Source organism: Poromitra crassiceps (assembly GCF_964638095.1).
Source record: "Poromitra crassiceps genome assembly, chromosome: 2".
NCBI lineage: Eukaryota > Metazoa > Chordata > Actinopteri > Beryciformes > Melamphaidae > Poromitra > Poromitra crassiceps.
The window spans coordinates 56860088-56932176 of NC_139624.1; the positions used below are offsets into that span (position 1 = coordinate 56860088).

A 72089-nucleotide genomic window follows, 5' to 3' on the forward strand; every position below is an offset into this window, starting at 1 on the left:
ACAATACTCAAGCTCATTTATTCATATCTTCCCATGGCAGCAACTGACTGGCCTCACTTTTATATATATATATATATATATATATATATATATATATATATATATATATATATTAGGGGTGTCACGATACACTCAGTTCACGATACGATACGTATCACGATACTGGGTTCACGATAACGATACGATACGATACGATTTTAACAATATTTTTTTAAACTTGAATAATGACAATATATGACTGGAAAAGTAGTATTTTATTTGAAATGCACAAATACAAAATATGCTGTTGTGGGAAATTGTTATTACAATAACAACTAGAAAAAACATGAGATTGGAGATAAGGCTTATCTTGAAATAGAATGAGTTACACCGTCACTTAGATTTACTTTGAACTAAAAGGTTTCTCAGCAGTATAAATTCTCATTATGCATCTTCAGTTTTTCTTCAAACTCAAACAACAAGACTTTTCTTAGTCTATTTTTTATGCATCTTCAGTTTTTCCTGTCAAGTAAACAGTTTTGCCAGAAACTCAATTGAATGGTTTCTCTCCTGTATAACTTCTCATGTGTCTCTTCAGAGACTTGTTCAACTGATCTACTTTCCACACATTGAACTTCAACAAACAAAGACGTTTCTTTGTCTATTTTTGAAAAAAAAAAAAAAAAAAAAAAAAAAAGTTTTTTTTTTTTTTTTTTTTTTTCACGATATGAGATTTCATCTCAACGATACATATCGTGACGTTTTACTATCGCGAAATTTCGTGGGACGATATATTGTGACACCCCTAATATATATATATATGGGCCTGTGTCCACCTAGCGTCTTTTCATCAGCTCCGGCATCTATTTTCAGTTGTTTCCAATGGGGGGAGAGCGTATGTGAGCGCACACGGACTTCTAGAGAAAGTGCGCTGCGTCCAGCGTCTATTTTCACAGCGCTGTGGCATTTTTGTGCGCCCGACTCCCAGCGCTCCCAGCTGATATTATTTTAACTTTTCAAAAAGACGCTGGTGTTGGGTGCTCCTTTTCTGGCAAATTATCATATGGAGAAACTATCGCAACAGAGACAGAAAGGCTCAATTGTGGGAGCAGATCGGCTAGACACAGGGCCGCTGCTGGCCATTTGGGTGCCCTAAGCGTAATTGTTTTGTGGTGCCCCCCCCCCCGCCCCCCCGCAAAATACACGACTGCAATCTTAAAACCGAATACTTATTCATACAGTATATTTATAGTTTGTGAAAGCTCAATCTTCAATAACAGTACATGATGGTATAATAAAAGTATATAAAATGAAGTGCCAAATATGTGCATTGTATTTTAATGAATAGGAGAGTTCAATCTAGACAAATTAATTGAGACTGCAAAATATAGAAATAAAACATAAAAAGGTCAATATTTCTTTAACCTATAAAATAGACTTTATGGTTCTGTGTGCACTCAGTTGCTGCCGGATGAACTGGGGCTGAGACTTGGTAAGCTCTGTGATTGATAGCTAGAGCACCACTGCCGCTCTCCCCAGGCGATGGCATGGCACTCGTGCTCGGCAGGCCTGGAGGCCTGTGCTACTAGTCAAACACTGAAGCAAAGATGTCATTATTCTGTCCAGTACAACTTTCTTACTGTCTCTTAGGACAGTCGTTCACAACGGGTTCGTGAGGGGGTTCCAGGGACTCGCCAGCAAACTAAGAAATTGTTACATTATTATTGTTACACAATTAGAGAATGTATAAAACTAGGTATGCTATGCTCGCTCGATTCCTAGGCTCACCCGCTGCGCGGTCTCACCCGCCCTGCAGCTCGCCGAGCTGGCCCTCGCATACGCAGCTTGGCCGCTGCATGCGCGCCCTCGTTCACAGCTCGGGTGCTGCGTGGCCTTGCCTGCCCTATTGGCACGTGCACAATGTCTCCCTCTCTCTCTCCCTCAGTCTCTCTCTCTCTCTCCCTCAGCCTCTCCCCCCTCTCTCTCTCCCAGTCTCTCTCCCCCCCTCTCTCTCCCTCAGTCTCTCTCCCTCTCCTCTCTCTCCCTCTCCCTCAGTCTCTCTCTCTCGTGTGTGTGTGTGTGTGTGTGTGTGTGTGTGTGTGTGTGTGTGTGTGTGTGTGTGTGTGTGTGTGTGTGTGTGTGTGTGTGTGTGTCACTGATGACATCATCACTGATGACAGTATCACTATCACTAGTAGTCAGTCTTTGATCACTGACATCTCCACCTACATTGCAGATACCTGTAGTCTTGGAATTCTGGACAAAATCATATCTCACAATAACAATATTTTTTGTCTGGTTTGTTTGATTTGGGTCTGAGAGACAAAATCTAATAAATGTGGCTCTAATGTAGACTAATTGAGGCATCCTTGACATGGAAAAGGCTGAGAATAATTAAGCATTAATGATGAAGTTGAAATAGAATTAAGCATGAATGATGCCAGCAAAACCGTAAAACAGGCAAAATAAAACAGAACAGCTTCTCTATGGCAGGAGGATGCAGGCATATGACTCACAATATGTGGATCGAAGCTTTAAAACCCCAAGTCCAGGCTCTCTGGAGACCTTTTTAGCAAACCACGCTGCCCGGATTCAGCTCAAAAGGCTTTGTGGAGGGCAGAGCTTTGGGTGTGTTGTGGCAGCGATGTCAGGTATGGGACAAGGCTTATGGCAGCTGGAGGTGGACAAAAAGAGTGGCCAAGGGAGTTAGCGTCCTCCCCTGTGCTATGACCATCTCTACTGATCCACTTTCGTTTTCTAATCCACTTGTCTCAAGCTAGCCACAAGTGTGTCCCATTTGTATTGTTGGTGTTTTTGAATAGAAATCGGTGGACTTAAACATTTGATGGGGATTAGGCCAGCTTAGCTCCATGCCTAATGCAATGATGAGGGATTTCTGGCACAGCAGATAAGTGAATGCTCACTAGTTACACAGCAACTGTGCTCAACTGTTAAAGACCGTAAGCTGAAATGCTAAAGTCTTGGGAAAGGCTCCAGTTCAGCAGCATGTCACCCAGTAGCCTACATGGATATGCATCCAGTTAACATTGTGTCAGTTAGCAGTCTAGTGTCACCACAAAGGTACATGGAAAAACCAAGTGATTAAGAGGAAAGTGGTCTAAATTGACAAGCCAATTCATAACAGGCATAGTCTAGCAATGCAACAGCCATCAATAAAAGTGCATGCAAATCTATCTCCCAACTACCGTTGGGATGTTCTTCTTCATAAAAGAGCCAAGTTCAAATCTCATAATTTTCAAATGTATGTATTTCCCAACTGAACAAAAACCTTGATTGATTGTAATTTCAGTGTGGATTGCAAATGTTTCTGTAGATTTGAAATCAGTACAATGTCAGGAAAGTACAGTAACGAATTTTAATAGACCAACGATTCCCAAACTTTTCAACCCCCAAAATAACGGTGCCAGAGGCTCGCGACCCCCACTATCCCCAGAGGTGGTTGAAGCATACAAATGTTTATGCGCACATCAGAATTTCATAAACAAAACAAACAAAACATAATGATTATTGTTAAAATGTGCTCTTTTTAATAGTATTTCACACATTCTATAGTTCACACATATTTCAGGCCAATTTCACACATTCTGGAAATCATCTTGCGACCCCTGGGGTGTCCCTACCCCCACTTTGAGAACCACAGATTTAGACAACACATTATTCAGGAGCCATCCACAGTGGTCAACCAAGCGAATGACACTTGGCGTTTGATTTGTCCTTTTCTAACTGTGGGAGTTCCAGGGGAAAAACGTTGAAAAGCACTTCTGCAAACTGATGGGATTTATGTCAAATTGAGAAGTGAGTTGTTTGATGTGGAGGAGAGCCAGCGATAGGCCACCGAGTCTGTCATAAAATCTGACCTACAACATAACTGCTCCAGAGGAGGAGCGGACAATCCACATTACTCTTAATATCAAAGGAGTGAAGAACTGAGCAGCATATATATCAAAGCAAGGTCTTCCACACGAGCAAAATTAAGGTTAAAAGCCACACGATAGTTAAGTATTGTAACCCTAGTTCTATGATCACAGGTGGAGCCCTCTAACAGGGCTCTATGAATTGGCTTAGCCACTCATCACCATAGCGCACTGAAAATTTGCTACACAATGCTCAGCCAATCAGAATGACCCGATAATACTTTAAATGAGGGTACATTAATTAAGGGTTTGTTAATTAACAATTAACTCATGTGTAACAGTTAAGTAATGTGTGTAGTAATAATTTACTAATGGTTTTCATCTTAACTAAGGTATTGTGGTTGGGTTGACGGATGAAGTTACTGAAGTTAAGGTTAGAGCAAGTTTACGGTCAAGGCTGTTAATTAAGAGTTACATTAATTAATGTACCCTCATTATAAAGTGTTACCGATATACACCCTATATGGGTGTATATACGATTGGCACCCTCATTCATCATCCACTCCCTGATGAACAATTTTGCCTATAGGATGAGACCAACATGGCTAACTACCGCCTGCGCTGCCCTGGCCTTAGAATGAAATTTAACTAGTGGGTCACTTGGGGATCAAAGGAATTTTAGAGTGCCATATGAAGAGAATATTTGAGTGCAAGTTGGAAATTGAGCTTTGAAGATAAAATGGCAGCTCCAATTTCATCAATAATTCCTCTTTAAGTTTTATTGAACTCTTTGTAATTTGGACTGTTTGTGTGGCATATAATAACAGTTTTCCCTCTCTTTTGAGAAGATTTACGTGCTAACGTTGCAAATGAAGTGAAAAAGACAGTATTTCAAGGCAGAAGCAAGTCCAAACACTCATGAGAATGTATTGATGGAAGGACAGGCAGAGGAAATAGACAACCCTTAATGTAATCACGATTCAATAAGACATTGCTTATCTATAAGCTGTTTACACAAAAAAACTTTTGTCAGAAAGTTGAAGCTGCAGATTGCAATAATGTATCCTCATTTGACTTATTGAAAATTACTGTAATATTATTTTGAAGCAGGTGTCTAAGAGAGATTTTATTCACGCACTGATTAAAAAGATATCAGTGCCACATATCTGTGCTTCTAACCTGTCTAATTAGTTTATAGTTAGATGATTATTGTCGTTGTTGTTTGGGGAATTGCTTTTCCAAGAGCTAATATGTAATGCAGAAATTATTAGACTATTCAGAGACTGGCCCATTCAGCAAGGCATTCTTTTTTTATAGAATGAACTAAAGCTGTCTACTCATAATCATTAATCACCCTCCCAATATTCCAAGTTGAAAGGTGGCATTGTATCTGTTCTATCATTGACACATGATTGAAAATTACTTTATAACATATGTTAATCCATGACAACACACTGTACTTTAGAAATGACCATATACCTGCCACTCAAAAGTTATGACAATGAACTGCCAATCTTATTAACATGTTGCCAATCTTCTCTTCTCCCTTGTTCTCTTGTGTAGGTTACATCTGAATAGGAGACGGACACAAAAGACCAAATGCCATGGATGTATTCAATTTCACCAATTTCACCTACTGGAATGCCTCTGAAGGCAATGACACAGAAGTTGTGGAGGAGAGCGACAGTGCCTACAAGACTGTGGAGGTGGTGTTCATCGTGTTGGTGGCTGGGTCCCTCAGTTTGGTTACGGTTATTGGAAATATCCTGGTGATGCTTTCCATCAAAGTTAATAGGAACCTACAGACTGTCAACAACTATTTTCTATTCAGCCTCGCATGCGCTGACCTAATTATTGGACTGTGCTCCATGAACTTGTATACAGTCTACATAGTGATAGGCTACTGGCCCCTCGGGCCGGTGGTGTGTGACCTGTGGTTAGCCTTGGACTATGTTGTCAGCAATGCATCTGTCATGAATCTTCTCATCATAAGCTTTGACAGATACTTCTGTGTCACGAAGCCCCTCAGCTACCCTGTCAAACGGACCACCAAGATGGCAGGAATGATGATTGCTGCGGCCTGGGTTCTGTCCTTCATCCTCTGGGCACCAGCCATCCTCTTCTGGCAGTTCATTGTTGGTGGGCGTACAGTGCCTGAGAGGGAGTGCTACATCCAGTTCTTCTCCAATGCGGCTGTCACTTTTGGCACAGCCATCGCCGCCTTCTACCTGCCTGTCATCATCATGATTGTGCTCTACTGGCAGATCTCCAAAGCGAGCAAGAGCCGCGTGAAGAAGGACAACCGGAAGCCATCGGGGGCCAAACCAGAGCACGTATCCCCTGGCCAGGGGAGGAACAGCACGCCCAAACCCAACAACAACAATGTACCAGGGGGAGACACGGAGCGCTGCCAGACCCAGAACACCATTGACGTGGCTAACCAGCATGATGGAAAACTGCAGAACGGCAAGGCGCCATCCTCCACTACTGCAGAGGGAGAGACCGAGGGAGAGGAGGCGGGGAGGGAGAACTGCACCCCCGCAGAGGAGAAGGAGAGCTCCAATGACTCGACATCCGGCAGCGCAGCTGCGTCCATCCAGAAGGACGAGGAGGCAGTGCCCTCCAGGGCCAACTCCAGCGCAGAGCCCAGCCAGCCACTCCCGCGTCAGCGAGCCAAGGCGGGCGGCTCCAAGCTGACCTGCATCAAGATCAAGACCAAATCACCCAAGGGTGACTGCTACACACCCTCCAACGCTACCGTGGAGATCGTCCCGGCCACCGAGCGGCAGAACCATGTGGCGCGGAAAATAGTGAAGATGACCAAGCAGCCACCCAACAAGAAGAAGAAAGCGGCGCCTTCACGGGAGAAAAAAGTCACTCGCACCATCATGGCCATCCTGGTGGCTTTTGTGGCCACCTGGACTCCCTATAACGTGATGGTGCTGATCAACACCTTCTGCTCCAGCTGTATCCCCAACACAGTGTGGACTATTGGCTACTGGCTGTGCTACATCAACAGCACCATCAACCCAGCCTGCTACGCCCTGTGCAATGTCACGTTTAAAAAGACATTCAAGCATCTTCTCCTCTGCCAATACAGAAATATTAGGTCGGCCAGATAAATATGTGTCACAAGTTTTAAGAGTGAGTTGACTGTGTGCATATGTGGACATGAGCGTGCCTGTATGTATGTATGTATGTATGTATGTATGTATGTATGTATGTATGTATGTATGTATGTATGTATGTATGTATCATGTATGTATGTATGTATGTATGTATGTATGTATGTATGTATGTATGTATGTATGTGAGTGTGCATGTGTTTGTATGTGTCCGATTGTGAGAGATGTTTGCGATAAAAAGACGAGAGTGCATTTGACATTACTTTCCCGCATTTATCATTAATTTCCAATTCCTCTCAATAATAAGGTTGTAGCACTTTACACAAATTCAACCGATGCCAGTTGCATTGAGATGAGTTGTGCAGAAGCAGTGCAGAAAGGGAAGGCAGACTATTGACAGTTTCTTTTGAAATATTCAGAGTTGAGTTATGAACCAAGGTTTGGGGGGGGAGAGGCTGCATAATGTAACCCTTGGGAGCAACAATGAACTGCAGAAGAGATTGAAGAAAATGAAAAAGACAAACGAGCATAGAGAATGCGCCCTTTTGTCTTTTTCATTTGCTTTCATGTGGCACTGTACAGAAACACAAGGAAATTCAATGGGAAAATAGGGCTGACTGAATTCACAAACCTCAAAAGTTTGCATTCAGTGATGATACCTGTAGATAACTGTACATATCAGACTATACTCAATATTTGTTTGTGCCCCTTTGCCTGCATACTTTCCTGTCTGTCTGTCTGTCTGTCTGTCCGTCCGTCCGTCCGTCCGTCCGTCCGTCCGTCCGTCCGTCCGTCCGTCCGTCCGTCCGTCCGTCCGTCTGTCTGTCTGTGTCTGCCCATTCTATTGATTGTTTGGCGATTCTGTGTGATTTGACAATCCCCCTCCATCAAGATGAATGGCAGTAACTTCAGCTCAAGGACACAGTCCCCCTGTGTAAAGTGAGGCTGCTCGCCAGTGGCACTTCCTGCCTGTGTGATGGAAAGTGGGGCAGCTTGTCTCGATTGCCTCTGGCGTGGTCACCTGATGATGTGGTCACATGACATTATGGCCAGAAGCAATCCCATCGACAGGGATGAGCGAGCGCCCATGGGAAAGTGTTGCCGTCAATACATAATGGGATATGAAATTTATACTGAAGCTGCATTAGGTTCGCTAGTAACTTTGCACATTGGCGGCTCCAGCTGGCAGCGAGAGGCAACTGTTTGAAAATCCAGAAATCGGGGGGTCCGGGTAGTGCAACGGTAGATTCCCTGCCTACCAACACCTGCACGTTCGAGCCCTCGTGTTACTCCGGCTTGGTCGGGCATCCACAGGCACAACTGGCCGTGTCTGCGGGTGGGAGCCGGATTAAAGGTATTTGTCTGGGTCGCTGCACTAGTGTCTCTGAGGGGAATAGTTTGATCCTCCCACACGCTACGTCCTGCCAGTGAAACTCCTAACTGTCAGGTGAAAAGAAACGGCTGGAACTGCACATGTATCGGAGGAAGCATGTGCTAGTCAACAACTCTCCCCAGATCAGGGGGGGAGGGGGGCTTGGGGCTGGTACGACGACCGGGACGCCCTACCGCGTGATTGGCCAAGTACAATTGGGGAGAAGGGGCGGGACTTGATTGAAAAAATATATATAATGCGGATAGATCTAAAATGCTGTGCCACTTTGTGATTTTGGCTGACAAATATAAATGTATGTTTATATCCAAATTGTCCCTCATGCAGCTTTAGTGTAAAAGACCAAATCTCACTGAATACATCCTGTTAGGCATCATAACAGAGATTGTGCAAAAACAGGGAAAAAATTTATAAAAAGAAAAGAAAGTCATGACTAAATAAACAGAAAAATGTGACATGAGATTGTTCAGTCACACTCTTTGATCTGCCAGTAGTTTCATTTCATTTCAGCTCCTTCGTGCAACTGCTGACTTGTTTATTTCTTATGTTTATTTCACAGTGACTATTACAGTGAGATATTTCTATGTTTGGAGTCGAGTTATTCCGCTATTCAGAGGGAAACAGGTGGTTGGAGCTCAGAGCGTATTGCTATCTATACTATCTATTTATTATTATCCTATATTCTATAGGAGGGAAACTTACGCTTTCCTATATGGATGTGTGGGAGACTTCATTTGATCCGGTTCATTACTGGATTTATTTGTTGCCACAGCATTTACTGTATGCACTGTGCAGATAATGCCTGTGAAAACCCCAGAAGGTGGTGTGTGTGTGTATGTGTGTGTGTGTGCTCCAAGAATGGAGTTTACATTTCATCACAGGCCACAGCCTGTGATTTGAATAAGGGCTATTTCCATGTCTTTACATGTACTGTTTCACAACTCCATTCCAATTTGAGATGCACATATGATATAATTAATTCCATCATGTCCATCAAGTCATCATGTTTTCTTTTCTTTCTTTTTTGTTATTAAGATTAACATGGTGTTTATTTTATGGTAATAATTTATAGGAATGACTGAGAAAATTCCCATTTACTGTGTGACATGATGTGTGTCGCCATGTGTTTCAACCATTATTTCAACCTCAGACAATTTCTCAGTCGCATTAATGTATGCTCACCAATTCAACTGGAGCAATGAATTTGAAGCGGCATAAAGCTATCAGGAGGTTGCCATGGTGGCTGGTAGGGGGGCTTTACAGAGGAAATAGATCCCTAAGGCTGTCTCCTTAAAGTGAGATCTGGGACAGATGTTATATTGAAAACTCACCGTGAGCCTGATCAGATTATGAGATGATGTGGAACACCTACGTTTGAGATTAAAGATTGCCCATTACACGCTCAGCTTGTGCTACACACCCCTGTCCCACTTAGTCCCCCACTTCTTCCTATCCCGTTATAGTCGCATGTGAATTCATGAATGCAACATATATCACACGTGCATTCAGGTCGCTCTTCTTTCTTGTGCTCTCATTTTGCCCTCACTCCCGCTCACACTCATTCAAACCTCGTATTTTTAGATTGTGGCCGGAACAAATCGAAACATTAATTTTGCATTATAGCGGGACTTTTTAACGGGTTTACGAAATAGTCTAAATTTAATAACTATGTCTCACATCTTACCTACATCAGCAAATTGGCCATTGGCAAGGAGATCAGTGAATTTTATATTCTTTTTCTAAATGCCTGTGCGCTGGTCGGGCACACGTACGCCCTGTGTCACGTACGTGTGAAACTGGTTGTAATTTTTGTTCCGGCCGGCCACTAAACCAGCAATGATTGTCAACCTTATGCAGTAAATAAAACAGCTAGGGAGGCTCGCTGACTTGGAGAAGCCCTGCCTGGCCTGCCACAGGGGCCGCTAAAATCAACACAAAATGAAAATTCCTCATAGCTGCTTTAAGCTACCACATTCGACATTAGCATTTTGACTCTTTGCTATCAATGAAAGGTAATGGTAAAATAATAATAATAATAAAAGTGTAATAACACATAAAAAAGACACATCTGGATGCATCTATACCCAGGCAGTCTGTGCGTATCTATCTCAGTGGTCTCAGTGGAAACTGAGGCATCTATCCAAGTTCAACATCCAACCATTCGTCACGATGATAAGTGGAGCCATGTCTGTCCGTCATCTGTCACACATCTCAGTAGTGGGTAACAGCCTGCCCAGAATATCTGATTAATCTCCGCTAAGCTGTCGTGTGAGTGATACCAGCAGGGGAGTTAAGTGCCCCCCCATCAGAACTGGTGGTCCAAGGGTCCTGGTCTGAGCAGCCGGTGGGGGTGTTTGACAGAAAGCGATGGCAGTTTATCACTCTGGAGAGAGAGACGGGGGGGGGCGACAAAGTGTCGGTCATCTTGTCGACATGCACTTTCAGCATTGAGAGCCGCCTTCTACTGTTTCGCCCTCATTCCCTGCCCTCACAAGCTGCTGAACAGATGAGAGCAAAACATTACTCCTGTTCAGGCAGCGTCTTTATGGAACGTGAATCGGGAGGAGGGGGGCAGGTCGAGAGAATGGTGTTTATGATAGAACAAGAGAGAGTGCTGCGCGGTGACAGCAAGTCAAAGAAAGTGGTTGTCACGCATGCAAAGGCAGGGAGCCTGGCTGATAGCCTCCAAGGTGTACACTTTGTACGACACAGATAAGCTTGCCTTTGTAGTCATGGTTACCCCGGGGGATGGGGGTGGGGGTCTGTCAGTGACAAAATCCACAGCAGGCCCTGGAGGATCACGCGGCGTGTGAATCATGTTTGGAGAAATCTCAGCCGTTCTCCACGGGTCAGCCAAGGGTTTGGCGCAGGAATTTGGGCCGTCCTAGACGAAACCCGCACCCTGGTGTAAACACGCTGCTGTTTACCGGCCCTCCGCTTGGTTTTATTGCGTCTCGCTCTGGTGTGCCGTGCACCGTGTGCGGTTGTGCTTTTGTGTTGTCACTCTTGGCTCCGTGTATACATGTCACATTTTCTGCATTCAAATGGCATGTTATCCCAGATGAGCGTGTTCATCTGTCAGTGGCTAGACATAAACATGTCTCCATGGTAATCAACAGATCATAATGTGCCGTCAGAGCCAGCTGGGCTCCTCTTCATACGGCTTATGTCAAAGGGCTAAACTCCTTTTACGGAGAACATGTTTAACACGTTTATCAGAGGCAAGCCCAGATTTAGGGTTTCTCTGGTTTCACTCTTAGCGTAGGAGTACAATGTCTGTAGTAGAGTAGAATCTTCTGTTGTAGTTGTAGCAGCCATGCAGAAGTAGTGGTCAGTAGCTGTAATATTAAAATATTTGCTGTTATTATGGCATTTAAAATAAGAAGCATATGGTTAATAGGACGATAGCTTGCAAATGTAGCATCTGTGGACTCTGCTGTTACGGTTTTATGCCCAGGCGTTGTGGGAATTTTATCCGAGATGGAAAAGATATCGCCAGATTGTACCGAGCAATTTGAAGTGCCTTACCCAGAATGACATAAACACAAATTGCTCTTTCATCTTACATTTGCTGGCGCGTCCCTACAGAGTGTCTGCGCTGACTGATGGACTGTACAGCGCTTCGGTTCGGTGGCGCCGCGCGCTGCGGCGTGGTGCTTATCAAAGACAAGTTTCCTTTTCTTTTTTCCACTTCTCCTTCACAAGTATGTTTGTTTCTCAGCTCTGAGCTCCTACTGCTGTAGCTGTCATCCTCCAGCCCCGTTGGCAGAATAAAACGTTCATTTCATGTGTCAATTACGTCAGCAATTAATAGGGTTATGGTTTGGGTTAGACTTAAATAACAAAAAAAAGCAAATGCAGACTTTGGAAACGCTGTGTTCATGACTGGGAATTGAACCCGGCTCTCCAATAGCCCATGAAAGGCAACTGTTTAAGCCCTCCATCCACCCTGGCCACAACACCCTTATTGGACATTGAAATCCTTATATAACAAGTCGGCTGGAACCCAGCCAACCCGTGACCAATTGAATCATGATTAAACATTTCACTTGGAGTCAAAACTAAAAAATAACAAGCGGGAAAATGTTGATTCCCGTTTTTATTTTTTGTTGTTGCTCCAAGTGAAATGTTTTATGGTCACTCACAATTCAGTAGGTCACGGGTTGCCTTGGTTCCAGCCTTAAAACTCATTATACAAGGATTTTTCGAAATGTCTATGGAGGAAATGAACGGGGAACTCTCTTCCGGGGCTGGAAACGTCACAGAAAGACACGTGACTGAAGACTCTATGACGTGTATAACCTTCATGCATGTAGAAACGTGATATGGAACATCTGGCTCAGAAATGTTGATATTCTAAATGTCCGTGGTACGTACAATGTCTACATTTGATTCTGGCCACTGGGCTACATCCTCATAGCCAGACTGCTAGAGGCAATGGACGTTTTGAGACTGAACAATCGAAAATCATCATTTTGAAAACCTTGGAAACAAATTTAGCAAAACATATACATTATACAGTAGATTATGACTCATTACCATATTACCCTGGGGGCAAAGAGTGGCGGATTTGGTTGATTTTTCAAACATTAGGTGTGTGTGTGAGAGAGAGAGAGAGAGAGAGAGAGAGAGAGATAATCTCTGCATGTGCTTGTCTTCATGTGTGTGGGAAATTATGCTTGACTGTGCAACCCCTGTCTGTGTCTTATATTCCTGTGTGTGTGTGTGTGTGTGTGTGTGTGTGTGTGTGTGTGTGTGTGTGTGTGTGTGTGTGTGTGTGTGTGTGTGTGTGTGTGCGTACGTGCGTGTGTGTGTGTGTGTGTGTGTGCGCGTGCGTGCCTGTGTGCGGGCGTCATACACGGTGAGTGTGCTTTGTTTTATTTTCCTACAAGAGAAAACTCAGCATGAAGGCATCAGACGGCACACTTGTACAAATCTCATGTTCATGAAAAGGTAACGGCACGCGTCAGGGAAGAGGCCCACAGTGTGACTGTCAATCTGAAATTCCTTCAACAGTCTTTGAATAGCAACAGGCTTCCAAAGACTCACTTCCACACAGCGCTGCATGGTACTGGAACTCAAACATACGATCATTATACTGTACATTTTCCATCATGTTTTATAAATGCCAGTTCCTTTTATTGTTGTACAAAAGTAGTATTACAAATTAGAAGATGTTAGAAGACAAGTTTTTGTTTTTTTGTTTGTTTTTGGTCTGAAATTAGAGATGTTTATTGAAGAAATGTGGATGTATAAAGATGTGTTTGACAGATAAGATTATGAAAGTATAAGGTATAAATATATAAATATATACATACGTATATGCATTTCTGAGGGCAACATTTGATAAGAAATGGATCACTGCCTTGTAAATTGTGTGACTGGATCCAGATCTTTCAACATTGGGAAAACGTTCCATGTTTTGGAGACAGAAAAGGAGGGGGGGGGGGGGGGGGGGGGGGCGAATGTGGATACCCGAGGGGGAGAAATGTACAAATAGTGGTGTAAAATGAGGGAATAACATTTATTATGTTTTAATTTCGATTTAACCTATTTGTGACAAGGGGTGAGATATCTCACTGGACACACTATTATCACTCCTGCAATTTGAACAAGACATCTTGGGGAAACAGATTTGTGGAGAGACCAAAAATGTGGATGGTTGAGCTCTTTGAACCATCTGGACTCATGATACAGAATAAAAAATAATTTTTTTAAATAATAATAAAAAAAAATACTTCAGTAGCCTGCTGCAAGTGTCACAATGTACATACAAGGTGTTCATCTTTTCAGTTGCTTAAGTATGTAGATGTGTTTTCACTCACTGTGGCTTATGCAATAGGGAAAAAAGTATTTTGAGAGTCTATTGTTTGCATTGTATATATCTATATGATATACATTATATGTAATTCGGATGCGGTACAGTTGAAATGTACATACACGTGTTTAATAGCAACTATCTGAATGTCCCCCCCCCCCCAAGAATCCCTCCTTTCTCGAAACCCCGCCCCTTCCCACCCTATGCTATTCCCTGTACAGTAACAATGGTATTGAGTTCTTTTTGATGCATTCTTGATTGGTTATTTGTTCTGGACAATGAATCTGAGTGTTACTATCACTGGCCAGTGTATGGCCACCTATCACACTGACAAACTGCATCGAGTGGTTACATTGTGCCATATTCTCTCAGAAAGAACTTCAAATAAAGATCTATGAAATGTGTTGGAAAACACTGGTGGATTTGACTGTGTCAGGCACGTGCAGGGTAAAAGACGAGTGCTTTGGCCATCTTTTCTACCTTTATTGGGTTGTTTTGGGGGGAGGATGTAACAAGGGTTCTACCATTATTGGGTTGTTTTTGGGGGAGGATGTAACAAGGGGAATGTTAACTCCAGTTGAAGACTACAATGTCAGGACTTTCACTGCATACAGGCGGGACCTGGAGAGTCAAAATGATTGGATATAAAGTGAGGTACAACAGAGCAGCAGGACAACAAACTCAAACAGTTACAGTTTGCACACATGCACAGTCGTTATTACTGTATGCAGTCTCCAGATAACAGCAGGCTATATTTATTCTCATTGGAAATAGGAGGAAAAATATGCCATATACGGCAAAATGATGGGGGGGGGATCTCACCATGAACTTCAGCCATTTCAAAAACTTTTCCTTCAAATTAATTAAGCAAAGACGTTTACAGTAGAGCTTCACTTTGAACAAACTGCTTCATTTAAGTTGGTACTGTCATGGACCAAAGAGCTCTGCAAATTAAAGTTAGGCTATGCAACAGCAACACAAATCTTATCCAATTTGTTCTTGAGAAAATAATCCTATCAATAACATCATTAGGTCAGAACACTAAACAACACATGCTTTCCATATTCATTATTCATTATTATATCTCCTATCGCAAACGTACAAATTGTTTCTTATCAGGAACTAGGAAGAAGAAAAAATAAAACAGTCACTACAAGTCTTTTTCCCCCCTCACTGGTTTTGTCAACGCTATAGGCTCCTATACTGTCGACCTACAGGACACACGAAGAGGAACCGTGTTGAGTTAGGGCAGTTTACGGCCTCGCCACCCTCTTCAGCGTCGTCAGTCCATCGGGGTGCGCTCCCGCTTCTTCCCCTCCTTCTTCTGCTTCTTTGAGTCTGTGAGAACGGATACACAAAAAGGTTACAAGCTATGCTATTTACTTTGACAATTTCGCTGCCAGCGGTTGAAATTAAACAGGTCCCTTTTCTTTGCAGTATGCTGTGAATAGCATCTGTGCTCCTGTCTTGATTATAATAATCAACCATATGGGTTTTAATTGATGTTCTCTGCCACCTAGAGGGCAGATTGAGGCACGGTGATACTGCAATCACCGCAGGTAGGCAGCCCCACCCCCCAGCCTGGTCACCAGAATAATATCTGCAAAGTATGTTTCCTCAATCCACGGATACAAAGAATATCATAATCTCTGAACCAAAATACGTTGCTCATAACATTTATAGATATGTGTATATCAACGTTATCGTCTGCTATTGAAATAGCAGTGGCCAGTAAGGGTGTTGTGGTCAGGGTGGATGGAGGGGGTAAACATCTTGCCTTTCACACCGGAGGGCTGTGTTCGATCCTCAGCATGTCCAAAGTCAACATAACACCATAACCATAACCTCAACCAAGTTTTTTTACTTGCTAAACATAACCGAAGTTGTTAAAGTTGTTTTATTTGCGTTTAACATTGGAAAGGCAGCAAGGTTTTCAAATTAACCAGAATTTTGTTTCAAATTGCCATTGAGATTATACATGTCCCTGGTTTGCAGACACATAAAATCCCAGCGTTTTATTCTGGTGACTGGGTTGCATGCCCCCATCTCTTCCTGAGCAGAGCCATGGTGGCTGGAGGGGGCTGCCTGAGCAGAGCCATGGTGGCCGGAGGGGGCTGCCTGAGCAGAGCCATGGTGGCCGGAGGGGGCTGATTTGGTGGCTCGCCGTGCGCCATAGGAAAAACTGCTTTATCACCTTCCCACAACAGTGGGTTTGGCAGCCATGACAGACTCCACAGTCCCTGGCTTGGCTTTCTGCTGCACGGCGCGGCCTCTCTGCTCTGGTGAGCAGGCGGAGAGCACAACCTCCGGCTGGCTTTGGCTGTCTGGCTGGCTGTTTGTGTGACTGTCAATCTGTTGGCTGCTGTTTCTCTGTGCGACTGTCTCTCAGTCAAGCTGTCTGCCTTCTTGTCTTTCTCTCTGAATGCAGGCGTGTGTGTGCAATACCTACTACTGATATGGGATTTTGAAGGAGAATACCTGTAGTGATATTGTTGGGTTGCAGTCCTCGATGGGCGATATTTCGTGCTATTCATGCCAAAAAAAGGGTATTCAGTATTTTCCCAGATTTTTATTTTTGGCCTGTATGCATCTGTAAGATGCATCATCATACATGCAGACAGTTTCTTTTCTCCCCTGTCAATCAAACCTGTCTGTACCTCTTCAGTGATTCTCCAATTATCTCATTCTATCATATTTCCATATGCTCCTCTGCCTCTCTATTTATATTTCCATCCTCTGCCTCTCTATTTATATTTCCATCCTCTGCCTCTCTATTGATATTTCCATATGCTCCTCTGCCTCTCTATATTTCCATATGTTCCTCTGCCTTTCTATTTATATTTCCATATGCTGCTCTGCCTCTCTATTTATATTTCCATCCTCTGCCTCTCTATTGATATTTCCATATGCTCCTCTGCCTATATTTCCATATGTTCCTCTGCCTTTCTATTTATATTTCCATATGCGCCTCTGCCTCTCTATTTATATTTCCATCCTCTGCCTCTCTATTTATATTTCCATCCTCTGCCTCTCTATTTATATTTCCATCCTCTGCCTCTCTATTTATATTTCCATATGCTCGTCTGCCTCTCTATTTATATTTCCATCCTCTGCCTCTCTATTTATATTTCCATATACTCCTCTGCCTCTCTATTTATATTTCCATCCTCTGCCTCTCTATTTATATTTCCATCCTCTGCCTCTCTATTTATATTTCAATCATGAGAGACTAGAAGGAAAGTACGATAAACTTTAATGATAAAACAACACTTAGATTTGGCGAATGACTCCATGGAATGATGACGCTCCTCTGAGACAAGAGGAGGACGTCAGTGATTTATAGGATAGAGAACCCCCATAGGGAGTTCTACTGGAGTCATGACATTGGTGGTGTTCAGGGGAGGAGGAGGGGCGAAGCAGCAGCTACGCAGGAACAGCAGCTATATGGGTGAACAAACAGGGTGAGTTACAACTTGCAAGAGTCTTAAATAGAACTTCATTTAGGTGATTGGAAACAGCCGAAGAGAGGGAAAGCGTGGGAGACATTGATTGGACAGGGATAAAGAGGGCGTGCATATTTATGAATGGCTGATGTAACCTGAGGGCGTTGCTGCAGGGGAGAGAGAGATGAATGGAAAGGAACCATGGATTAGTGAATGGGATGGATAAACAATCATTGACTAGTGAAGTAGTCTTCATTATTGAAAACAGTCTAAGACATTATTTCCATATGCTCGTCTGCCTCTCTATTGATATTTCCATATGCTCCTCTGCCTCTCTATTTATATTTCCATCCTCTGCCTCTCTATTGATATTTCCATATGCTCCTCTGCCTCTCTATTTATATTTCCATATGCTCCTCTGCCTCTCTATTTATATTTTCTGCTCCTCTGCCTTTCTATTTATATTTCCATATCCTCCTCTGCCTCTCTATTTATATTTCCATATGTTCCTCTGCCTCTCTATTTATATTTCCATATGTTCCTCTGCCTCTCTATTTATATTTCCATATGTTCCTCTGCCTCTCTATTTATATTTCCATATCCTCCTCTGCCTCTCTATTTATATTTCCATATGTTCCTCTGCCTCTCTATTTATATTTCCATATGTTCCTCTGCCTCTCTATTTATATTTCCATATGTTCCTCCGCCTCTCTATTTATATTTCCATATGTTCCTCTGCCTCTCTATTTATATTTCCATATCCTCCTCTGCCTCTCTATTTATATTTCCATATGCTCGTCTGCCTCTCTATTGATATTTCCATATGCTCCTCTGCCTCTCTATTTATATTTCCATCCTCTGCCTCTCTATTGATATTTCCATATGCTCCTCTGCCTCTCTATTTATATTTCCATATGCTCCTCTGCCTCTCTATTTATATTTTCTGCTCCTCTGCCTTTCTATTTATATTTCCATATCCTCCTCTGCCTCTCTATTTATATTTCCATATGTTCCTCTGCCTCTCTATTTATATTTCCATATGTTCCTCTGCCTCTCTATTTATATTTCCATATGTTCCTCTGCCTCTCTATTTATATTTCCATATCCTCCTCTGCCTCTCTATTTATATTTCCATATGTTCCTCTGCCTCTCTATTTATATTTCCATATATTCCTCTGCCTCTCTATTTATATTTCCATATATTCCTCCGCCTCTCTATTTATATTTCCATATGTTCCTCTGCCTCTCTATTTATATTTCCATATGTTCCTCTGCCTCTCTATTTATATTTCCATATGCTCCTCTGCCTCTCTATTTATATTTCCATATGTTCCTCCGCCTCTCTATTTATATTTCCATATGTTCCTCTGCCTCTCTATTTATATTTCCATATGCTCCTCTGCCTTTCTATTTATATTTCCATATCCTCCTCTGCCTCTCTATTTATATTTCCATATGCTCCTCTGCCTTTCTATTTATATTTCCATATCCTTCTCTGCCTCTCTATTTATATTTCCATATGTTCCTCTGCCTCTCTATTTATATTTCCATATGCTCCTCTGCCTCTCTATTTATATTTCCATATGTTCCTCTGCCTCTCTATTTATATTATCATATGCTCCTCTGCCTCTTTATTTATATTATCATATCTTCCTCTGCCTCTCTATTTATATTTACATATGTTCCTCTGCCTATCTATTTATATTTACATATGCTCCTCTCTGCCTCCCTATTTGTATTTACATGCTCCTCTGCCTCTCTATTTATATTTACATAATGCTCCTCTGCCTCTCTATTTTCTTAGGTCACGGTGCTTGCAAGAAAGTGAGGAAGCCTATATAATAAGGGACAGCAGACAAAGTAAGTATTAATCAAACTTATGATAGGTGAAAGCTGAGGTTTTGGTTGAATATTGCACCCAGGATTTAACATGGTGGCCAGAGGGCCGATGCAGGATTTCACCTCGGATGTAGATGTATCAGGGCCAATGAGAAGAATCTTCGTTTAGGATTTAGCAGAAGGAAGTTGACAGTTTTCGCCGCTCAGCTTATGAAATTATGCATTCTGTGGGCACCTGAAGAACAAACATGTCAACTTGGCTAATCAACACCTGTTTGTCCAGAGTGTACCTGATCATAATAATAATTGATTGCATTTACAGAGCGCTTTCAAGGCACCCAAAGCGCTTCACATATCGGGGGGTGCGTGATCCAGAGCGAGTTCCTACTTGCCAGTGAAGTGAGATCCTCCCACATGACTTTTGCTGCGGCTCACTGCTCAGCCCACTTCATCCAAGTGAAAGACATCTCAAGATCGTGATGTGTTTCATTGTCATGGTTTCAGAGTAAAAAATAACAACAGCATAGATCTGAAGAAAATGTTGACATTGACCAAACACTTTTTCCAAGTGTCACTTTTCTGAATCCAAATAAAATAAAAATGAATACAACATTAGTGTCACGGTTCGTTAGGTGAGAGTAGGCAGTATCCCCTCAGTTCAGATATGATAAAGTTTACCTATGTATTTCTGGCTGATCCTGATCATTGAATGTTTAATTGCCTGGCGGAAGTATGAACTATTGCTATAAATATGATTCTCGAAGCGACCTTTGGGGCTTGCTTCTTGTGGGATTACTTCCGATGTGAGGGCGACAGCGTTCACGAGGAGAACGACAGGACAGCGGAGCTAACTTCCTGTGTGATAGATTTAGATATTTTTAACACGTTCGCTAGCGCACGCTGGTCAACATGTGAGGAATTCAATGGCATCAGTCAGTCATTGTTGGCATCAGTCAGTCTTTGGAACGGAAAGGACGCTTTTCTTCTTGTGGGGATGCTGGTTGACTTTCACTCTCGTTTCCCGAAGGGTGGTGTGTTTCAATACACGCCTGACCCTGCCCGGACCCCACCCGCTTGGGACGCTGCATCCATTTCGACGAGCACACACTGACACACACCTCCACACTGGCCCGCGCACACACTGACTCACACACACACCTCCACACTGGCCCGTTCTACACATTCACTATTTCGTGATTATTTTGCTTCGGCCAACGGTAAGTGGCGAACTACATTTTACAGAACATTTCACAGACATGAACTCTGTGTCATGAACTCTGTGTCACTGTCTCACGTCCTCCTCCTCCCAATGCAAAACGAACATTTTACAGACATGAACTCTGTCAGTCTCCTCGCGTTTTAGGTCCCCTCGCATCATTTTACAGACATGGGGCCCTATCGGCTCACTGGCCTTAAATTAGCGCTTAGCGCCAGGCGCAGCCGATATTAGTGGCGTGGACCGGCGCTGTCCCTATCTTCGTGTCGGCGCTACACGCGGCCTTATGCATTATAACCATGCCTTTTAAGCGTATAATTATTCACAACGTGCTCATTGGAGAAGTGCAGTAAACAAATCACAATGTCCCTTTCATATTCCATCGGAGCGATCCAATCCGGTCAGAAAAGCCAACCAAAGCGCTCTGAGCTCCTTCCCCTCCCTCTTTCATCCCCATCTGTCTCCATATATATTATTCCATATTATTATGCTTCTCAGACCAATCTCACTGCAGTTTAAATACAGCAAGCATGTAAATACGCTACACTATAGCAAGATCAAAGTGAAAAGAATGTTCTAAACACATCGGCTAGACAAATATAGCCTATCCCTGGATGTCATGATGAGATTAGATTGGTGAAAGTTTGGGCAGAATGATATCGTTTTCTCTCACTACCTTTTCTTCTCCCCCACTGCACAGGTAGGATGATGCAACAGCCTCTGACTGACAGGGCCTCAAAACTACGGTATAACAACTTTTCTTTTCATCGGTCATTGTGCCTGTCTGACGCGAGAGAGAGAGGGAGTAAGAGAGAGATAGGGGGAGAGAGAGTGAGATGGCAGAGGAGAGCTGCGCGCAATTACGCACAGTAATATCCCCGGCGCACTGAATAAGGCCACGTTTTAGCGCTAAACGCTAAATTAACGCCAGGGGGGAAGATAGCGTTAGGCCGGTATTTAAGGCCGAAACGCCCATTCTGGCCTATTCTGGCACTGCGCCACGCCTCTTCGGTGTAAAGCGCATTCCGGGGCCTAAAAACATGATGCTATCTTCCTGAGGCAGGCGCAAAGCGTGTGTTTTTGCGTTTAACGCCAGTTTAGCACCTAAGGCCAGTGGGAAGATAGGGGCCATGAACTCGGCCCCTATCGTTGCATCGGCGCAGTTTCTAGGCCGAGCGGCAGGCGCAGATCAAAGCAGTGGGCGTGGAAAGGCGCACTTGATATCGTCGTGCTGGCGCTAGATGCAGCCCAAAGCATTACAACCACGCCTTTTAGGCGTAAAATTATGCACCGTCATGCTCATTGGATAAGTGCAATAAACGAATCGCACGCTTGCCTTTTTAGCTCCAATTCCAGTGATCCCGCAAAACCAGACGAAAGCCAAACGCTCTGCCCCCCCCCCCCCCCCTCCCTTCATCCAGCCTGTCTGTCTGCATTATAGGCTATTATTCCATATTATTATGCTTCTCAAACCAATCTAACTGCAGTTTCAATACTGCAAGCATGTAAATACGCTACACTATAGCAAGATCAAAGTGAAAATAATGTACTAAACGCATCAGCTAGAAAAATATAGCCTATTAGATTGGTGAAAGTTTGTCCAGAAAGATATTGTTTTCTCTCCCCTGCTGCAGGTAGAATGATGCACATAAATATACCCTACATTGTGTAAAGTCATTGCATAAATGTGTTTTTATTGTAAAACTAAATGTGGAGTAGGGCGAAGTTATTGGAGCGCACATCACAGTATAGCAGATGACAGTAGAAGCTTCCGAAGCGCGTTCCGCTGTCACTTACCTAAATCACGTTAAATCCACACAGGGTATATATAAGCTCAAGAGGACATATATGTTTCACATAGGGTGGTGTTTCATTTCATGTTTTATTTGGTCCAATATTGAAATGTTCGACAATTGCAGGTTGTCTTACCATTACACATTATTTTAGATCTACCTTTTATATCTATTTCGGCTCTATTTAGTAGCGAAATGGAGGACCCAATTGCATGCTGGGAGTGGACATTCACAGGCAGTAAACTTACAACTGCTATTTCCTATGGGAAGCTGGGTGCTGCTATGTGTTGTGTCTGTTTGAGCGAGGGAGTCAGAGAGAGAGAGAGAAGGGTGACTCAGAGGCAGAAGAGCACTGGCGCACTGAATAGGCCTGGTTTCAGAGAGAGACAGAGAAGGGTGACAGGGGAGAGGCACAAGTGCACTGGCGCAGTGAATAGGCCTGGTTTTCAAAGGCGCAAAGCGCTAAATTTAAGGCAGGTGCCAAGATATCAGTACGCCGAGATTTAAGGCCGACACGCCCACTTTGGCCCATTCTGGGACTGCGCCACGCCCATTCGGCCTAAAGCGCATTTGGCAGCGTAAAGCCATATTGATATCGTCCCAAAACAGGCGCAAGGCACGTTTTTTTGCGGTTAAGGCCCGTTTTAGTGCCGAAGGCCTGTGGGAGAATAGGGCCCTGTGTGTCTCCTGGCCCTACAGCCAATGTTTTGATCACGTCAAGAACTCTGTGTGTCTCAGGTCAATGGTTTTAGCACGTCAATTTGGTTGGCGCTGAAGTCCATACCTTTCTGCATGCCGGCGAGGGGGAGGGATTGAGAGGGAGAGAGAAAGGGATCACACGTCAATTAATTTCGTTGTCGCTGCAATCCCTTTCATGTCCTCAGAATGTCACAATAGAAGTGATGAGATGTAGGCTATAGTTTCTCACAGAGTCGGTCCCTTGCAGCTCGCAGTTTTCATATTTAACTGGATTAATTTGACTAGCCTAGCCTACTATAATACTACAATAATGTTCTCTAATTTCAAATTAAATAATGGCTGCGTTTAAAATGAACATACAACAGAGTGCTTAATTTACAAAGAAAAATCAAGCTTCTCATTTCCTTTTGGTTAACTCCATTTCACTTTTGATCAGTCTCAGCCAACAAACCTCCTCCTTTTCTCTTGAGAGAAGTTATCTATCTATCTATATCTATATCTATATCTATCTATCTATCTATCTATCTATCTATCTATCTATCTACAGGGTATCCGTGGGGTCTTGAAAAGTAGCGTATTAAATGTTGATAAATCCATTTAGGCTAAATTAACACCCTTAAAAAGTATTAAAAAGTCTTACGTCCATTTCAAATTCAACACCTTTTACATTTGTTGCTTTAGAAATGCTTGAAAACAGTGTTGGAAAACTGCCTGTTGCAGAGTTGCCTGTGAACCATTTACTGCTCAGTGTGTGTGTGTGTGTGTGTGTGTGTGTGTGTGTGTGTGTGTGTGTGTGTGTGTGTGTGTGTGTGTGTGTGTGTGTGTCTGTGTGTGTGGTGTGTGTGTGTGTGTGTGTGTGTGTGTGTGTGTGTGTGTGTGTGTGTGTGTGTGTGTGGGTGTGGGTGTGGGTGTGTGTGTGTGTGTGTGTGTGGGTGTGGGTGTGTGTGTGTGTGTGTGTGTGTGTGTGTGTGTGTGTGTGTGTGTGTGTGTGTGTGTGTGTGTGTGTGTGTGTGTGTGTGCGTGCGCAGTGTTTCCCACACCATAAATACATTTTGACTGCCATATATTAATTGCAACTAGTTGCCTGCAAACTCCTGCTTTAGGCCTCATAGAACTAATTGTCTGGGTTGAAAATCATTCCAATCACAGTTGGAAAATTCCCCTTTTATTTACTTTTACTTTTTCTGCCTAAAGCAAATGTTACTTTGTACTTGACTTATCCCCTGGAAATGATATTGTCCATTGATGACATCACTGATGTCATTATGTAATTAGGGCAATTACCTAATTAAAACAATCCGTCTCCATCAGGTCACCCGCACGGGTGCTCTTTACACTTTCAGCCCCCTCGCATGGAAAACTTGCATAGCTGTGGCCGGCCAAAATTCTTGAAACAAACAAACCATCCACATTGCCAAATTTAGAGATAGATAGATAGATATCTATCTCTAAATTTGGCAATGTGGATGGTTTGTTTGCCAAGTCAAGTTCATTTGTATAGCGCATTTCATACACAGAGGCAATTCAAAGTGCTTCACATAAAATGGTTGACAGGAAAATAAAATAATAAAAGAAGAGAATAAAATGGACATTTAAAAGCATCACAACAAAACTTTAAAAAAGAGTATAAAAAGTGCATTAACTCATTGAGTGCCAGCCACTTTTGGAGAACGGACGCTCCCAGTGCCAGAGTTTCAGAGCGTTTTCAGTGATTTCTCGAGGCCCACAGAATATTGTGTGATATTACTATGTAAACAGCGAACACGCACAAAGAACGATGAGACTCTATTGTATCAGCGGCAAAAAAAAGTTTATTGATATCATTTTCCGTTCTTTAGTTATCAGCCGGAGAAGATAGGTCAAAAACAGCAAAAACAGGCGTTTCCATCTAGAAGCTGAGATATTGAGCCTTTTGTGAAATGAAGCATTTCAAGCAAATCACTGACTCTGAAACTAATATTTTCTGACCTGAAACATCTGAACAGTAATTTCCTTCAATAAACAGCACCCACACCCCCCTCAACTCCAAACTCCTCCTCCGTGGGAGTGTCTCTGGTGGCTCTGCTCGCTGTGCTGGCTGCTGCGTGTGTCAGGCGAGTCTCTGCTGCCTGCTATGGCAGGCTCTGCTGCCTCACGGATCCACGTTCAGATGGCGGCCGCTCGTCGGGGGAGTCTGGATGGGGCTCGCGTTCGTCTGCGTTTCTGGGGTTTCGGTTGTGAGCTGGGATGAAGCTGCGTCCGATTATAGGCTTTCTGCTGCGCGTTTCAAAGTGCGCTGCACCCAGTCTATTTTCGGAGCGCTCAGCCTTGTGCGCCGGCTCCCAGCGCGACACTGAAAAGCCAAACCATTCTCATGAGAATGGTTTGGCTTTGGTTTTATTTTCTGGCGGCTAATCGTGTGGAGAAGCTATGCAGCAGAGACAGAGACATTTGTGGGAGCGGATTGACTGCTGTTCGCAGCTAACGTTGGCTCCAGGCAGCCAGAGCAATCTGTGCCGCTCTGGCTCATGCATCGGTTTCTCTTTCATCACGGGGCTTTTTCTGCTTTTTTTTCCTCAACTTTCTCTAATCTGGAGAGCACTGTCGCCACCTAATGGGTCTGTAAAATAGGTTATACACATTCAATAGCTCCCATATTTTTATAGGAGATGTAAGAGACTTTGATCCACGTCCCACCGTCAAAAAACGCAATTGACGAACATACTCGTCCTTGGCACTCTACGTTAGTATTTGAATTGACGAACATACTCGTCCTTGGCACTCAATGAGTTAACAACAGGCGCAGCAGTTGCAAAAAGAGCAAAAAACTTATAGAGGACTCATTGGGTTTGCATAGTAGCTGTCAGCAGTTAAAAGCGACGGTAAACATAAAAGTCTTTAGTCTATTTTTAAAAGTAAGTAAGGTTGGGGCAGATCTGAGGTCTTCAGGCAATTTGTTCCAGCTAGCAGAAGCATAGCGGGTAAATGCAGCCTTCCCATGATTTGATTTGATCCTAGGGACAGTTAATAAGCTGGACCCTGTTGACCTAAGAGTTCTAGACAGTTCGTAGCGTGGGAGCAATTCAGCTATGTATTTTGGGCCTAGGCCACTAAGTGATTTATAGACTAATAACAGTATTTTAAAATCTATTCTATGACACACTGGCAACCAGTGTAAGGACTTAAGAACTGGAGTGATATGATCAGCTTTCTTAGTCTTTGTTAGAACTCTAGCAGCAGCATTCTGAATGAGTTGAAGTTGCCTAAGTTCTTTTTTGGAGAGACCAGAGAAAAGGCTATTGCAGTAGTCTAACCTACTATAGATGAAGGCATGAATTAGTTTTTCTAGATCCTGTCTGGACATGTATCCCCTAATTCTTGCTATTTTTTAAGATGATAAAAAGCTGATTTTCTGATTGACTTAATGTGGGAGTTAAAGTTGAGATCGGAATCAATAATAACCCCAGATTTTTGACTTGATCCTTAGGCTTCAGGGATCGAGACTCAAGGCGTGCAGTGATTTTAAGCCTTTGTTCTTTGGGGCCAAAGACGATCACCTCTGTTTTGTCTTTGTTTAGCTGTAGGAAATTCTGGCACATCCAGTTATTTATTTGATCAATGCACTGGCACAATGATTCTATGGGGGCATAGTCAGCTGAGGAAAGAGTTATATACAACTGAGTGTCGTCTGCGTAGTTATGATAGGCTACTTTGTTTTTTTGCATAATTAGGCCTAGAGGGAGCATATAAAGGTTGAAGAGAACGGGCCCCATAATGGATCCTTGAGGCACCCCACAAGTCATCCTAGTTAGGTCAGATGTGTAATTGCCAATGGAGACAAAGTACTTCCTGTCTTGAAGATAGGACTTGAACCACTGGAGGACCGTACCCGATAGCCCAACCCAGTTTTCCAGTCTGTTTCCAGATAGATAGATAAATAGATAGATAATCATCTGTCACACTGCCTTTCTGCCTCTCTCAGCTCCCCCGCCTCCTCTCACTCACTGAGGGAGCAGGCCAAAATGTGTCCATACTGCTACCCAGATCACATCTAAATAACTCCTCAAACAACAAACAAACAAATTGCCCTCACTCCATCCGTGCCGGTATACCCAATCTAGCTAGCCACATCCCAGGTAAGCCTGCCCCCGCGGTTGCTACACGGCACACGTGGTGCTGGGCTGAATTTGCCCTTGTACAGTCTTGCTACGGCAACGCACTACTGAAATGGTGAGGCCTGGAATGGCTCTCACCTCTCGGAGACGACAGCGCTGTTCCAGTGTCGGGATGGACCAAGGTGCTAGCTGGAGTTAGAGTGACTACCAGATGCAGCCAATCTTCCTGCGCGAAGGACCAGGTAATTCAAACTGAGTTCAATGACCAACAGCCTAACCTCCTCCTAACCTTTTGATCACATTCATGTTGCAGTGTTGGTGGAATGATAAAATACCCCTAGACACAGGTTTAATGAGAAGTTCGGAACCGACACGTGACATTAGGTATTTAAAAAATTAAGAAAAAACACTGACCACTGTCTTTAGGGTTAGCATCTCTTAAAAGATAATGTGATCATACAGAATATGAAACGCCTATCAATACTTCTTGAATCGTGAATTATTTGTTATATGAATGGATTATGCTGGAAGGACATCTTGCTTGCAAATCCTCTAATAGAATGTCGGCACGCAACTGGAACAGCTCTACAAGATACGGTTAGGCAAAATGAGATTTGAGCTGAGGATTGATCGCTTAACATTCTCCACAAGCACATATGTGAGGAAATGGAAATCTGCTCTTGTCACCTCAGATGCAAACTTCCACGGGTGTGAGGGCTTTGACGTACAGGCGCCCATGCAAATACGGAAATTGCTCTTCCATTCCATTTGTTTGCTTGTTTTCATTTGTTGGAATGTCCCCCCCCTCCCCACCGTTGTTCCTGTCAGCATATTCTGCTTCCCGGGGAGAGATATGGAGAAACAGTGTTCTCTCTCGCTCTTAGCTCCGATTTCACGCCATGCTGGAGTACCTTCCGCTGCATCGGCACATCCCATTACACTCCTACGTCCTACTCCTGTCTGTCTGTCTGTCTGTCTGTCTGTCTGTCTCTCTGTCTGCCTGCCTGTCTCTCTGTCTGTCTGTGTCTTTCTGTCTCTCTCTTTCTCTGTCTGTCTGTCTGCGTATCTCTCTCTGTCTCCACTTTGCCTCTGACACAGACTCATGATCAGACCAGCGTTGCCTTTTCTCCAGCTCAAACATTGAGAACCTGCTCCAGTGTGATGATACTGTGTCTGGCTCTAAATGACTCCCTCACATCCAAAGGGCAGACATTAGCCGCCTGTCCAGCGGGAACGCTGCAGACACTGCACCTCCCAACCAGTGAAAGATGTCAGACTTTCCCTCTGTAAAGCCTTTTGTTTACCCACGACCATCCAGAACACCCCCTGCCTTCTGCTCTGCGGAAACGGGGCAAGGGGACCGGCGAGGTTTCTACAGGTATTCATAATGTTTCATTTCTGTCAGTCTTTGTTGCCTGTTCTCTCTTTCACTCCGCAGGGTGTGGGTTTCACCTGGGCTAGACAGGAAAGACACGCAACTCTGGGTCTCAGATCGCTCCCAGGCGCCTCTGAGCATTGTCTCCTGCAGAATCTGCCAATGACAGACGCCGCCTCCCATCACAGCAACCTGCTGCAGTCACAGGGAAAGGCCTATCTCACGAACCCAAGCGGGCTCTGAATGGCAGATTTTGGCCGGGCAGATCGTGACTGCACCCCCCCCAACCCCCCCCCCCCCCCCCCCCCCCAGACGGCGATAGTCTCTTTTCTCTCCTCACAAGCCCTCTCATCTGGGTGCTGTTGCTTTACCTGCCAAGAGAGTGGCTATCTGCACACTGGAATACAACTCCCAATATTTATTGACTTAACAAAGTTACAAACAGCAACGTTTCAACCCAACAGGGTCTCCATCAGGCCAATAAGACAGTATTGTAGGCAGCAAGCTAATGACATCACTTCAGCTATTGTTCCTGAATGATGTGTCATATAACTTCTTGTTGTTTGTTGGTTTGTTGATGGATCATTGACGTGACGTCTGTATCTGTTCTGTTTTTATTGTTGACTGAACGCTTCTCTTTGTTTGGTAAAAGGCCAGGCGGGCTTTGAAACATTGGCCATTAGGGAATGGCCACTGTGCTATAGCTGGCTGAATTGACAGCTGTTGTCAATGTGATGTCATTAGCTTGCTGCCTCTGTGAGGCCATTTGCACCTGGCATAACATGTGTTTTCTGCCATCAGATTGCAATCAGATTGTGCTTGACCACATTAGCCTGATTTCATTTACACCTGGCGTTAACATGCGTTTTGGGTGATCAGATTGCAATCTGATGGCAATTTGATCACCCAAAATGGTTGTCCTCTCAATCCGCATACAGTTGCTGTATCCAGATTGAGAGGACACATTGCATTTACACTTGTGTTCAATGTGTACACAATGCGTCCCTGACCACCTCCGGAGGTGGTTTGGCCGATCAGTTTGGTAATCCGTCTTCAATGTGTCTTGGGGGTGTTTACACCTGTACTTTCAAGTGGTCAAGCACAATCTGATTGCAATCTGATGGCAGAAAATGCATGTTAATGCCAGGTGTAAATGGCCTCTGTATGTAGCCTACCTTTCTGTCTGTCATGCGAGTTATTTGTCTGATGAAGTCCCTGTTGGTTTGAAACATTGCTTTTTGTCACTTTGTGATCTGCATTCCAGTGTGTGGATATCCACTCCCTACAAACTGTTATCCGCCACCTGCCTAAAAACAGCTGCGGGACGCGTCGCGCGGCCCGGTGTGATCGCTATCCCCATGTTAACAAGGACGCCGAAATGAAACTGGCTCCACGAGGCGAGGCTTCTGGTTTGTTTGAGCTGTTAGGCAGATCACTGCACTGCTATCAACAACATGACACTTGATTCTAAAAAGTCTTCAAACAAGTTGATTTGCATTGGAAACAAGTGTAAGTAGAGGGCGCTTGGCAGAGGGCGTACCTCCACAACAGAGGAAAAGTCTGCACACTGGAGGCTCCAATTAGTGGTTATTTTTTTATTATTCTTTTTCTGATTTCGCCCCATTTTTCTCCCCAATTGTACTTGGCCACTTTCCTCCTGCTGCCTCGGTCACTGCTCCACCCTCTGCCGATCTGGGGAGAGCCGCTAGCACCATGCTTCCTCCGACACATGCGCAGTTGCCAGCCGCTTCTTTTCACCTGACAGGGGGAGCTTCACCGGTAGGACATAGCACGTGTGAGGATCACGCTATTCCCACCAGTTTGCTTCTGCCCCGAACAGGTGCCCCGAACAGGTGCACCAGGATCTTTGTGATCCTGGTGGATCCACCAAAGATCCAGATGACAAAGACCCTGGTTTTGATCCTCCTGGTGGATCGAAACGGTGCAATAGAGGAACCACTGATTGGAGGCTCCAGTGTGTGGACTTTTCCTCTGTTCTATAGGCACACTTTTGTCCAGCACCTGTAAGTTTTTCTAAGATGTGCCCATATTTATTTTTTCCAGAGTGCATATATACCTCCACCAACCGTTCTACAACGTTCTGTGGTGTTACGTGAATCCCTTTGGAAGTTATAGGCACCTTTTTTGATTGCACGGCCCCTAGTGGGCATGACAAGTCAATCAGTTTGTCCTTGACCCATGATGACCAATTTTCTACGAAGACTCGTGGTCTTACATGAATCCGTTTGGAAGTCAGGTGCCTTTTTGTAATCGACACCTCCATTGCCAAGTCCCCTTTTGGCCAGTGGGCTTGGAAAGTTAATCACTTCTAAGCTCTCCTGTGACCTTTTCTACCAATTTTCGCGCGAATACATTGATAAGTTTTGGAGATATCCTGCTGACAAATAGACAGACAAACGGGGTGCTCTGTTGGCGGAAGTAATTATCTTATCTTCTTTTCACTTATTTTAAGAAAATGACTAATCTTGAACTCGATAATAGACTAAATATAGCTTATCTCCCCACTGGCAGACACAGGGAATCACTCCTCCCTCCGATAGCACTGTCTCTCTCTCTCTCTTCCTGTCTCCCTTCATCTCAGCCACAGTCATCTGCACTCTGCTCTCTCTATCTCTCTCTCTCTCTCTCTCACACACACACACACACACACACACACACACACACACACACACACACACACACACACACACACACACACACACACAATCTCTTTCTCTCTCACTCCCCCCCCCCCCCCCCGAGCTGTCGCTGTGAATCAACGCGTCCGTCCTTCATTAGAAATGATGCCACATGGCTACCAACCGTACGCGCCTGTTCCACTTGTATGCACACGTAAACATCTGCACCCATAAATGACATGCAAAGATATTTTAAGTATGTAAACCGCATAATCTACACATGCAGTATCAAGCGTGAAGATCGAATTTCGGTATTTAAAAAAAATCTAATCACAAGACCTTCCTCTGATTTGACTGTCGAAATGTATGTGTGTGTGTTTATTTAATCTCTAATGGGATTTACATTTTCCTTCCCCTAATAGGCTTTTCTTTGCCTTTTTTCATGCCATAGGATATAGTAACTCTGCAGCTTATTACCAGTAGCAGCAGCAGTGTGCCATACTGTCAATTAAACGCCATCATCAAATCTGGCCTAACTGTCACCGTTTCTGTATGTTTGCACTCTTATACTCACGATGCCATGAGAAACGGAGAGCAAGGACAGAATGGTTTCTGTATCTTTTCCTGTCATCGCGCTCTCTGTGTCTGCATGTCACCCAAATAAGACCCCAACATCACAGCGTCAGTCGGCGCCGCAAATGCTGTTCGTCACACTCTGAAATAACAGATTGTCTCTCAACGCTTTTCTTTGGCGTCGCCACCTAGAGGATTTTGTTATGTCGCGGACACCTTCCTATTTTCCCTCGCACAGTGATTGGCTAGAAAGAGAGTTCCATCACTGTGATTGGCTAGAAAGAGAGTTCCGTCAGTGTATGGGTGTCTAACACCCAGCCTGCCCAGGCCAGCACTGGTGGCAGTTGCCTTCCCCGGTGAGAAGAGTCAGGGCTCGGTGTTGGCAGAGTCCAAACACATTGGATCCGAAACCAAGAGCGGTGCCGCGCGTAAATCCAGCTCGAGCAGGAGCCTGGCCAGAAGTGCTCTGTTTTGCTCCATGCCAGTCACAACTTGTACTGACTTCTCCAGCCTTGATTGACACAATTGCTCGCGGCTCACGCAAAAATAGACCAGATGCTGAAACTATCGCTGGCGGCGCGAGCCACCCACACCACCCGCGGCCGGTCTGAACGGTGTAATCTGTTAATAATGGCACCGGAAGGAAACTGGCTCCACTTCCAGACATTTAGCGTCACTTCAGCATCCGGTGTGTTTGCACCGTTAGTTGTAACACTTGTTAAGTCTGTTTGAACGCAACTAATTCAATCAATTATATATTATTCCTGGGGGTCCCCAACAAATTGATGAATTGTTACAATTTACAAGAAGCTAACACAATTAGAGAATGTAGAAGAGCGACTGCTTTGATTATGTCTCTACAACACAGGCAGTCATGGAATTCTGGACTCAATCATATAACAATAAAAAATATTCTAGATCCACATGTCAAAATATATGTGAATATTGATAAGAGACTGTGTCGAACATGACTAGGTTTTATCACTGACATGTATATCAGCTGAACAGCAGGAGGAATTAAAGGTGGCGAGTGCACTGAGCTGCTGAAAGAACATCCTGTCAGTAGCCTATGCATTAATGATGGACTGCTGAGTGAAACATTTAGCACATTTCCCACTTTGAAAGTCAAATGTAGTTTGGCATATCTTCAAATAAACAGCAGGGGGCAAGGCCAGATTAGCACCCCACTGAAGCTCCTCCCCATAACATGCCACTCGGGCAAAACAACAACAACAACAACATTTGAAATGTTATATGATCTCTTCTGATTCTAAATATAACTGAATCGCTTTGTTTGATCAAGTAAAACTATTTTCATAAGCATTTTAGCAAAAGCATTTTACAAAATGTCTATGGAAAAATGAATGGCTCACCAGTCACCACTTGCCCACAGCAAGCAGCCGACCCGGGTTTGGGTCCAACCCGTGGTCCTTTGCCGCATGTCATCCTCTCTCTCTCCCCACCTTTACTGTCTGCCTACTGTCCTATCAAATAAAGGCAAAATGTCCCCCAAAAATCTAAGATAAATAAATACTAAATAATAATAATAATTATATCTATCTATCTATACTATAATTCCGGCATCGTCTGTCTCTCTCTCTGTCTCTCTCTCTGTCCTTTGCGTATCTCGAGAACCGTTGGTCGGATCGACTTCAAACTTCGGGAGTGCTCTCTCTCTGTCCTTCGCGTATCTCGAGAACCGTTGGTCGGATCGACTTCAAACTTCGGGAGTGCGCTAAGGGGGACCTGACGGAGTGCAGTGCCCTGTTTTCATGCAATTCGGAAGCGAAAAACTTTCAATATTTGAACATTTGTGTTCAATTCAGCGCTCCTTCAAGCCCCAGCTGATCTGGGCGGGTCGCTCTGTGACAGTAAAGCCGTTTTCACACATGCGCTTTTTACCGTTAAATGACCGGAAAACGGTCCAATGCCTTGGAGTGTGAAAGTTGTTTTCCGATATAAGCGCTACCCCGTCATCGCGGACTTTTCACCAGTTTCGAGCCAGCCAGAAGAGCGGTATGCCCACAGCATACCGCTAAGGGACACAAGTGTGAAACGGGTCCAGTCATTTGCTGGTCCTTCTCTCATGGGCGAGGTGTACACACTTTGCTTAACGTTCACTTCCAGCGTGCATCATCTAATCATTCGCGCACATCAAAGCAAACTACTTCCAAATTTCGCTTCGTGCATTTGCTTTCTTTACATACATACAAGCGTTGGGCGGCTTGCAAGCCGCTGCCATTCTCGCTGTGTCTGTCCTGTGTCGGGCTGCTGCGAAGTGCAGAGGACTGAAGGACTGGCCTCTCTCGAGCAGAGAGGGGAGGGGGAAATCGGCTGTGTTTATTACGCTGGCTTGACGCTGCCTGGATACTACTCTGCACTGCAGCCCATGAGCGAATGTGAAGGATACAACATACTCTTAAGTCAAACGAGTGTGATTTATTGTGTGACAAGCGAACTTATTTCACCATCAGAGTTTTGCCGACCCCCAAAATAAGCCCCCCCCCACCAACATACAGGCTATTTGATGACTATATTCACACATGCGAGGCTCAGGTGTGAAGGGAAATTCCGGGAAATGGCCGATATCGATTTACAGGTAATTTTCCTGTAAGCATGTGTGAAAATGGCTTAAGTGAGAAAAGTAAACATTGCTGTGAGTACAGTCGTTGAGAGTGAATGGTGATAATGGGGGGGGGGGGGGGGGGGGGGTAAAGTAAACATTGCTGTCAGTAAACGTTGAGCGAAGGTGAGAATGAAGGGGGGCAGCATCCCTCCTCAGGTTCCAAGGAGGGCAGCATGAAAGGAGCAGAGAATAGGAGAACAGACGCTGAATATTAATATTCATGTGTCATCAAGTCTGTCGTGAGCCTGCACTATGGCCCAATGTGGAAGGCTGAGCGTGAGCATGCACTATGGCCCACTGTGGAAGGCTGAGCGTGAGCCTGTACTATGGCCAGTTCAAGTTCAAGTTCAAGTTCAAGTAGTTTATTGTCATATGTATAATACAATGTATAATACAATGAAATTCTTTATGCTTTGAGCACCCTCAGCCTTACATACACAAGGACATGGTCACAAAGACCGACAGAAAAAGGGTGTAGACCTACATAACTATGTAGGCTACACGTGATACAGACATGTCTGTACACAGTACGTGTAGACATAACACAAACCACAATACAATACAGTACAGTAATGGTGCACAACAAAGTGACAGTGCGTTGCAGTGTGTGTGAGTCAACTGTTCAGCAGCCTGACTGCCTGAGGGAAAAAGCTGTTACTGAGACGGGTGGTGTGTGATTTGATGCTCCGGTAGCGTTTTTTGGAAGGGAGGAGTGAGAACAGGGTATGAGCGGGGTGGCTGGTGTCTTTGATAATGTTTTTGGCTTTCATTTTACAGCGAGTGGTGAAGATGTTATGGAGTGTTGGGCAAGTTACTTTCAAAATGTAATATACTACATATTACTAGTTACTTTCATTTCAAAGTAATAAGTTACTTTACAATAGTACTGTCTGTGTAGAGTAACTCGTTACTTATTACACTACTTTTGCGTTACTTTCACCAAAACAACAGCAGCAGCAGAATGACATCGCCGCCCCGGAACATCCCAAAAAATAATTTAAACTGCCTTGAAGTCAGTATAAACAATCCAAAATTCGAAATGTTATTCTATTGCTTCGTTATTGTCATCTATAGTGGTTATTTGCATAAAAACACACAGTTTTATTAGGAAATGATTGTATCTTTTTTAAATATGTGCTTTGATTTAAAAAATGTAACTCAATTTGTAACTTTTTTTTGTTTGTTACTTGACAAAGTAACTGGTATAATATTACTGAAATCCTATAAGTCATAAGTTATATTACTGAGTTACTGCTAAAAGTAATATATTACATGTAATATGTTACTTTTGTAATGAGTTACCCCCAACACTGACTATGGCCCACTGTGGAAGGCCGAGCGTGAGCCTGCACTATGGCCTACTGCAGGAAGGCCTCTCTCTCTGTCTCCCTGTCCTTCGCGTATCTCGAGAACCGTTGGTTGGATCGACTTCAAAACTACACTGAGGGGGACCTGATGGAGTGCAGTGCCCTGTTTTCGTGCAATTCGGCATAGCGCCACCTACTGGCAACATAAAAAATAAGGTTTATCTCAAGAACCGTTCGTCCGATCGACTTCAAATTTGGGGAGTGCGCTGATGGGAACTCACAGTGCAGTGCCGAATTTCGTACAATTCGGCACAGCGCCACCTACTGGCCACACACAAAGTGGTTTATCTTGAGACCGTTCGTCCGATCAACTTCAAACTCGGGGAGTGCACTTAGGGGGACTCAAGGGAGTGCAGAGAGCTGAATTCCATGCAATTTGGCATAGCGCCACCTACTGGCAACACAAAAAGCGGTTTATCTCGATAGCCATTCATCTGATCGACTTCAAACTTGGGGAGTGTGCTCCTGGGAACTCGAAGTAGTGCAGTGCTGAATTTCTTGAAATGTTATGTGCCACGTACTGGCAACACAAAAAGCAGTTTATCTCGAGAAATATTTGTCCGATTGACTTCAAACTTGGGGAGTGCGCTGCTCGGACCCCGATGGAGTGTGGCGCCGCATTTCATGCAATTCTGACTTATTCCAGGACTGTCTGCAGGGCCGTAACCAGAGTTCCGAAATAGGGGAGGTCCAGCAAGGGGAGGCGGATTCAGTGGCGCCCGCAAGGGCGCTGCCGAAAATTTTTTGAGGGTTTTTTCCTCCCTTTTTTAGCCATATTTAGAGTAATATATCATTTTAAATCAACATTAGGATTATACTGTTGTGATGTCATTATTCAGTATATTCTCTTTCATGTCACCACCTGCTCAGCTCTCCTGTCAACATAATTGTAACTAACAAACTAGGGATGCACCGATTGCCATTTTCTTGGCCGATTCCGATTTCCGATTTTTGAATAGTCTGACTTGCCGATACCGATTTTTGCCGATTCCGATTTTTTTTTCTAAAAACAACAATTGACAGCTTACACAAACGTTTTTGTAACTTTGTTTAAAAATTAAGATTCATAGAACAATTCTTACATCTAATGGGGATCCAAATAAACAAATAAACAATTCTTATCATTTGCATGAAGTAGGACCTTCTCACTCAAACACATCTCAAAATAAAAGTGTTCCAGGTTAGGCTACTGGACAGAGCTTTTTTGTGCAAATACAATGAATACAAAAATTAAATTAAATCCAATAGCCTATATCCCACAGCTATCATGCATTTACTTTTCCAAAAGAAAACAGGTGCAACAGAACATCAAAATGATCCATGGACAAGGAGTTTATAGACTGGCTCCAGACCAGTCCTCTTGAGTAGAGGGGAAATGAGTTTATGAGTTACAGTAACGATCTTCAGTCTGAATATCAGGCAGAGTTTACACAGTCCGAAGTTTGGTATGCGTATTTTTATCTGCCATCCGAAAAAATATCGTCACGCACAGAAAACGTTGCACACTTGTGAGTCCGATGCATTTTTATTATTATGTCCGTCGTTCTCATGTCGTTCTATTTGCAATACGAAACAAATAGTCTCTCCTGTATCCACGTCACGTTACAACATGACTTGACAGGCTGAGGCAGCAGCGCTGATGTGGAATGGAAAAGCAGGTCGGGGAATGGTTATACTGGACACACTCGCCAAGCCGGCTGTGCGCGGTGGCGGGTTGCTGGAGCACCGCTTCCCGGGGAGAGAGAGCAGAGAGAGGGGGGCCAGTGAGGTGAAGCGAGCCGCTCTGACTGGACTCCAGCCGAGCGGGACACGGCCGCACCTCTGTCTCCACGGCTTATTTTCGACTTGCATGTGTGACAAACTGCGAGCTTTGTCTACAAAATAATAAAAAAATAAAAAAAAATCCTCTGAAATATTAGGGGAGGTCCGGACCTCCCCGTTCTCATAGCTAGTTACGGCCATGACTGTCTGTATGTCTGTCCTTCGCGTATCTCGAGAACCGTTTGTCGAATCGACTTCAAACTTGAGCTACTTTCAGACATGAACTCCGGGTCAGATCAGGGTTACTTGCCCTGAGCCTGACCCAGGGGATACGTGAAGTGTACCCTTTCAGGCATGAGGCATGTTGCTTTCATACATGTGTTGCACCTCCGGGTGTAAAGTAGAGAGGGGGCGGTCGTGGGGGGAATTTGGGCATGACCACACAGATGTACTTTGTCTGAGCATAGCCTTAAGTGAATCGCATTGACATTCAACAAACTATCACAACATGCAGAGTCTGAAAACAAGTTGCTAAAAATACATAATGGACGATAACTGCCTAACTTTCACGGCATATAATCGTTTGCGCATAACGTTAGTAATTAATTAAAAAACCCTACTACTCACGCCCTGCATCGATTTCCTCAAGTCTCAAGCGCTACAAAGAAAACAGGTCTTTGCTATGTTCAGGCCTAAAATGCATCAATCCTACTAGAATTATACAAAATACAGGAAGCTAGACGTTTTTACCTTCAAAATAAAATCAATTTTGTTATACTTGGTAACAAAAAATCTGAACGGTCGACTCAGTCACTACGGGTTAAAATTTACTTTTCGAAGAGAGCAGATATTCTTCCAGTTTAGCTCTGTTCTGTATCTTTCGGATCACACACACAAAAAAACATTACACGTGCATTTACTTTATTTAATTGCCATTATTGCGAAGGTTGTACCCGGAAGTTTCCGTTTTATACTGCCTAAATTGACGCTACGTGGAATTTGCGGTTCTGCACGTGAATCTTCACAAATGCTGTGTAAACGTTAAATCAAAGGCATGAACGCAACCAGATCCAGATACCCTACCTAGCGATGTCCAATACTGGGAAGCAGGACGACCCTCGCGTCCAAAAATGCTCTATTTTAAATGTGTGTGTTGTGCGACGCTATGCAGAAATGAAATAAGATCAAAGCCATGAGCGTTTCAATCCTAAGCACATGCTCATGGCTATGCAAAAACAAACTGTCCCTGCACCTTGGTAAATCTGAATGTATTGTTTTTGGTTCTAAATATAAATTAAGGGACAATCCCAGTTTCTCAGTGGAATGTGATGGCATCAAGCTACAGGAAAAATGTTGTGTAACATACCTGGGTTGTAAATTGGACCAGAGTATGTCAGGTGAAGAGATGGCCCTCTCTGTCACTGGGAAGATCCACTCAAGGACAAAGTATTTAGCTAGAATAGCTAAGTTCTTGGACAAGAGGACCATGAGGCTGTTAGCTACATCCTTAATTCAATGTCACTATGACTATACCTGTATATCCTGGTACAGTGGTCTAACTTAAATATCAAAAGACAGGCTCCAAATAGCCCAAAACAAATTAATGAGGATTGTCCTTGGCCTCAGTCTAAGAACTCATATCAGCCCCGCACATTTTAAAGAGTTGAATTGGCTCCCAGTGGAAAATAGAGTTCAACAGCTAAAACTCTTCATGGTCCACACAATTCTGCATGATCATTGTCCAAGCTACTTTACAAAGTATTTTCAATATGTACAGGATGCTCATGGCCGGAATACGAGAGCCAGTGAGGCTGATCTGAAACTACCAAATCTGAAAAGCAAGGTGGAGAGAAGCACATTCCTCTACTCAGGGGGAGAGGAATGGAACAAGCTCCCCATTGGAATTAAGACAGCGAGCTCTCTGAGTGGTTTTAAAAACCTCCTGAAGAAATACTTGCTGAGTAATCTAGAATGGTTTGACGAGGCTATCCTGTCACGAAATTTTGCACTTACTGTATATCTATTGTTTTTCTCTGCATTTATTTAACCTGTAATGTATATTGTATGTTGGTGTATGTTGTATGTCCTGTTCTTAACAACAGGGACCATGTTGGAAATAAGTGGTTGCATTTTCACATGATATCCCTTGGATTGTGATGTTTTTTTTTTTAAATATCCATAATAAAATAAAATAAAATAAAATAAAATCAAGCAAGCCTGTTGGCTGACACACACGGAGCAGGTTCGAGCTTCATTTGGAAAAACTGAAACTGCATGATGTTTCTTTTCGCTCTCTCATTCACATCGACTATTTATATAATAATAATCTGTCACGCTGGCTTTCTGTCTCTCTCTTCCCCGCCTCTGGAGGGGAGGCGGACGAATCCGCCCCTGATACTAGGATAGGAGCTTGTCTTAGAGCCGGAGAGTAGGAGGGTCGCGGGAGCGCCCAGTGGCGGACTGCATAATCGGGCACGTCGGGCAAATGCCCGGTGGCCTTTTTTTTTGTGTGTGTGCCCGCAGTCAGGCCACTCACTGAACAGCAGGCCAGGCGCCGCCTACTGGTTTAGTGGTTTTATTACTTTATTCAAGGTTAAAGCGGGTGCATCTCATTGTAAAATTGGACTTGGCCTAAATTGGGCTTCAAACGGCCCAAATCGGGCTTCAAACGGCCCAAATCGGGCTTTAAACGACCCAAATTGGGCGTCAAACGGCCCAAATCTGGCTTCAAACGGCCCAAATTGGGCTACAAATGGCCCAAATTGAGCTTCAAACGGCCCACATTTTTCGCGCGTCGGCCCGTATCGGCCTGGCCTGCTTGGTATCTAATGCCCGGCCTGAATTATGATCCCAGTCCACCCCTGGGAGCGCCCATAGCTTACCAAAATGCGTTCAAACATACACCGCCACCCGGATCCCCTCTAGATAACTCCCGAGTTCCAAGGCATGTCTGAAAGCGGCTTTTGAGTGCGCTTAGGGGGACCTGACAGAGTGCAGTGTCTGCGGGGGGAAGCTCCAAGGTCGGATTAACCATATGGGCAACCTGGGCAGGTGCCCAGGGGCCCTCGGTGTGAAGGGGCCCTCCAATTTTATTTTATTTTATTATTATTTTTTGGTCGGGCTCATGTTGGGCTCCACAGAACTATGACACAAATCTAAGACCAATCAGGACAAAATAAAATTTGTTTCCAAGAAGATTAAGTCTGATGATTTAGTGTCATTGGATGCCTGTGGGCAAGTGGTGACCAGGGGCGCGGGAAGTGGGGGTGCTTGTGGTGCTGCAGCACTCTCTGCTGTTTTGTATTGGAAATGTAATGTCAATTTAAAAAAAAAAATATATATGATTAAAATGTGTTTTATATGTTTTATACTGCGATATTTAGGGTTTAGTTGAAGACTATGAGCAAAGCAAAGAGGGTGATGTTATTTTTTAGGTTTGGTTTATAATAAAAGATAATAAAATATAAGACTAAATAATTTCAGTGTTTCTGCCTCTGTTGCTGTCTGTTGTAGTGTAAAACGACCTAAAGGGAGAACAGGTGGTGACATGAAAGTGAGTGCACTGGCGATTATACGTTGGTGCACCGGATGCACGTGCAACCCCTAGTGGCCAGATGAATTTTTATTTTATTTCTACATAATAAACTATTTAGATGTCCCCCATTTGCGTGAGATAGAGCGCGAGAGACCGAGGCAGATAGAGAGGGAAAGAGAGATAAAGAGAGAGAGCGAGAGACAGAGAGGGAGAGAGAGAGAGACGAGACATGAGAGCGGGGGAGGGAGAGAGCCACGGCTGGCACCCAGCTGCTTGTTAACTTCACTTAACGACACTACTGCAGCCTGAGAGACTCGTGAGTAGGCTACTCCCAGTAAAAAAAAATATAACAATACCAATAGCGTGCAAATATAGGCTACTTAAACATAAAATAGGATACCAATATTAATGCAACAGTGGGCCTGTATCTTCTTTGTACAAAGCTCACCAATGTTGTTTTAGCACAATTGAAGACAGCCTCAAATATTTCTCAACAGCATCCTGTCTTTGAGATGTCATTTGCAGATATTTCTCTACACTGCTGTTACAAAGGACATTTATAAATTCCATAAGCTGCTCTTATTCTTAATGTTTTGTTCAAATGAACCAGTAATGTAGCCTACTACAGTTACAGTATGGTTCTACTTCAGTATATTAAGCTATTAGTACATTGTTCTACTATAAAAGATTGACTAACTTTAATGCTATGGTTGGAAGGCACAAACATGCCATGCATTTGATATCTGAACAGAAGCCGATCCCATATCAGCAACCTGTCTGTTCTGTTTTATTGTAGCCTACACACTTTAGTCACATGTGTTGCTTACTGTAGGTTATTTACATAGCCTGGGAGTTGGGACAGTTCTTCTCACGGGGTCTTTTTTGTCGAAAAGGCAGGGTTAACACAGGTGCAAGCAAAACACTAATGAGGGCTTCAAACTTCCATGATTGGAATTTGGAAACCCTCATTAGTGTTTCGCTTGCACCTGTGTTTATTAGACAATTATTTTTTCATCATTGTAAAGCCACAGCACAGTGAAGAGGATATTCATGTGAAGATTAGCCTCTTCATTTTGCTCTCAGTGTGCATCAGATTCATGCATTTTACTTTAAAATGTACAACATTTATTTGTCCAGGGGGGGCACAGAAACCCCCCAGTCAGACTAATATTTTTATCCTGCTGGTGCTACCCCTGTTTGCAAAGCCTAGAATCGCCTATGAGTGAGTGAGAAATAATGTCATAATAACAGTATAATCCTAATTTAAAATGAGATATTCCTCTAAATATGGCTAAAAAACATCCAAACGTAAAAAAAAAAGTACATTTTTCACAGTCCCTTCCTTGCAGCACCCCCTACTTAAAGGAGAATTTTGTTTTTTTCGAACCTGGAGCCATCTCCTGCCATTAATTATGATTTGTCCACTCACCAGGCGATCCCCGCGGCGTATCTGGGCGTCCTAGCGTTGTTTTGATATCAATAGCGTCCAAGTCAGTCGTAAAGTGGAGTTGATTTGGGGCCAAGTGTGAGCCTGTATTTCCTGCATCTAAATAGCTATTTTTCTTCCCTTTTTCGCCAAATATCGCCGTAATCTGATCCGTCAACATCCAGCCGAGTGTTATTTCACCCCAGGCTGTTTCCTGGAGTGCACAGGGATCAAATTACCTCAAACGTGATCTAGGTCACCAAGTCTCGTGAAGTCCCGCGATACTTTCCTGTCGACTGGCCAAATACAGGCAGGACGCTTTGCGGTCGTGGTTTTAGCGTAACCTATGTGGGGTTTGGCGTAACCTATGTGGGGTTTGGCATAACCTTCGTTATTTCGAATCCCACATAGGTTACGCCAAACCCCACATAGGTTACGCTAAAACCACGACCGCAAAGCGTCCTGCCTGTATTTGGCCAGTCGACAGGAAAGTATCGCGGGACTTCACGAGACTTGGTGACCTAGATCACGTTTGAGGTAATTTGATCCCTGTGCACTCCAGGAAACAGCCTGGGGTGAAATAACACTCGGCTGGATGTTGACGGATCAGATTACGGCGATATGTGGCGAAAACGGGAAGAAAAATAGCTATTTAGATGCAGGAAATACAGGCTACCACTTGGCCCCAAATCAACTCCATTTTACGACTGACTTGGACGATATTGATCTCAAAACAACGCTAGGACGCCCAGAAACGCTGCAGACATCGCTAGGTGAGTGGCCAAATCATAATTAATGCCAGGAAATGGCTCCAGGTTAAAAAAAAACGAAATTCTATTTTAAAAACAGTTCCAGTGTCCCTGGTGGTGACTGGTCAGCCATTAATTTTTCCATAGACCTTTTGTAAAATGCTTATAAAAAAATTGATTTGCTTGGTCAAACAAAGCGATTCAGTTATATTTAGAATCAACATTTTACTTGACATTTTACTGTTTTTATCTTGTTTTCCCCCTTCTTGTGTCCGAGTGTAATGTTCGGGGGGGTGGGGGGGGGGGGGGGGTGGCTCTGGCTCTGGGAAGCTCCCACAGGGTGGTGCATGGGGGAACGGGCACTGCACTAGTAATAATAATAATAATAATAACAATAAAAATAAGCAGCAGGCAGGCATGTTCCAATTTGCCAGCGCTACAGTAGTTATAGAAATCCAAGAGACGACTTGGGGAATACTGGAATTGAATATCGTCTTATCGCTGTAATTTGTTTTATATGACTGTGGTTTGTTTGATCAAGCGAAAGAAGGTTAAGCAAAGCTTGTGTGCATACATGTCGTCTGCTGCCTGTGATAAGAACACAGTTTACGACCACTGGCAGTAATTCTGCACTCTATATAATCCTGTTTGGACAATGGGACATTCGCATTGAGTCAATTGCGCTGGTTACAAAATTGACAGAGGGGGTTTGCTCACTTGAAATGAATCAGTCTTATCACCAGCGTCTAGAGTATATTAAAGTGCTTTCAGCCACAAGCTGCACACCAATCTCTCCTAGCAGATGGTAATATATTCCAATTACTCCAATTTGTTCTTAATATTTTCCCATTAGTTTAAATCCCGTGCCACTCCATGTGTTTTCATGACCTTAACGGCCCATTTCGCAAAATGTGGCAAAAAACAACAACAACAAAACAACACTGAGTTCAGGGTCTTTGACATTGATTGAAGAAGGCCAAAAGCATGCAATTTCAGCTAAACGGTGGGTTAACCTACTGACCTGTGCTTTCACTGCACTCTCCACATCGTATTAGCACTGACACAGTTCATTTCCACTGCATTGATGGTGCACTGAATATGAACATGAATCATAGCATGCGATACCAAAGATTAATTCATTTAAAATGATTTGATTCAGCAAGATGCAATCAGATGATATGAGATGTGGCAATGGGCAAGAAAAATGTCCACTGTGAATTTTTCTATCAATGGATAAGAAGGGAATGATGATTGAAATGTGCGAAATTCTATTCAAAACAATAAATCAACATTTTCTATGGTTCTTTTCCTGTGTTCTAATAAGTTATGTGAAATGTGTATGGTTAATTGCTCATAACCTTTTCACAGCAGCTGTCAAACAACTGCAGGATTATAATTTAATTATCTAAAAGTCACAATGCTAACGAGCTAGAAAACCTCTGTTCAACAGAGAAGTCGTTAGCATTTTGAGAAGAAAAGAATACATATTCAGGGTCATGCTGTTGTTTCACAACGGTGAAAAGGTAATGGAAAATTATTGACACCATACATTACACATAACTTAGGCTACTAGAGCATAGACAAAGCAGACATTTTGATTCATTGTGTTACTTATAGAAATTGAAGGGGTTTCGCACTTGTTATCTGAAAAATACACCTTTTATTGTTGCTGTCATTTACAGTAATTATAATTCCAGAAACACCAATTTCCTCCTCCAACACTCTTCTTATTTGTGCCCATAAAATAATAATAATAATCACACCCTCAGAGATCCGTGCCTTAGATTTTCAGAAAAAACAGCACAAAATATAAAAGCATGTTGGTTAGCAAGATCAGCAATTCAACTAAAGAAATAGAAAGATTATAAGCACCGAAGATGTAAACACCCCTTTAGCAACAATTAATTAAGCAACTAATTAAACATTCCCTGTAACTGTTTTATTATTTGGCATTTCACGGAGACGTATGCAGCGCTCCTTAAGAAACCGACGGCCTCAGCGTTTTATTTGCCTAAACTTTAGCCAACTTACATTGAGTGTTCTTGGGCTTAGTATCATACACGCCATCATAAAAGTTTCAATAAAGTCCTCCGCTTTCACAAAACATGCTTTTTTGGAGCCGCGAGCATAGAGTAGCTACTGCTACCACGCTGAGAACGTTGACAGCACGTCAAGGTTATTAGCCTAGTTTTGCATTTCTCATTAGGTTTCTATTTCGTTTTGGCTTTTTGTTTTCAAATTCAGTTGAGTTTTAATTAGTTTTTAAAGTTTGCTCGTTTCGTTTTAATTTTTTTGAAAATGCTTAGTTTTACTTTAGCCATTGTTAGTTTCAGTGTTACAGTAGTTTTAGCTTTTCCTGTATTATGGGGTATTTCTCAGGGGCTAGATTCAAAAAAGTTTGAAAAAATGTAATATTAGTGTAATATTGTTTACAACTAAGCATCAGCAGTCGGGTCCTCGGTGGAAGTGCTGTTTTAGTGTTTCCTGGACCCCGGTTGTCTTGTGCTCCATCATGCTGCCTGACATGGGGTTAGCTTCTGTTTCTGGGGAGGGGGCTGGGCATTCTCCCTTACCTTGTCAAGGTACCGTAAACTAGGTTAGCCTTATTTTGCAAGTTATTCAAGTGGACTTTTACTTCATAGGATTTTTTTCCCCTTGAGAAATGTTCCATATATTTCATCACCTCCCACTGCAAGGTCATATTCAAAGTAATCCCAAATGAGAAAAAATAAATGCAGGAAACAAAGATAGAAAATAAAAAAGAAATCTCGCTTTAATTTTTTGTTTTTGCTGAAAGTGACATGTTTTATGGTCATTGACAATTCTTTGGAAGACTGGTTGGCTTGGTTCAAACCTTAAAACTCGTTATATTAAGGATTTTTCCAAATGCCATGGAGAAAATAAATGGGGAATTCACTTCTGGGGCTAGAAACGTCACATGACTGTTGAGCTCTAAGAATGAGAAGTGTCCGTGTGCGTTCGTGTGTACAGTAGGCTACGTGCGTGTGTGTGAGTCAGAATGTCAGTGGATGTCACCAATTCTGACAAGTGACAGTCATACTGTATCTACAGCAGTGATTTGTGACTCCCAGCATACCTTGCAGCTTGGTCTTGGGGGTCTTCCCACAGGGCTTGGTGGCTGTGACAGTGGTGGCACAGGTCGCGTCCATCAGTGCTCGCTTCAGCACACCTGTCCTGTTCTTCTTGCCCGTCGCCAGATCGCACTCCCCCCAAGCCTGGAAGTCGTACTTGCATTCCCCTAAAGCGGAAATGATGCCAACATGAACACACCGTAACAGTCGCTCAATTAGACGCTTTTGTTTAGCAATAGCATGTGACTGAATACGACTGATCAAGCAGCAAATTACATAAAATGACAGATTTCAGCTCTGATGAAGTTATTGAAATGGTGGCCCACCGCAATCGCAGCGGAAAAAGCCCCCCGGAGCCTGTGGGGGAAATAGTGAGTCATCCACTTTGAATGGCTGTTTGATGAACGGTTCTCATTTATGTGGCTTTCATGCATTTCCTATCCACAGAGACTGTCAAAGATCAGTGTAGTTAGTGAACAAGTTCTTTAGTGCTAAACTCCCCTTTTTAGCTTGTGGATTTTTCATGGCCAACATTAATGCACACAGTGTTAGCATGCGCAGATGGCCCCTAACATGTTTTATCTTATGATCTCTCCTATGCTGCAGCCTTCTAACAGATGATTTGAATCAAAACAGCTTTACGGCTGTCCAGTCTGGAAATAATGGACCGATATGATCTTGGCGGAACGGTGGTGAAAATGTTTTCAGCACCTCCTGAAATTCATTTCACATATGGGCTTTCATTGGATATTAAATTTAGCCCCCCTCTAAACTCGGCCCCAAGGATGCAGGATTGCACTATAGGAAAAGGCAGCAGTTGCTGATGGAAGCTATAGAAATATGTTTGAATGAGTGTGTGTGTGTGTGTGTGTGTGTGTGTGTGTGTGTGTGTGTGTGTGTGTGTGTGTGTGTGTGTGTGTGTGTGTGTGTGTGTGCTTATAGCTATCTTAGTGAAGACCAATTTGAGTTGTAGCCTATACATGGGAAGTGAGGACATTTTAGAAAAGTTACATTTTGGCCAGTCCTCACTTTCTCACACACCTTCAATGGGGATTGGTTTTAAAGGTATACTATGCAACTATTTCATTAAAAAACATATACTCATTCAAAAAAAATCCCTAAAGGGGGACTGACCCTCCCCAGATTTCTTGCAAAATGGTATTCTTCTTGATTTGAAAGCTCTGCAGGCAAGATGGCCCCCTATACTCCCTTCTTTATCCTGGCAGAATTCCTAGCTCATAAACTAACATAACTTGGCCAATAAGTATGTAATATACAAAATAAAACAAACCGGTAATGTCTTCAGTTGATGTAGAATGCAGAGGACATGTAACTGTTTAGTTAAACTCGCATTCCAGGAATATTGTATTTACTGCGCTGCTCTAACGTAGTTGGCTCGAGCCTGTTTCGCCCTGGAACCCACTCGCTTTGTGCCAGAACACAATTGATTTGGGGGTGGAACACGCCAGGATTGGCCAACGCCAACGCCCAGAACTGTCAAATCAAATCATCGACAGAGTCGCTAGAAATATAGTCAGCCACGTTATAAACAACAAACTAACGCTGGTGATCCGTATGGAAACAGTCTTACTTGAAATGGTTAAAAGTTATATCAATTTGGTCATTCATACACATGATGCATTGCTCTTAAAAGGCTCGCGCCACATGAACTACGGTAGTAATCACATGGAAAAAAAACATTTTTCACGTGAGAAAAATACCCCCGTGATGTAACGATGTACCAAATCATTTGAGGGCACACAAAAAAGCAGGTTTGAACCCATAGAGGGCACTTATGCTGCTGTTTGTAAAATTGTAACAGATTGGTCTCAAATGTGGAGATTTTGACCAGAATCCTTCACATACCACCCCAAAAGCCATATATATTGGTTAAAAGCTGAAAAAAGTGTTTTGGGGGTGCGGGCATGTTCAGAGCCCCACATGAGGGTGTGTAGCGCCCAGCCAATAGCATCGTTCAGAGCGGAGCAGCAGCCAATATCATTGTGAGCGGAGTCTGCAGACTGCATTCTGCTGCAGACCAGGAAATGCGGCTCCTTCCCAGAGCATTTTGTGAGGTTTTTGGAGCTTATACCTCCATGTTTGAGGTGTGTGTTTATTTGTGCTTTTATAACATAACCGCTGTGAAACTATCAGGAAAAAGTTTAATCCCTGCATTTCAACGGTTTTGCGTCTCTCGCTCCCCAATTATTGTCAACCTCGCTCGACCACACAAACACAGAACACAGCAAAACAGTGTGGTGAAAACACGAAAATACAGGCAGGGGGCAGCGTCTCTGCACATAAACACACCGTCACACAATTCTAATGGGTCAGAAGTAATTGATTTAGAGGAAAAACGTTGTATTCGTGTATATTGTTTATATTTGTATATTTGACACGGCGTTTGACACAATCCTCCCAGTCCTGCTACAGGAGAAACTCTCCCAGCTGGGCGTGCCCGACCCCATCTGCAGTTCAATCAGGAGAGACTAGAGACCAAAGGATGAATAAAGTGATATTTATTACAATAAAGTGAATAATTTACTACAGAAAGAATAATGAGAATAAAGTATTGTTATTAGTCTTTGGCGGTTAGACACCGCAGGGAGATCTTGAGAGAGCTGCACCAGCCCAGATCAGCATCCAGATATATCCCCCTGCAGTGTCTAGATACTGGTGGTGCTGGTGATCTCCTTCTGAGACTCATGAGACTCTTCCGACTGAAGAATGGGATAGGTCTGCGATGACCGGGAGGAGAAGGGGAGGAGGAGGGTGCGAGCCTGACAGCAGCGATGATTGAGAGGCTGAATGAGACAGAAACAAGCATATTTAAGGAACCCGCCTCCAAGCAATTGGCTTACGACTGGGTTGTGGAGCAACGTGATAGGCTTACACTGGAGGTGTGTAGGGTGAGAGGTGATGAGAGCAGTGATGTGACGCTATGCAATTGGTTAACAGAGACTGGGTGGCAACCAGCTGATTGTTCATTGAAACCCAGAAATTGACAGCTTATTATGATCTTGTGAGTAGATATAAAGTGAATTAAGGAAGTGTAAAAGATATTAGTCTTCCTGCTTGAACTTACGTTAAGAACTACATATGGACCACAGACTTCCTGACTGACAGGAAGCAGCACGTGAGGCTGGGTAAGCACATCATTGACTTTCGGTCCATCAGCACCAGCGCTGCCCAGGGCGGTGTCCTCTCTCTCTACTTCTTCGGTCTGTACACCAACAGCTGCTCCTCCAGTCACCAGTCCGTCAAGCTCCTGAAGTTTGCAGACGATACCACCCTCATAGGGCTCATCACAGACAGGAAGTTGACCATCTGGTGACTTGGTGCAGTCAAAACAACCTGGTGTTAAATGCTCAAAAAACAATGGAGATGATTGTGGATTACAGGAGGAACAAAGCCCCACCTTCCCCCATCACCCTGGGTGACTCCCCAGTCAACACTGTGGAGTCCTTCCGCTTCCTGGGGACCATCATCAGCCAGGACCTAAAATGGGAGCTGAACATCAGAGCTCTCACCAAGAAGGCACAGCAGAGGATGTACTTCGTGCGGCAGCTGAAGAAATTCAAAGTGCACTGCCAAAGGCCACGATGGTGCACTTCTACACCTCCATCGTTGAGTCCATCCTCACCTCCTCCATCACCGTCTGGTATGCTGCTGCCACTCTCAAAGACACTAACCGACTTCAGCGCATCATCCGCTGCGCTGAGAAGGTAATCGGATGCAACCTGCCATCCCTCCAGGACCTGCATGCAGCCAGGACAGCGGTCTCGCAAGATCATGGCCGACCCCTCCCACCCTGGCCACAAACTCTTTAAGACACTCCCCCACGGCAAGAGACTGAGGTCTGCCAAGACCAGAACCACCCGCCACAAGACCAGCTTCTTCCCAACCGCCATCAGCCTCACCAACAAGGCCCGGAAACCCCTTCCGCCAAGGACCTCACCAACAACCCCCCCCCCCCACACACACACAAACTCACTACCTCCTCCAAAACTCAACTGAACTCCCCCCCCCCATAAAACTGTAACTCATATCTAATTTAATCCCTGTTTAACTGGGACTGTAAATTCATGTAAATTCCCTGCACATTGAATGCCTATTTAACTTAGCCTGTAAATTTCATGTACATTCAATGTAAACTCTTATCACATCCGACTGTAAAGTCATGTAAATCCACTGCCTATTTAACGTCTATCTAACTCAGTCTGTAACTCTCATGTAAATTCAACGTAAATTCATATTTATTATCCGCAGAACACTTCACCACTCATGAACATATTGTATATATTTACTCGATTTGATTGCACTTGCAACTTTGTGATTGTTTTTAGTTATCTTCCTACTTCTTATCTCTGTATATTGATGTGACCGCTACGCTGCATACAGACACTAAGACAAATTCCTCATATGTAACTTGCATACTGTGGCAATAAAAGTGATTCTGATTCTGATTCTGATTCTGATGTGTATATATTTTAATGAAATAGTTGCATAGGATATCTTTAAGGTTTAGGTCAGAATTGGGTTTAGGTTAGCGTAAGGGTTTGGCATTCATTATGGTTAAAGCTAGGGTTAGGGAATGCATTATATCAATGAATGTCCTCACTAAGATACCTACTATACTGTGTGTGTGTGTGTGTGTGTGTGTGTGTGTGTGTGTGTGTGTGTGTGTGTGTGTGTGTGTGTGCGCACGTGCGTGCCGTGCCATGCGTGTGCGTGCACGCGAATGAGTGTGCCCGTGTCTCTCCTATCTCCCTCCATTATTTTGTTGCCACTCCAGCCCGCGGCTCCCTTGTGGCTGTGACACTCGTTACTCATTCGTCGGCTTCCTCTCTCATAAAAAAAAGGCGTGGGACCCCTGTCACTGCCTCCCAGATCCCAGGGTGCTCATCAGAGGAAGGGAGAGGGGAGAGACGGGTGAGGGATGGAGAGCGGAGAGAGGGAGTGACAGGGCCATTGTTGCAGGAATCCTACAGGGACTTCCTAAACATCCAACGCTCCAACCATGTGCCTCCACACCTATAATTTGTCTGTGAGAGGGCTTTCATGCTGCCTGCTGGGATTTGGGATTTGGCCAGGCGGCCCACGCTTTCTCTGGAGGTGTCACACACAAGTAAGCAAAAAAAACACAAAAAAACAATGCTATCATGGCGTGCAGAGACTCATCAGCGAGCCTGCAGCCAAATAAATAAAATCCTGCCTGTCAATGAATGACTCAACAATTCCTACTTTGCCAGGTGCTGAAATTTCTGGCTTTCAAAACTGTCTTACTTTTGGAACAGAAAGTCCTCCTCAGCCATAAGTACTCAAAGTGCTTCACATATGGTGGTGGCAGGGGGGGTGGATTCAACTCATCCACCACCGGAGTAGGCAGCACCCACCTGGGTGATGCACGGCAGCCAGTTTGCACCAGAACCCGTGGGCAATTCAGCCTCCCTCTGTTTGAAGATAGTGCGGAAATTGTATTATTTCGAATGGCCAGTGGGGGGCGACGTGGGTACTGCAGAAACAAAATCGGTAACATGGAAGTGAATGGGAAAATGGCCCGACTTCTCTCTCGGCCTATGTCATAAATAAACACTTTACAAATGAGTTTATGGTCTGAATCAAGAATTTCAAGTCTTTTTCATGCTCTCATGTCCTCCGTTTTCTAAATTATGGACCCATTTCTAGTTTAATAGACGATAAATACGACCAGCGAGAGGCAGCAATATGCCGCAAGGCATCTAGTCTGCCGGAAAGCTATTAGAATAAGCAGAAGACGAAGCTCGCCAGATAGCTCGCTAGCAGATTAGCAAGTAGTAATTTAGCAAACTATCAGAAACAACGTTATCTTTATGATGTTTTAATAATGTTAGTAGACACATGTAACTGTATAGATCCCCGTTAAGGTCAGTTTATCAAAATAACGCATATTTCGAAATTGGATTTAGTTTGTGGAGGCTTAGCAGCAGCTAACAGGCTGGAGGCTCACACCATGGATGTATTAAAAGAACACAAGCAGGCAGTCATCTGGGCTCGCGAGACTGCATCTGCAGTACCAGGGTTTCCCACAATGCTCCAGGAAAATCCATTCATCCAATCAAACATTACCAGGAAGCAGGATAATCAAGGCTTCATTTTGTGGTATCAAAAACCAATAGGTTGAGTCCGTCCAGATAATATATACAGTCAATGGCCAGAACGCTCACCACACATCAGCTATCACGGTGGAGAGTTGAGGACTGAAAGTTACAATTAAGTAACGAGGGATGATTAGGCGGCCATGATGAAGGAAGGCCTGTGTGGGATTTTAGCCAGGGCACCGGGGTTACAGCCCTACACTTGCAAAGAGTGACGATGGGATCTTTAATTACCACAGAGAGTCAGGACCTCGGTTTAACGTCTCATCCAAGGGACAATGCTCATTCACTGGACAGAGTCCTTGCCCTCTATCGTTGCAACAGCCTAAAAACTGCGCTTAGTGCCAGGCGCAGCGCAGATTAGTGGGCGTGGACCGGCCCACTCGATATTTTGGTGTCGGCGCTACATGCAGCCTTAAGCATTATAACCATGCCTTTTAAGCGAAAAAATTATGCACAACCTGCTCATTGGTGAACTGCAGTTATTCAATGACATTCTTCCTTTCGAAGCTCCGATCCACTCAATCCATGTCCTGGTTTTGGCTGCATGCTGTCATCTCTTCATGCCAATTTGGATATCTCAGCACATCACAGATCATAGCCTGAATAAAACAATTCAACCTACAGCCAGGCAAATACAGATCTGTTCAGCAGGGCTGATGCGGTCTCCCTGTAGCCTACGTTAACTATCGGTGACATTCCTGATATGCATCCAATTCCATGATCGTTATGTTGTAAACATAACTTTCACAATAGTGAACAAGCACCCCCACTCGGCTCATTCAGGGCAGGTAGTTTTAGAACTTTTAGACGACCTGCTGCACAGGCTAAATGATGCACATAAATATAGCCTATGTAAAGTCATTGCATAAATGTGTTTTTATTGTACAGCGGACATCACGCTATCACTCATCTATATCACGTTAACTTTGCGAGGGATATATATACCACCTGGATTACATATATGTTTCACATAGGGTTGTGTTTTCATTTTTATGTTTTATTTTGTCCAATATTGAAATGTTCCAAAATTGCATCTTGTGTTAACAAACATATTATTTATATCTACCACTTAGTCTATTTAGGCTGATTTGGTTGCTATTTATTGTCGAAATGTATTAGCCTCAATGCATGCTGGGAGATTTCACATGTGTGGCTTTGGTAGGGGGAGCGGGGGAGGTAGGATGATGCAACAGCCTCTGAATGACAGGGGCTCAAAACTAGGTATAACAACTTTTTTTTCATCAGTCATTGTGCCTGTCTGCACGAGAGAGAGGGAGTGAGAGAGAGAGAGAGGGGGAGAGAGAATGAGATGGCAGAGGAGAGCTCCGCGCAATTACGCACAGTAGCCTAATATAACCGGCGCACTGAATAAGGCCTGGTTTTGAAAAGCGCTAAGCGCTAATTTAACGGCAGGGGGGAAGATAACGTTAGGCCGATATTTAAGGCCGAAACGCCCATTCTGGCCTATTCTGGCACTGCGCCACGCCTCTTTGGCGTAAAGCGCATTTCGGGGCCTAAAACCATGTTGCTATCTTCCCGAGGCAGGCGCAAGGCGCGTTTTTTTGCATTTAACGCCAGTCTTCGCGCCTAAGGCCACTGGGAAGATAGGGCCCCCTGTCTCTGCCCTAGGGCATTGGGGAGATTATTCATGAGACCAGAGGGAAGAGCACCTCCTACTGGTCCTCCAACACTTCTAGCACCATGGTCTCCCATCCAAGGAAGCCAGCGATATAATGCAAGAACCACGGTGCAAAAAAAAAGAAAAAAGACTGTAGTGGCACGACTGTTTGTGTGCATTACAGGTTAATGTGAATGGTGAGTGGGGTGTGAGACTTCTGTCAACTTCTGTCAATACCTGGTCCATCATTTAATATGTTTTAAAGGCAGAACTTGTAAATTCCAGCCCACTCAGCCCATTACTTCTGTGTTTTTGCGCAAAATGTCTGCATCTGAACACGGTTCCCTCACCTCCAAACTTCTTCTTCCAGTTGCAGGGTACCTTGCAGTGCTGGGCCTTACCTCCAAACTTCTTCTTCCAGTTGTAGGGTACCTTGCAGCACTGGGTCTTACCTCCAAACTTCTTCTTCTAGTTGTAGGGTATCTTGCAGCGCTGGGTCTTACCTCCAAACTTCTTCTTCCAGTTGTAGGGTACCTTTGAGCACTGGGTCTTACCTCCAAACTTCTTCTAGTTGTAGGGTACCTTGCAGTGCTGGGTCTTACCTCCAAACTACTTCTTAGTTGTAGGGTACCTTGCAGTGCTGGGTCTTACCTCCAAACTTCTTCTTCTAGTTGTAGGGTACCTTGCAGTGCTGGGTCTTACCTCCAAACTACTTCTTAGTTGTAGGGTACCTTGCAGCGCTGTGCCTTACCTCCAAACCTCTTACAGTTGCAGGGTACCTTGCAGCGCTGGGTCTTACCTCCAAACTTCTTCTTCCAGTTGCAGGGTATCTTGCAGCGCTGGGTCTTGATGGTCTGCTTGCAGTCAGTGCCGGTGCGCGTTCCCTCCCTGGTGCCTAGCCCACAGTCGCCTTCATTGGCCACACACACACTCCACTGCCACTCTCCGCAGTCAGACTTCCGATCCTTTTTCCCTGCAGTGTCAAACACACAGCCATACTGTAACCTGGTGAACTCTGTCACACAAGTCTTTGAGTATTTAGAAAAACACTATAATTCCTATCTATTATTATTATTATTATTATTATTATTATTATTATTATTATTATTACTACTACTACTACTACTACTACAAGTAAAGTTAGGGCCAAGACAGAGCTGTGATCCTTGATTTAAAATTTAAACTAAAATCTGATCCATCTGACGTTTAAAGTCAACACTGCAAAAAGTATCCATCTCAGCATATTTTTCAATCCAATATTGAGCGTTAACATTGTATTCTTCTGGGTCAACAAAGTTGCCAGGATTTTCTTGAATAAATGCCATCTTTGCATTAGTGGAGTGACCTGCCTTAGCTTGCCTTCACGATATTGACACTTCTGGTGAATTCCCCCAAAACAAGTGGATATGAGACACAATTATCTTCGAAGAAAAATATGAGTTTAACTAAATAGAAGACACAATTACTTGGTAAGATAGACATTTTTGGAGTGTATTCCTGCCTGTCAATTTAGGCAACTCGGGGTTAATGTCATAAATGATTTGCTTGATACATAGAGGAGTGATCTGCTTATTCTACCTCATTTCAAGATGACAGCGCAATGGTACATTCACATGGTCACATAGTATGGTTGGCTCGCTGTCTCAGTTGACATTATAACATGTGTAAGGAGGCGGAGACTCACCTTGCTTCTCAGCCTTGCCTCCTTCGGCTGCCATCACCGTCAGCACCAGGAGCGCCATCACGGCCACCTGCGTCCATTGCTTCTGTCCGTGCATTCTGATGGAGAGAGAATATACTATAGACCCTTTTCACAGTGGCTATTTGTGTCGAAAAGGCAGGACCAACACACCTGTGTTTACCCTGCCTTTTCAACACAAAATGGCGACCGTGAAAAGGGTCTATTGAAAAGAAAAAGAAAAAGAAAAAGAAAAATACACCCCTGGGAATACTCATAGTACTCTTAGGGCTCTATCCTCGCAAAGGCCGTAATTTTGCATTAGCGCCCGTTTTGCGCCCGTTTTGCGCCCGTATAGCGCCGCGCAAAGCCCTACCCAGCAAGCACGGACGGACCCGGACGAATCGAGAGAGCCCAATCGGGGCCAGCTCAAGTCATATCATGACGAGTCAGATCTGGCCCAAGTATCACTATCCAACTAATTTCACTCACCACTGAAATATCCATGAGGATAACTAAATGGTTGCAATCAATCACGTATTTCTCAGCCTGGGCTATTTTTTATCCAAAATCCGAGTGATCAGCACTTGTGGACACTGGACAATCTGCAAACTGTTTATTCGTGGAGGTGGGACTACAGGAGATGAATTGCGGGGGAATCCTGCAATTGTCTCACTTGCATATCTTGTTGCCAGATTGTTTTGAAAGAGGGAAAATACACTGCGAGGCGTAAACTATACATTTGAGTTGGGAGTTGCATGCTGTAGCATTGGGCGGTGTTAATGTGTTTCGGGGTTCTGCTTACACAGATTGTAAACTGTTACACTGTGATGTGCGATCTAAAGTTCGGTAAAGTTGGAAATATATTGACAGATTCGCACTTCCCAGATCAATAGCTCATAAATGAAGCGCTTGTACTGCACACACGACGCCTCTTTCCCATCTTAGTAAGGTAGACAACGAGCAACAACCTCATTTTCACCTAAATGAGCGATCCTCCGAGCTGGACAAATAACATTGGTCTCTGCTGCGGGCGGTGAGGCGAGTGCTTAGGGACCGTCAGACTTGACGCCAACGTTTTAAATAAAAAACAAGTTTCTGCTATAATCCTATGGTATACGGTATGCTATATCCGTGTCTCAAAACTGTCCCGACTCCATGGCTGTTATACTGGTATAAAAAGAACAAGGGGTCCATGTTTTGAAACGGTAGGCTATACTCCAACCTACAGCAGAACATTTCAGCGAACAGATAGCGTAGCAGTAGAATAGCCGGCCTGTAAATTGTAGCTCCCGAGTTCAAATCCCACACGCGGTGTTATTATATTTTTTGAAAATGTAGCATAAAATTGTTAATCTGGACATAATTATAGCTTTATGTATAAAGTTGAGACTGTGTACATAGCAGAATAACTGAACATGCCCATTCATGGTAACGGTCATATTTCGACGTCAGCTTGACGTTCCCGCGTAGACGTCTAAATCATCCCCAAATCACCATGTGATCCGGCCTAGTCCTGAACGTCACTGGAACACGTCATCACAACGTTATCATGACGTAATTTTGCTTGCTGGGTAATTGTGGGCGTGTCGGCCCGCTGCCCTTGGCATCATCTTGGTGCAAACCTCCATATAGGCGTGTTTATGCCCAAAAGTATTGACAGGTGTGATCATGTCCATCCCCCTTAAAAGCCACAGGGTCAAGTCTGCAGCCTTGCGGATGAGACGCAGCTTCCAACATGCTGAGTGCAGGCTGTTTTTACTGAGACATAGGGCAATTAGAGATAAGAAAGGCAGACTTGATACATGACAAGCAGGCCAATAGTTGCTATGACAGTGAAAATAATCCATCTGGGGGAAGGGAATTCTGGGCAAGTGAAAAAAAAAGAGGATGAACTAGTTCAGATTCAATATATACAGTAGATAAACAATATTCCATTTGAAACACATCGAAGGGCTGCTGCGCAGTTACGCAGTGCATATCCCCATGGTGTTATTATGTCCCGAAGCGTGTGTAAGGGTTTGAAAAACGTTTTGCAATTGTTTTGATATAAAACAGACACCCCCCATATTTTTTTATATTAAGAACTTCTCTAACAGAATCTAAGTAAATGCAGTGTGAATTTGCACTACCAACTCAGTAGGTGGCGCTGTAGCGCTTCTGTGGATCAGGCCGAGAGACCGGAAGTACAAGCCCTATCTAGCGCGAGAGGTCAGAAATAAATGGCGCTTGTTAAGACCCGGTATAATAGGTGGCTTTTGAGCAGAGAAGCAGGCAAGGCAGTTGAAGATGTAACAAAGAGTTTTAATTAAAGGTTCGGTGTGGCTGGTGGTAGAGGCTGGCAGGCCTGGTCAGAGCAGGAGTCCATCGGCTGTGGCATGCTGGTAGACAGGCAGGCCGGAGATCCTGGGCATGGAGACGAAGAGATGGTTAGCACAAGCATGGAACAAAGGAGCAAGACTGAATGCGAACTTAGCGGGTTTACACGACTGACGTAGCATTGTCTATAATCCAGCGAAGACTGGATGTCTGGCTGGAGTATATGTAGCCAGGCTGTAGGCTGATTGAGATAGCCAGCAGCTGTGCAGGTGACGCCTCCACTCCAGCACACCAGGGTCCAATCTCCTGTAATCAGCACCACACACACACACACACACACACAACACCAAAAGAGAGGGAAAGCCTAGGGGCCAGTTGAGACTGAGGGCGTGACAGTACCCCCCCCTCTACGGGCGCCTCTTGGCGCCCTCTGGAGCTGGTCAGGATGGAGACGTCGGAAGTCACTGATGAGCGAGGGGTCCAGGATGTCTCGCCGGGGGACCCAACAGCGCTCCTCGGGACCATACCCCTCCCAGTCGACCAGGTAGTGGAAGCCACGCCCCTGGCGGCGAACCTCCAGGATGCGCCGCACCGTGTAGACGGGACCGCCATCAACCATACGGGGGGGAGGGGGGGCAGGATCGGGAGGAGAGAGAGGACTGGACCGAACAGGTTTTAACTGGGACACATGAAAGGTGGGGTGAATCCTCCGAAGGGAGGCAGGGAGCTTCAGTCTGACTGCACAGGGGTTAATTATAGTCTCGATTTCGAATGGTCCAACATACCGGGGAGAGAGTTTCCTGGATTCCACTTGGAGTGGCAGATCTTTGGAAAGCAGCCACACCCTTTGACCTGGAGCATAGCTGGGCGCCGGAGCACGGCGGCGGTTGGCCTGCTCCTGGGTTTTAGAGGAAGCACGGAGCAGAGCAGCCCGGGCACGCCTCCAAGTGCCCCGGCAGCGATGTACCTGGGCCTGGACTGAAGGGACTGCCACCTCTACCTCCTGATCTGGGAACAGAGGGGGTTCATAACCCAGAGAACAGAGGAAAGGAGACATACCAGATGAGGCGTTGGGGAGCGTGTTGTGGGCGTATTCCACCCAGGGCAGCCGCGTGCTCCAAGATGATGGCTCTGCAGCAGAGACACAGCGGAGTGCAGCCTCCATCTCCTGGTTGGCCCGCTCGGTCTGACCATTAGACTGAGGGTGGTACCCAGAGGAAAGGCTCACGGTTGCTCCCATGGCTGTGCAGAAGGCCTTCCATACTCGTGACGTAAACTGTGGACCCCTGTCAGAGACAACATCTGAAGGCAGACCATGGATACGGAAAACATATGTTGCACCAATAAATCAGCTGTTTCACGTGCAGAGGGCAGTTTGGGCAGAGCAATGAAATGAGCAGCTTTGGAGAAACGGTCAATGACAGTGAGGACCACAGTATTACCTCCTGATGGGGGGAGACCGGTCACAAAGTCCAGGGCGATGTGAGACCATGGCCGGCTGGGAACAGGCAGAGGACGGAGCAACCCAGAACTAGGCCTTGTTGTGGTCTTACTTCTAGCACAGATGGAGCAAGCTACCACAAATAATCTGGTGTCCGCGTCCATAGTCGGCCACCAGAAGCGCCGTTTGAGGAACGCGATGGTGCGATGAATCCCCGGATGACAGGTAAGGCGGGAGGAATGTGCCCACTGCAGGACCTGAGAACGGACAGCGTCTGGGACATAAAGGCAATTAGGGGGGCCGGTACCTGGGTCGGGCTGGGTGGTCTGAGCCCTGCGGACTGTGGCCTCAATCTCCCAGGTGAGAGTGGCGATGATACAACCAGGCGGTACTATGGCCTCAGGTTCAGCGGGGCCCTCCTCACCCGCAAACTGGCGGGACAGGGCATCTGGCTTCACATTTCGGGAACCTGGACGGAAAGTTATAGTGAAGTTAAATCTTCCTAAGAACAGGGCCCACCTTGCCTGACGGGAATTCAGACGCTTGGCCGTCTGGATGTAGGAGAGATTCTTGTGGTCAGTCCACACAATGAAGGGGTGTTCTGCGCCCTCCAGCCAGTGTCGCCACTCCTCCAATGCCAACACCACGGCCAAAAGCTCTCTGTTGCCCACATCATAATTTCTCTCTGGTGGATCAAGTTTGTGAGAGAAGAACGCACAAGGGTGCAGATTATTGTCCTGTGGTGAGCGTTGTGAGAGGATGGCACCTACCCCAGTGTCTGACGCGTCCACCTCCACCACAAACTGTAGCGAACTGTCAGGATGAATAAGGATGGGACCGGAGATGAACAGGCGCTTGAGTTCAGCGAAGGCCATCGCAGCCGCCGACGTCCAACGGAACGGAAAAGAGATAGAGGTTAGTGCAGAGAGAGGGGCAGCAATGGTGCTGTAATTTTTCACAAACCTCCAATAGAAGTTAGCAAAGCCATTGAAGCGCTGTAACTCCTTGCGGTTGAGGGGCGTGGGCCAGTCGGCAACCGCGGAGACCTTGGCTGGGTCCATCTGAAGCCCACCCTGTGAGACGATAAAGCCCAGGAAGGAGGTAGTGGAAACATGGAATTTACATTTTTCAGGTTTGACAAAGAGCTTGTTCTCTAGAAGGCGCTGCAGCACTGTGCGGACATGCTCCTGGTGTTCCTGGAGAGAGTAGGAATATATCAGAATATCATCCAAATAAACAAATGCAAACCGACCGAGCATGTCACGGAGCACATCATTTATCAGGGCTTGGAAAACCGCTGGGGCGTTGGACAGCCCGAATGGCAACACTAAATATTCAAAATGGCCTAAAGCGGTGTTGAAAGCCGTCTTCCATTCATCCCCCTCCTTGATGCGCACCAGATGATAGGCGTTGCGCAGGTCCAGGGTGGTGAAGAGGGTAGCTCCTTGGAGAGGGACAAAGGCAGAGTCAATGAGAGGCAGAGGATACTTGTTCTTTACAGTAATTTTGTTCAAACCTCTGTAATCAATACAAGGCCGTAAGGAGCCATCCTTCTTCTCCACATAGAAATATCCTGCGCCTACAGGAGAGGAGGAAGGCCTGATAAATCCAGCAGCCAGGGACTCCTGAATGTATTTCTCCATGGCCTGCTGTTCTGGACGGGAAAGATTATAGAGCTTGCTGCTGGGAAGTGGGGCCCCAGGTAGGAGCTCAATGGCACAGTCATAAGGCCGATGGGGAGGAAGTGACAGAGTATGCTCCTTGCTGAAGACCGGTGCCAGGTCATGGTAAGAGTCAGGAATAGAGGACAGATCGGGTGGCTCCACCGCCGGTGGAGGCTCCGATGTGGGAGCTTGGGCAGAACGGAGACAGTGTGAGTGACAATACGGACTCCAGGACCGGATCTTTCCAGTAGGCCAATCTAGCTGTGGATTGTGGAGTTTGAGCCAGGGGAAACCTAGGAGCAGAGGGACATGAGGGCATTCCAAAACATAAAAACTGATACTTTCTTGGTGGTTACCAGACAGGTGTAGAAGTACCGGGACCGTTTTATGTTCAATTCTAGCCAGCTGCATACCGTTGAGGGCATTAGTTTCCAGCGGGACATCGAGGGGCTCAGTCTCGATGCCCAGCTGTTGGCACACAGTATAGTCAATGAAACTTTCATCCGCACCAGAGTCAATGAGAGCAGTGAGGGGAAAGGAACGACCTCGCCACACGAGGGCGACATTGAGCTGTGGACAGTCTGGTGGAGAAGGGCTGACCACACGGCTCGACAGTATTCCTCCAACTACTGTCGAGCCGGGCCTTTTGGTGGACGGACAGGGCAGTTGGCAATGAAATGTCCCATTTGACCGCAATATAAACAGGATTGGGATTTTATCCTATGGGACTTTTCCTCATCGGACAGGTGAACGCCGTCTATCTGCATGGGTTCTGGCTCAGGGGAATTCGATACATTCCGGCGGGGCTCGTGATAGCTCGGCATGTCTCGGCGGAGCCCGAGTGGAGTGGGCTGCTCAGAGCGATAAGTGGGGAAGAGAACTGAATCCGCACGCCACAGGGAAAGTTGGTCGCCGACCTTAATGGCTAGTTTGATGGCCTCGTCCAATGTTCTGAAATCCCCCCTCAGTGCCAATTCCTTCCCAATGTCACGGTTTAAACCCCCTTGAAATGCTGTAATGAGGGCAGCATCGTTCCAGCCAGACTCCACCACCAACCTTTGAAATTGGCTTACAAATTCCCGGATTGAATATCTTCCTTGACGGATCTTTGAAAGCCGTTGCCCGGCTTGCTGGCCCCGTATGGGGTGATCAAAAACACGTTTTAGCTCGTTAGCGAAAACAACAGCAGAATTGGCCAGAGGGGAGCCTTGCTCAAAGAGAGCGTTGTACAGTCCAAGTGGCGGCCCCTCCAGCAGATTCACTAGATACGCCACTCGCGCTGCTTGACTGGCATAACGGATAGGCTGCGCATTAAACGCCAACTGACACTGGGTAAGAAACTGGCGACAAGTGTTTGGGTCACCAGAGTACTTTGCAGGTGGGGGAATATTAGGTTCAAAGGATGCGGAGCCGGATAACTGACCGTGTTGAGGGACCGAAGCTGATGCAGCAGCAGCAGGTGGCTGAACGACAGGAGCTGGAGCAGCGTTAAGACGGTCATTGAGAGTAGATAGACCCAGGGTGATGTGCTGTAGCTGTTCCGTAATGCCGTGCAGGGAGTCATCGTGGCGGCCCAAGTGTGCTCCTTGTAGGGCCATTGCCTGTTTGAGTGCCTCCGCTTGCTCTGCAAAAGCCATATTGGCCGGATTATACTGTTAAGACCCGGTATAATAGGTGGCTTTTGAGCAGAGAAGCAGGCAAGGCAGTTGAAGATGTAACAAAGAGTTTTAATTAAAGGTTCGGTGTGGCTGGTGGTAGAGGCTGGCAGGCCTGGTCAGAGCAGGAGTCCATCGGCTGTGGCATGCTGGTAGACAGGCAGGCCGGAGATCCTGGGCATGGAGACGAAGAGATGGTTAGCACAAGCATGGAACAAAGGAGCAAGACTGAATGCGAACTTAGCGGGTTTACACGACTGACGTAGCATTGTCTATAATCCGGCGAAGACTGGATGTCTGGCTGGAGTATATGTAGCCAGGCTGTAGGCTGATTGAGATAGCCAGCAGCTGTGCAGGTGACGCCTCCACTCCAGCACACCAGGGTCCAATCTCCTGTAATCAGCACCACACACACACACACACACACACACAACACCAAAAGAGAGGGAAAGCCTAGGGGCCAGTTGAGACTGAGGGCGTGACAGCACTGGCTTGGTGAAAACGTTCACTCATCGTCTCTCTCTCCTTATTCATCCACAGGTACTGTAAAACACCTTAGAAACTCTCTAGTTTATCTTTACATAGAGGGGAATGCTTAAGGAACTGCTTTGTGTTGTTTGGGGCACTTGTGACAAACGTAGCTATTGTTTTGGTCTGTAGTTGATTGAAGTTGCCCAGTCACGAACGCAATGCAATTCAGGTGGTAGTCGCCTCCTTTATGTAACGTCATCCTACATGCAATCAAGCAAGGTTGTAAATGTAGTCTAATGCTGTGCATCCCGCAGTAATGTTTGATCATTTAGAGATGTGGGTTTATGTTGTGTATGTGTCATGTTAAAATGTGTTAGTACTTTATCAGTGTTTACAAATTAGATGTATTATTTCTAGAGTAACTTTATGCTTGTTGAGTTGCCACAGCCATATTAAGCACCTTGTCAACAGAGTACTAGTGAATAGATACAACATAATATTACAACAGTTTTGAAACAGTAATGGCCGAAATATTGTTTGTTTGAGAATTTGGTATTTTGATATCAATAGCGTATGTTTCAGTAATGGGACCAATGCAATTATTATTTTCAAATGGTTTATATTTTATTTGGTACATAATCAATTTTTTTATGAATACAGTATGCATCTGTGTATATATGAAGTCTATAGACCAATATGGAAAGATGTGTTTTTCTATTATTTATGAAAGTAAAGTGAATATATAGAAAGTGAATAAGTGAATTAACATAAATATGTTGAGGTCAGAAATAAATGGCGCTGGCTTGGTGAAAACGTTCACTCATCGTCTCTCTCTCCTTATTCATCCACAGTCATCAGCCAGTGGTCCAAGGATCCACGGTGCTCTTTCATAGCCTGTGTATCTCATGGGCCGGAGCCAGATAACCCCTAGGTCTGGCGCCGGTTACACGTGCGCTTACTTTAATTAGACGTTTCGTTCTTATAGGCTACATACACATACAATATCAGTTTCTTTAATAGGGTAGGGATGTGTGAGAATTTAATTCTAGCCTATTTCAATAGCATATCAGAATTGTCCACCCTGGTTAAGCTATTGACTGCGGTCACGCCATCCGCGCTGTGGAGAAGCTGGTCTTGTAGTCATGTGCGGGTCACCCAGAACCCGCCGGGTCCCACGGGCTGGCCCGCCCTGCAAGCGGTCTGGGTTGGCAAATTATGAAAATATCGCGGGTGCGGGCGGGGCAGGCTCAGAACGTGACAAAGCAACATTATTAAATAATTTAGAGCAGTGAAACACGCAGAGTAACCCTTTATTAAAACGTGAACTCTCTCTCACACAGGTAGGCCTACACATAATCAGACAGACAAGGCGACTCTGAAGCCCTCTCTATAGCATACATGGAGTAAAGAAACACTTCAATGAGGTAGCCTATGTGTTCTCAAAACAAACATTTTGGAAGGATTATTCGCTGTAATTATTATTTGAAGTGTCCATAAAAATAATGCCAACATGCTGTTGTGGACTCGACTGTGATCTATTTATCAACTTTACTGCAACGTGAGTAGGCTACATGACCAATTGAGAGAGCAGAAGGTAATTAAAAGAAATCAGACAGCGAATCTGAAGCCATATCTGCAAGCCGTCTGCACCTGCTGTGACCAATTGAGAGCGCATGAGGTAATTAAAAGAAATGGGGAAGAATAAGAACTGTTTCTGTAGCCTACCTCTACCTGGCTGCTACCTCCATTTGAAGACCTTGGATTAATTGAAGAAAGACCGGTAATAACGGAGTTTGTAACGAAGCAGAAAGAAATCAACGACATGAAAGAAGCCGCGCAACGCATCCAGAGCAGTACAACTGTTGTTGCGCACGCATGTGAGTGTCTGTGTGTGTGAGAGAGAGGGGGGAGAGAGACAGAGTTATTAGCTACTTTGCACACCTTGGAGAGCTCTGCTGCGCTCCTCCTGAGTCCGGAGACATATTACATTAAATTGGCCATTGCAGGCAGGCTGCTGGGTTGGGCTGGGTTCGGAATTTTCAGATATTTTAACGGGCTGGGCGGGGTGGGCTGGCTCCAATGATCACCAGGTCTTGCATGCGTGCAATTGCAGGGTTACTGTAGGCTACTGGCTGGCCTGGCACAACTTTCTCAAAAGTATTGTTATACACCTAATACCACAGACCTGTATGGTCGGGAATTATGTAGCCTATAGCTAATAAAACCATGACAAACTAATTCTCATTTTTAAATCAAGGTGTGTGTTTTTTCTGCAATGTAGTTGAAAATCAACGTGGCATTCTGAAGAGGAGGGTGTGTGCCTGCGAGGTTTGGAGAGAGAGTTACATCCATGTATGTATCCAAGCCAGGAGTTGCCCTGCACTGCATGGAGAATACTGTGTATGCTCAGGCGCAGTGGGGGTTTTAGCACTAAGACCTGCTATTAGGTGGTCTTGCGTGCACATAAGGACTTTGTGGCCAACATTTAGCGCCGACACGCCTGGTTTGGCATGGGCGACGCCGAAACCTATTGTAACGTATCGGTGATACGCCAAGGAACGGAGAGTTGTAGTTGGTACAGGTTCTTTATTCACAGGCTTCTTTAGCTCCTAGCAGCTAGCTTCACACCGCTAGCTCTAGACACAACAACCGTCTCAGCTCGCTCCATAGCTAGACTGACTCCGGCACCCCGGCCGCTGGTCCTATATACCCCGTTTCCCCTAGGAACACACCCACACACATTAGTTCCTAGCTGCAGTTGAGACACTTCTATTGCACATCACATTACAGGTAATACTTGGATTACCTGAAACGCTACATACTCCTCACCCAACATTAGTCGACGCCCACGTCGACACCCACAACCCACACATATCCCCCTGTACCAAAACACACCACCCCACAACATTTTGTATTCCCCCAATTTGTCTCTTATTATTTCACTACTTCTTAATTTTCGTTCCACCACCACCATTTGCATTTCTTTTCATTCCTTCCTCTTTTCCCATTCCAATAAATTCAACCCACATTTCCGTTCACATTCCCATTCCAATAGCCCTTCTCTTTAACACCCCTTAATTTTGCATTCACTCCCACCATCATTTAGTTACTTCCCATTAGCACCCTTTTCCCCAACATTTACATCATTCTTTTTTCATTACCTTCATTTAAACCTTTTTTTCTCTTCCCACATTATCCCACTTCACTTCAACCACTATTTCCATCCCCCCTTTTACAGCTTCTGTCCCACCTGAAGCACGCTAGTCCCGCTCAACCCCCAGTGGGGTTAGTCCTCTGCAGTGTAACTCTTTTCGGTCCCCCCTTTGTGCCCCACAGACCTCACACTCCCTGCAGTATCTCCGCACGTCCTCCTTTTGTTTGCCCCAGTAGAAATGTCCACGGATGAGGCTGAGTGTCTCTTCGGGCCCACGATCACCGTATGGGCCCTCGTGCATCCACTTCAGTGCCAATTCTCGCAGGCAACCGGGTACCACCCACTGGGTCCCGCTTTTCCCGTGCCCCTTTCTCTCTAAAACCCCAGCTCCACCCAGTTGCAGGTCCGAAAACATGTTCCACAGTCCTTTCGTGGCACCGGAAAACATGTGAATCTCCTCCCCAGGGGGCCGGCGTCCGGCCGCCACCCACGCATACACCGGACCGATATCCGCATCCTCCATCTGTCTGCGTCTCCGCTCATGCCCGTCGACCTCCCAGATGGCCCTGTCTTCGTCTGTCTGCTCCACCTCTTGCACTCGCTCGTCCTCCCGTCCCGCTCCCCCAGGGGGCGGCGTGTTGAGGACAGCAGGGCGAACACCATCGGCGTCGATCTTCACCTCGGCTTTCTGCAGAGCAGCCGTGGGGGCTGTGTAGCGGCTTGGTTGGGCCGTCTCCTCCGGCCTTGACCCCTCTCGCTCCCCCGGGGACACGAGTGCCGCTCCCCCGACTGTAACAGCTCTGCAGATGATGTCGCTCACTTCCCTCTGGCTGTTCAAAACGATCCCCGCTCTCCTGATGGTCTCGTCGCTGATGATGATGTCCCCCTCTACCGGCTGGTATGCAGAGCAGCTAGCCTGGGCCGGCTCAACAGTCACTCTCCTGCCCAGAACAATCGGCTCTGTACTGCTCCGCTGCTCCGCCGCTTGTTGCTCAGGCTGCTCCACTGCTCCGCTACTCCGCTGCTCCTCTGCCTGTTGCTCCGGCTGCTCCCCCGGCTGTGTGTCTCTTCCAGCGTTCGCACTCTTAGTGCAGTCTCTAGCTAAATGTTCAGGCGACCTGCACGTCCAACAAAGTCTCACCTGTCCGCCGCCTGCTTCTTGACATTCTCTGGCTAAATGTCCGATCGCGCCGCATGCCCAGCAGGCTCCCTGCTGTCCATGTCGTTGTCCCGCATACCCGGTCCGTCTCCCGGGTCCGCCTCGGCACCACCTCGCCACATGGCCCGGTTCTCCACAGCTCCAACACAGTCTATTTTGTGGTTCCTCCGGCCGTTCTCCACACTGTGCTCCCTCTGCGCTCATCAAATCCACCCGCTGCATGACTTCTCGCAGCGTCCGCATCACCTCTACTGCCCAGGCAGGAGTTTCTTCCACCAGCCGTCTGACTTCTTTCAACACACGGGCCTCCATGCCCGCCAGCATCGAGCTGATCCCCGTCGTCAGCTCTTCTTTTCTCCCGTTCGCCGACAGGCATTCTTCTAATCGCACCATCACACGTGGCGCTCGTAGCAGCTAGCTCACACAGCTAGCTCGCTACCGCTAGGTCGCTCGAGCCTTTGATCTCCAACTTTTTCTCCGCCGTTCCTCCTCACTCTCTCCCCTCTCGACCGAATCAGAGGCGCTACCGCTTCACTTCTGCACCAATGTAACGTATCGGTGATACGCCAAGGAACGGAGAGTTGTAGTTGGTACAGGTTCTTTATTCACAGGCTTCTTTAGCTCCTAGCAGCTAGCTTCACACCGCTAGCTCTAGACACAACAACCGTCTCAGCTCGCTCCATAGCTAGACTGACTCCGGCACCCCGGCCGCTGGTCCTATATACCCCGTTTCCCCTAGGAACACACCCACACACATTAGTTCCTAGCTGCAGTTGAGACACTTCTATTGCACATCACATTACAGGTAATACTTGGATTACCTGAAACGCTACACTATGTTTACACTCGGAACATGGCAATGGTATCTTCGCCAGAGTGCAAAAGGACACCTGCGGGAGGCAGACGATAGCATGAGGCGCGCAAAGGCCAGTATTTTGTACGGACACGCCTGGACCACGCCTACACCTGTGTTTGCGCTTTGATCCCAACGCAAAACTGGATGGTGGAGGACTGGAGGTAGACGATAGCATAGGAGGCAGGGAAGATGGCATAAGAGGTGCGCAAACGATCGTGCCTGTATGACGATAGGGCCCTTACACTGTTATTGTTGTTTTCTTGTGAAATTTCCTTTTTTTTGCTCCTGAGCCCACTTTTGCTCAAGCTGCCTTATTATCTTCTATTCTCATGAGAGGGTTTGTCTCTTCTTCCTTTTTTTATTATTATTATTTTGTTATTAACAAAGTATACAAACAAACAAGGCACATCAAACATCACAATATAGCAATCAGACAAACACAAAAAGCGACTATTAAAGCAACTATATAGCAAGATTTTTGATTGTTATTAAACAGTCTTAATGTAATATTGATGCATCACATCTTACCTATAATAGTAGATTGCTGTCTTGATGATTATAGAGTCTGTGTCTGTCTTCCAGCAGGCTGGATAGACCATGAAGTGAAACGAAACGGTTTACGGCAGCTGCCTGCCTTCAACCATTTCGCTCTGCCTAGCAACAGACCATAAACAAGGAGAACGCCATGCTCGCTACATCCAGGGGCTTGCTACTCTCGCGAACATCTCTCGTTATGTTCTAACAGTTTGTTTGGAAGTTATTTTGTGGTTATGGCCGAAGTGGCTGGCACAAACCGTTTCATTTCACTTATGATCTGCCCCAGCCACAGACAGACTAATCATCAAGACAACACTGGCCGATTCACTCTGCGTTCAAGCGAGACTACTCGACGTTGGTCTCATCTACTATTAGAGGTAAGATGTGAGGCATCGATATTAAATTTTGACTGTTTAATAACAATGGAAAATCTTGCTCGTAGCTGCTTTAAGAAAAGAAAATAAATAACTACAATGAATGCCAAAATTAAAAGAGGGCTATCAGACTCAACTTAAACCTATCCAGCAAAGACATACTTCAGAGCTTTCTTGTCCTTCATGACTTCCAAAGACTTACTCAAAAGCTTACACTCATTCTTCCAGTGGCACAAGTTGCGTTTAGTATCTACACTTATGTATAAAAGACTTTCCTAGTAGCAGTATAATATTCAACATAAAATCCAAGTCTCTATTTTCCAAAAAAAATACCTTGGACTGTAGACAGCGCTGCATATCTCTCCAGAAGGTCTGCACTAAATTACAGTGGAAAAATGCATGTTCCAAAGTTTCGATTTAATTTTCACAAAAGACAATTATTTAGCTCCAGATTAAATTTCAGTCACAGGAATTCGTTTGCAGGAAAAATCTCATTTACAATTTTGAAGTTAACTTCTTTCACTTTGGGAGGTAAAGGAAATTAAATATAATTGTTTTCTTATTTTCGCCACCTCCTCACATTCAAATTCCCTGAGGATATATTTTCTTATTGGGTTGGGATAATAAGGGTTTGTCTGATATCTCCGAAAAGTGTTTTCTGTGCATACGAATGTCCAGCAACACAAGCGATCAGTACACCTGTGCAAGCCCCTGTATAACAAACGTGAAAACATGTAATTACTTCCCAAAGGTTGGTTCTTATATGTTTGGGCAATTAAAAGTCATTGCTTAGGGTTAAGTTTAGATCATTGTTAAATAAAAAATAAAATAAAAAAATGTAAATGTAGCTTACGTTAGGAATCAAACCCCATTCGTTGGCCTCGAAGGCAAACGTATATGCCCATCCGCCACCCCGAGCACAACTCCCTTGCCACCCTTTTATTTCAGGCACCCTAGTGCCTCTATCACTCCCTGCTGGTTACTGCACCTTCATACATTAATTACGTGGGTTATATAAAAATGATAGTGCATTACCTTTCATAGGTATAAATATACGAACAGTGAATGGAAACAGCCTGACTTCAGTGAGTGACTTCCTAGATTTCCAAGAAAGCTGAAGCCCCAGAGGATGTGCCTGAACATTGAGCTGTGGATTTCATCATGTGGAGGTGGAGAGAGAGTTGTTCTAGTGGAGGAAAAGCAAGAGTTGCACCACTTACTCAAAACCCGACATGTCTTGCACCTGCATTGCATACTACTGTGGGTGGACAAACTGCTGTTTCTGCCCCGAACTATGATGGATTTCTCCTGCATTATTGTTGAACGTTGGTGCAAAATGGATAAGCACTTGACGTTTGATTCTGAGGGACTGACACCAAAACCTGATGTTGACAATTAGCTGTCAAATGTTATGCTATCTTGATGTCACATTAATGGCCAATTATCCGAGGAACACACCACCGAAAAAACCAAATTGAATAGACCCAGAAAGTTACATCACCATAGCGGTTTTCTACCACTGTTAGTGTTTTAAGTTGGATTTTTCCTTTTAAGCACAAGATTATACACTACAGATGTAACCAACTTTGATTCCCTTCCCCCTTAGAAATGAATTGGAACTGAACTGAATCTCTGCTCACTTCTAAGCTGCCAGAGGGTGTAAGCAATGGTCATAGCTTGCATCTTGTAGTTAGAGAAAGCTGAGTTTTGTGTCACAAAAATATTTTCTCTGCTCCAACATTTGCTAAACAACAAAGTGTGCGTCTCCATTGTTGTCTGACTGCATGTTGGCCAATATTTGCACAGAGTTGCTGTGTTGGAACTTGTGTTTGGAACTTGACAAATTAACTGCTTCTGGCTACTGTTCCCGGCATCAAAAGCCTTTATTCACCTTCATTGTTTTCTCCTGCATCTGGCTCTGGAGTGCAGAGGCTGTCACCATCACCGGCTTCACCCAACTGTGTGACTCTGCTGGGATTATTGCGCCGACTCAACCGCCACTTGTTTGCCTTCTCTTTCTGTGACTGTGAAAATCAGAGTGCACGCTACACTCTGAGGGGAGAGACAGCGTGAGACTCCAGCAATTACCAAGTGTCCTGATGCCAAAAATGCTCCTCTGTGCTCAAATTATTGAAGAAGGTAGAGCCTGGCAGGGAAATCATTTCCCTTTGTCGTTTTTAATTAACGATGAGCTGGCTCCGAGCCCCCGTCCCATCGTGCAGTGAACTTGCATTCCGAAGTTTTCACTTTGCTTCACTTGAAACTTCAGTCTCAATCTCATGTACGATATAGGGAACAGTGAAAAGCTATTGAATTCAAAAGTGGCATTCAAACGTGATGGTTCCTTATAAGACGTTATCGTGTGTTTCATATACAATTTAATTCCTTCTGGCACTCATTAGAAAGCCCATAAGGCATAATGAGCCTTCTGCCAGTGACGGCACTGCCAATAAGAATCATCTGAATCCTTCAGAAGATAGATTTTCTTTGACTGCACCAGCGTACCGTCAAAACCTGTTTTGATGAAATAGCCTCCTTCAGACTCCTTTCCACCCATTTTTATGTTTACTCACTTTAGAGAGATTCCAAACTATTCATCTCCCTAATCT

The 72089-nt window shown here is 44.8% G+C and overlaps 2 protein-coding genes across 2 annotated transcripts; one reads left to right on the forward strand and one right to left on the reverse strand.

The window, feature by feature from the left end:
• Positions 1-5455: 5455 nt before the first annotated feature.
• On the forward strand, positions 5456-6976 carry LOC310790658 (muscarinic acetylcholine receptor M2-like; the record flags this gene model as incomplete). Its single annotated transcript, XM_083652378.1, has 1 exon — positions 5456-6976. The coding sequence occupies exon 1, from the start codon at positions 5459-5461 to the stop codon at positions 6974-6976; it is 1518 nt and encodes a 505-aa protein (XP_083508504.1). The 5' UTR covers positions 5456-5458.
• Positions 6977-15469: 8493 nt separating this feature from the next.
• On the reverse strand, positions 15470-55950 carry ptn (pleiotrophin; the record flags this gene model as incomplete). The annotated part of the gene is made up of 4 exons (XM_083654929.1): positions 15470-15525; positions 46420-46581; positions 54972-55145; positions 55857-55950. The coding sequence occupies 4 exons, from the start codon at positions 55948-55950 to the stop codon at positions 15470-15472; spliced, it is 486 nt and encodes a 161-aa protein (XP_083511055.1).
• Between the last annotated feature and the right edge of the window lie 16139 nt (positions 55951-72089).